Source organism: Gastrolobium bilobum, unplaced genomic scaffold (assembly GCF_033153095.1).
Source record: "Gastrolobium bilobum isolate Gb01-03AN ecotype WA unplaced genomic scaffold, APGP_CSIRO_Gbil_v1 utg2910, whole genome shotgun sequence".
Classification (NCBI taxonomy): Eukaryota; Viridiplantae; Streptophyta; class Magnoliopsida; order Fabales; family Fabaceae; genus Gastrolobium; species Gastrolobium bilobum.
Window position 1 is genome coordinate 1 of NW_026898970.1, and position 66,315 is coordinate 66,315.

General features: G+C 37.9%; 1 protein-coding gene and 1 non-coding gene across 3 annotated transcripts; one reads left to right on the plus strand and one right to left on the minus strand.

The window, feature by feature from the left end:
- The first annotated feature begins 3,194 nt into the window (after positions 1-3,194).
- LOC133285936 (small nucleolar RNA R71) lies at positions 3,195-3,301 on the plus strand. The gene has a single exon (XR_009748068.1). It is a non-coding gene; the product is annotated as a small nucleolar RNA R71 (small nucleolar RNA).
- Positions 3,302-25,463: 22,162 nt separating this feature from the next.
- LOC133285935 (uncharacterized) lies at positions 25,464-38,953 on the minus strand. Of its 2 annotated transcripts, XM_061483252.1 has the most exons (8): positions 37,767-38,953; positions 37,583-37,664; positions 30,591-31,008; positions 29,800-29,944; positions 29,542-29,657; positions 29,312-29,390; positions 28,597-28,830; positions 25,464-26,065 (listed from the first exon to the last, which is right to left on the minus strand). In XM_061483252.1, the coding sequence occupies exons 1-8, from the start codon at positions 38,685-38,687 to the stop codon at positions 25,718-25,720; spliced, it is 2,343 nt and encodes a 780-aa protein (XP_061339236.1). In that variant the 5' UTR covers positions 38,688-38,953; the 3' UTR covers positions 25,464-25,717. The 2 variants fall into 2 exon arrangements, with proteins under 2 accessions (XP_061339236.1, XP_061339235.1); XM_061483251.1 differs by having other exon boundaries at positions 37,583-38,953.
- Positions 38,954-66,315: the final 27,362 nt, after the last annotated feature.

A 66,315-nucleotide genomic window follows, 5' to 3' on the forward strand; every position in this document is an offset into this window, starting at 1 on the left:
AGAGGAATGGATATAATTGTTTCCAATTTGTCAACAACTTTCGTTTTCTTGTCGTTCATTCTTCTTCAGTTCTTTTTTTCTTGGACTTTTTCTCTTATTTGTCCTTCTCTTTTCTCAGACTACTCTTCTTTCTTTTTGTTTCACTTTTTTCCTTTTCCGCTTTCTTTTCGAGTAGTTTTCTTTCTCTTTGTTTGTTTCTTCTTCCTTCCAACCAACCTTACTTGGCTTTTGCTTTTCTTCCCTGTACTTCCACACATCATTATTCATATATTCAATCAATGAGCACTTATCCTCAATCTGAAATTCAATCTCAATTAAGGTGAGGAGTGTATGGATAATGGCTTATTCAATTCATAGGTTTTCAAAGAATAAACTGGCTTAGGCTCAAAGTGGTTAACTAAGGAATAACAGTAATGGTTGGTTATTTGGCCATCTAGTTTAAAGAAAGAACGTGCCTCAATCATATCTATAGATATAATTAACATACTAATTCAAGCCAGAAACAAAGCAAGTTCTAGAGTCTTTCATCAGTAGAATGCACACTCAATACAAATTTTCTGTATAGGCTCGAAACCTTACGGCTATGAATGCACAGTAATTATCCTGTTCTTTTTCTCAAAACAACTTCAATATAAAACAATATATTAGATGAACCATGTCACTCATTTGCAATGATGCTCATAAAAAAATTGTATAAGTGCATCATTATGCTCTGAATCAATTACTAATTTCAATTTCCCGCCATTTTTCCAATTAACACTGAGAAACTTTAAATTTTTTTAGAATTTTCACAAAAAAATTTGGCTTGGGGTTTTTCAACAAAAACAATTAAAATTATCTAATTAAACATGAAAAAAAAAATTTAAAATGCAAAAAAAAAAGCTAAAGCAAAGGAGAAGGGATTTGAGATAGTTCCCTGTTTTAGCCGGATATTCTGTGTATGCTCATGAAGTTCCTCCGGCTTACTCAATTGTGCATAGATGAACCACGCGTTCCCCATTCCCAGATTTAAAAGTTGCTGCCTTCAGCAATGAATTTAAATATACAAAGAAATCGCGTGAGAAATAAAAACAGCTAATTGCTCTCTTGTTGTTTGTTTTCTTTTCTTCACCTGTAAAATTCACTCAATAATAGCCATTAGTCTCAATATCTTCTCCTATGTTTTTGTATCTTTTCAAAGTAAAAATAACTAAAATAGTGATATTAAAGTAAAACAGTAAAGTGTGGGTTTGCCTACCCATTAGCGCATGTTTTACGTCACGAGCCTGACGTACCTGATTTTCATGGGGGCTCAAAGCATGTTCTTGGTGATGACCAAGGCCCATCATTCAGAAATTGTGTCCTCCCATAGTGCTCTTCTGTATATGGATGAGGTAAAGTAGTCTCAAGAACTTTGAACTTGACTTTTACATGTTTTCCCTTGCTCCTAGGCTTCTCCATTTTAACCTTTGGCTTACTTTCTTGAGAAGACTCCTCATTGTGTTCTTCTTCACCTTTCTTTTCACCAATATAGTAGACTTGATCTTTCGGTTGAGCTACAGACGAGGGTACTTCTTTGTCAAAGAACTTGAAAGTTGCTTGCTCTCCGTCTACCCGTAATATCAGCTCACCTTTAAGTACATCAATCAGTGCTCCTAAAGTTGCCAAGAAGGGTCTTCCAAAAATCATATAAATTGTGGCATCTTCCTCTATATCAAGGATGACAAAATCAACAGGGATGATGAATTTGTCTACCTTTACCAGTATATCCTCAATGATGCCATAAGCTTGCTTTGAAGAGCGGTCAGCCAGTTGCACTATTGTTTTTGTGGGCTTTACTTCAGTAATCCCCAGCTTCTTCATCATGGAGAGTGACATGACATTGATGCTAGCTCCAAGATCACATAAAACATTGTCCACTTCCATTTTGCCTATAGTGCATGGAATGCTGAAGCTCCCTGGATCCTTGACTTTGGTGGGTAACTTCTTTTTGATGATAGCATTACATTACTCCGTCAGATTCACCGTCTCACATTCCTGCAACTTACGCTTCCTTGATAATAGATCCTTCATGAACCTTGCATAGTTGGGCATGTTCTCTAAAGCTTCAGCAAAAGGAATGTTGATCTGCAACCTCTTGAATATGTCTAGAAACTTTGAATACTGCTGCTTCTGAATATCTTTCTTTAATCTCTGAGGATAAGGGATTCAAGCATATGGGGAGAGATCCAATGACTTGTTCTATCTTTCAAGAGCTTTCTTCTTCTCCCACTTGAATAGTTTCTTTTCGGCTTTTTCAGGATTGTTTTTGTCAACTTCAATTGTATCCTTTTCCTTTTCTTCCTTCTCTTCTTCAACTGATGCTTCTCCATCCTTCTTCTTTTCTTCGGGCTGCTCCTCTATAGGCTGAATTACTGTCCCACTCCTAGTGGTGATAGCATTGCAATGCTCCCTTGGATTGACAACTGTGTTGCTTGGAAAAGTACCTTGAGCTCTCTCAGAAAATTGCTTCAACAACTGGCCAATCTGAATTTCCAGATTTCTTATGGTAGCTTCTTGATTCCGGTGTGCTGATCTAGTCTCTTGCATGAAAGCAGATGCGTCCTCTCTGAAAGCATTTGCACCTTGAATATAATCAGAAGTGGTCTTGCATAGTTGTGCAAAAGCTTTCTCCCACTCAGAGGTGTTACTTTGTTGTGGGGTATGTGGTTGCACTGGAAGGGGAGGATTGAGCTGATGGTTGGATTTGTGACTCAACCCTGGATGTTGATTTTGATTCTTCTGATCATACCAGAGTCCATTGACCTCGGCTGGTGGCTTTTTTCGCTGCTCTTATGTATTCACAATCCTCAATTGCATGAGCCTCTTCACAAATACCACATTTAATATTAGATTTAGAAACAAAAGAAACTTGAGAAAGATTAAATTTTTTATTAAGGGCATCTAATTGTTCTTGTTGTTTCTTGTGCATTTGTAGCATTTGTTCATTTTGGGCTAAGAGTGCATCATAGCCGTCAAGCTTCATAATTCCTGCTCTCTTTTGTGCAACTGGGGCAGGGGGATTGTCAAATTCCTGAGAAGCTAGAGATTCCAGTAATTCCAGCGTTTCCTCTGGAGTTTTTGTTTTCAAGGAGCCTCCTGCAGCAGCGTTTACCAGTGTTCTTATGCTGGACGTCATCCCTTGGAAGAAGATTCTTGCTTTCTCCCATGCTTCAATTCCATGTTGAGGACACTTCCTGAGTGTTCCTTTGAATCGTTCTCAAGCCTCGTATAAAGATTCGCTTTCTTTTTGTTCAAAAGTAGTGATCTCCGACTTGAGCCTTGCCATCTTTGAAGCTGAGAAAAATCTAGCCAAGAATTTTCTTGCTAAGTCATCCCAATTGGTTATGCTTCCTTCAGGTAGAGACTGCAGCCAATCTCTTGCTTCATCCTTCAGTGAACATGGAAATAGCCTGAGCAAGATAGAATCACGAGGAACTCCATTTACTTTTAATGTATCATAGTAAAGTAAGAAGTTATCCAGATCATTATAGGGGTTCTCTGTGCTTCCTTCAGCGAACTGTTCTTTTTGAATCAGTTGCAGTAGTGCCGACTTCAGTTCAGAGTTGTTAGCCTCTATGTTAGGTCTAACAATGCTTGCCGTCTGTGGAACTCGAGCTGGGGTCATGTAATCCCCCAACGTCCTTGGAGCGAGTTGATTATTTCCTGCCATTGGTTCCTCCTTAGGTTCCTCTTTTGGTTCCGTCGAAGTTGATGCCTTTGTTTCTTTCGCTTTCTTTGCTTTTGCGTTTTTCCTAAGTTTCCTTTCTGTCTTTTCTATCTCAGGATCAAACTGCAAGGTTCGCGGGTTAAGAGTACCTCGCATAAACTAAGATTGAAAAGATGTGCAGAAAAATAGAAAAAAGACAAAACAGAAAAATAGAAAAAATAAAAAATAAACAAACAAAGAATGCAGAAAAATAAATATGCAGAATTTTAATGCAGAAAAATATTTTTGAAGAATGTATAAAGTGCAAAAAATTAAAACGTCCAATCTAAAAGTTAATTAGTTACTTCTAATGTTGAAGAATTCGATCCCCGGCAACGGCGCCAAAAACTTGATAGCGACTTGGCAAGTGCACCGATCGTGAAAGTAATAAAATGTACTGAGTACGAGATCGTTCCCACGAGGATCAGAATTTCAAGCACTAGTTCACTAATTGCGTTTTAGTTGGACAATCAAAAGTTTGGTTTGAGAGAATGGTGAATTTAGATGAAGAGAATTGTTGTTCAAAGAACTTAAAATTAAAAATAATTAAGAACATGCGCTTATGAAAATTCAAAATAAAAAGAATGAATGAGATGATGTTCGATTAAGATTTAAAACAAGCGTAGTTAATGTTTCGACTTCCCCCAATATCCTCAATATGTTATGAATTAAAAAGCCAAGAATCTGTTTCTTAATATATTGCCAATCAATTCTATCTGAGTTAATTACGGCTCAATTCCTTGTTACCATAAATCTATGTAATCTTGAAAGAACTCTAGTTCCCCGATTATTCCCCCAAGAAAACATGCATTAAGATCAAGAATTACAAGATTGCATAATTACCCTATGTCTATTCCCATTCCTATTCCTAGATCACAAGGATTATGATAAATTATCAAGTCAAGGTTCATGCACCAGCATCCCTATTGTCATACAATTCCCCAAAATCATTCTATAAGGAAAAAACTCATAGAAAGCATTAAAAACAGATAATTTATTCAATTATAAAAAGAACAGAATTCGGAGACAATTTAATTCATAAACATAAAGATTCAATTGGGTTCCATCTACCCTTAACTACATAAAAGACTACTCTAGCATACTGAATTGAAAAGAAATAATAAAGAAAATAGAACCCTAAGCCTCCATTGATGTGATGTTGACTTGGTTTCTCAGTGTTCCAGCGCTCCGCAACAGGATTCCTCCTTCAAGCTTGGTGTAATGCTCTGGAATTGTGAATTGGTTCTGAATTGGTGTCTTGGTCTTGACCCCAAGCTCTTTATTTATAGCTTTTTGGGGTTGTATTCTTCATTAAATCTCCAATGAATCCATATCAGATTTGTGGTTGATTTCATCTTTGTTTCCTTTTTGCATTTGATATCTTGGAGATTGGTTGACGATTTTGAGCTTTTAAATCTTGTTGTGATCTTCTATCACATCTTCTTATTGGAGTTATATCTTATCTCAATCAAGGTTGATGTGTTTCTTCCTTTGTATCTTATAGAATCCTGCTGCATATCTTGATCAAATCTTTTCCTGGAGTTGCTTTGACCGCGTATGGACATTTTAGGGTGCTGTTTGCACGCTAAAACGTGCTTGATGTGTATTGTTATCTGCCTCTGGGTGTTTTGGCGTGCTGTTGCACGCTAAAACATGCTCTTCGAAGGGAAATTGATGTTGCCAGGGCGTTTTAGCGCTTTGTTGGGCGCTAAAACGCTCTCCTCTAGTGGATTTTGGTGTTTTCTTCATCTTGAGCATTTAAACATGATTCATGGACGCCAAAACGTCCTCTTACAGCTGGTACACACTTGAAATCTTGCTTCCTTGAGGCTCCAACTCAACTTAATGTCTTCTTATGGTTCCAAAGAGCCATAATAGGTGTCAAAAGTCCCTTGAAATAAGAATTATGACAACATGTTAGCAAGATATTCAATTATTGTGACTTTACAGTATAAAACCCTAATTCCCATGCAATTCATGATATATATCAAACATAATTAAGCCTAAAAACATGGTAAACCAAGGGTTTATCAATATGTTGAAAGAATGCATGCAAATGGAATAATGTGATTGAAATGATTTAAGTTTTGACAAAGTAAGTAATGAGCTGTAAATTGAGGTAAATGAGATAAATAGTTGTGGATTGTAAGAGCACCAATGCATTTTTTTGTCCTTGAGTCCCACCCTTGTATATTAGGTACCCTAGAGGCATAATAACACACTTTTGATAAAGTGGGATAGGTTGAATAAACAAAGGATGTGCCGCCGAAATTTATACTAAAATGGCAGTTTTTCGGCTAAATTTGGGAGAGCATATATCCCTCCACAGAGGTCCAATAGGTATGTACCATACATTATTTTGAAGCTTGAGATGTCAGCTATATTGTGTCAAAATTTGGTAGCATTTGAAGTTGTATAGCAACTTGTAAACGCGTTTGAGTGGAAACTGCCCAGATGGCCCTGCACATGGGGGCTGTCGGGTCCCTGTCTTGCAAAATTATTTCTCCCATGATATGTCAAATTGAATCTTAAGGTGTCTAGTTTACTGTATAAAAATTTGAGAGCAATTGGTGGAGTGATTTGTTCAGAATCGCAGAAATGGTGAGGTATGTTTGATATCCTGTTTGGGGTTGGCTCGCAGCTTTGTTTTTCCAACTTCAAACAGTGATAACAAGAGCAAACGAGAACTTTATGAGGCGTGTGATACCTTGATGGAAAGGTAATTAAATCTAGAATAACATACTAAAAGATGAGAGGTTCGAAGCATGCAAATTTTATACAATGTTCAAAAGACTGAACCATGTTTAGTTATGTATTAACAGTAAAAGTGAGAATTCTGCTAAGTGGGTTTATGGGGACCCCTTAGTGACTTAAGATAAGCATTGTATGATAGTTAGGAAATTATTTTAATTATTCTGTGTTTAGATTTCAGTTAAGATCACAACTTTTATCATTACATTTCATTATTGTTTTTTTAAATGCTTACGTAATGAAAAGGAAAAAGTTTACTCGTATTTTTAAATGAACTGTTGTGATTGTAACTCCGCTTAATATCTTAATCATTGTTAACAACACCGGTACGTAACGAGCTGTTACAAGATTAACATGGGAATTTTGTAGCAGGGCTAGGGTAAGGGAAGTAAATTTCCATAGAATAGTTCATTTAAGTGACACAGTTTGTATTGAGAATACAAGGAGGGACAAAAGGTGTTTTTATAAATTGTGAGTTTGTTAAAACAGTTGGGGACTTGAACCGACGAAATATACGGGTGTAGAAGAGTTGGTTGCAATATTTCTTCACATTTTGGCTCATGATGTCAAGAAATAATTAGTAGACAGTTTACTAAGGTGTTGCTGACTGTGTTACGTTGTCATACTGTTTTACTTAAACGACCTGAGCCAGTCCCGAAAAACTCAACTGATGAAAAGCGGAAGTGGTTCAAGGTAAGATATTACAATATGTATTGTTACATTTAAATTTTTCAAGATTACTCTGCATGTATCTCTGACCTACTTGTTAATTTTCTGTTTTGGAATTATAGAATTGTCTGGGAGCTCTAGATAGGACATGCATCAAGATAAATCCCTCACAAGGTGATAAAGCTAGATACGGACTAGGAAGGGTGACATAGCAACCAATGTCTTAGTGGTTTGTTCTCAAGATGGTCAATTTATTTATGTATTGCCTAGATGGGAGGGATCAACAACAAATTCAAGGGTCCTCATAGATGCTATATGTCGTACGAATGGTATAAGGGTGCCAAAAGGTACTTCAAATTATTTATGGAATTGCTAATTTTCGATGCAGTTAACTTACCGAATATAATACATTTTTTGTAAAATGTTTGCCAACTTTCTTGTTTTAGGTTACTATTATTTGTGTGATGCTGGTTACATGAATGGGGAAGGTTTCCTTACACCTTATAGAGGTCAAAGATATCATCTTAGTGATTGGAGACATGGGGCACAACCAATAACACCGCATGAAATTTTTAACATAAAACACTTTTCTACAAGGAATGTCATAGAACGATGTTTTGGGATGTTGAAGGGGCATTGGGCGATTGTAAGATTGAGTCAATTTATCTGGTTAAAATACAATGCAGGATTATAATTGCATGTTGCTTGCTCCATAACCATACAAGAAGAGAAATGACAGTGGACCCTTTACACGAGCATGAAATGGACATGCAACAAGTTGACTATGATATTGGAGGAAATGACATGATAACTCATGTAGAGTCATCCAATGCTTGGACACTTTCGAGGGATGATATGGCGAATAATATGTTTTACACGTGGAGGATACATGTTTGATTTGGATAAGAGGCACGATGATTGTTCACAATGGTGTTTTTTTTTCATTGTCTTAGTTTGGATTAAAAAAATGAATCTAATTATGTTGTTGTTGTAATAATATGTATCGGACAACTTATGATGCATTATCTTCGTTGTGATCCTAACTTTGTCTATTTATTTATTGCAGAGCACATGCTATTATCTTCATTGTGATCATATCTTGGTTTGATATTTCCATTTTAATCACCAACCATTTGTCTTTTGTTTTTTCCCCCACAAAGCAGATATTATTTTTCTTGCATTGACATTATGGCTGAAGAAAGTCAACAATCAAAGAAATGATCTAATCATAGCTGGACTGCAGAAGAGGATAAAGTCCTCGTAGATTGTCTTATTGAAATAGGGTTAGGGTGGAAAGGAGATAACAGTTTTAGACCAGGATTTTCCAGTGCTATAGAGAAGATGCTGCATCAGAAGATACCTGGTTGTTCCCTGAGAGTTATCCCTCACATTACGTCTAAAGTTAAATTGTTAAAAAATACTATAATGCAATATCTGAAATGATCGGACCTACCAGTGGGAGCGGATTTAGGTGGAACGACACTAAGAAAATGATCGATATTGAGAAGGAAATCTTCAATGAATGGGTTAAGGTGAAAATTACTTTTGGATCAATTGTATCTTTTTGACTTCATATGTTACTTTATTTTTTTCACTAACATTAACCATATGTATATTATGCAGACCCACCTTAATGCGAAAGGGTTTTTCAATAAGCCATTCCCATACTTTGACAGTTTGGGAACAATCTTTGGGAAAGACGTAGCAACTGGAGTTAATGCAGAGGATCCAGAAGATTCGGTACAAGAAATGAAACGAGAGGCTTCATGCTATGAAGAGAGTGGGATTGCTTTTGATGATTTCCCTGACCTTACAGGGGACTATACACCCACACCTTGCCATGATCATCCAATGCCTGACATCCTTACCGAAGAAGGTGTGGCACCCTCTCCCGTGTCTACTGCTACTGTAAAAAAGGGTAAAAAATGACAAAGAAGTGAGGATCCAGTAGTTGTAGAAGTAGTTGATGTTATGAAGGACCTTAGACAGAATTATCGAAAAATTAGCGACAATATTGAGAAGTTGGTAACCTGCTTTCAACATCAAGCTAAGGGAAGCAATAGGCAGATGTCAATTATGGCAGAGTTGGAAAATTTTGAAGATTTGACTATGCCTCAGGGTTCAAGTTGCTATGCAATTGGGCAAGGATCATAGTATGACTGATATCTTTATGCAATGCTCTGATGAGGCCAAAAAGTGTGTGGTGACTGCGTTGTTGGCTAATTATCAGTGATTTAGCACAAATTTTTTGGAAGTTTATGGATATATGATCAAAGTGTTTATGGTAACTTTTGTCAGAATTGGTGATTGGTTGGACATTGTAAATACCATGATGTTAAGCTTACACATATGGCAAATGTCAAATATATGTGGTAATCATGAATATGGCTTTTTGATTTTTTTTTGTATGTGCAGTGTTGTCTTATCTGCCATATGGCTGCCTGTAACAACCCGTTGTACACCGATATTGTTAACATTGATTATGATATTAAGAGCAGTTACAATCATAATAGTTCATTTATAAAAATGCAAGTAAACTTTTTCCTTTTCATTACGCAAGCATTTAAAACAATAATAAAGCGTAATGAATAAAAGCTGTGACCATAACTTAAAATTAATCGCAGAATAATTTAAAACAATTTCCTAACTATCATATAATACTTCTCTCAAGTCACTAAGGGGTTCCCATAAACTCACTTAGCATAAATCTCACTTTTACGGTTTTTACATAACTGAACATGGTTCACTAATTTGGATATTGCGAGAGATCTGCATGCTACGAACCTCCCATATTTTAGTATGTTATTCTAGACTTATTGTCTTTCCAACAAGTTATCACACGCTCCATAAAGTTCTCTTTTGCTTCAGTTATCACAGTTTGAAGTTGGACAAGCAAAGCTGCCAGCTAACCTCAAACAGGGCTCCAAACAGCCTCTACTCTTTCAACTATTATGGAAAACTTACTCCACCAATTTCTCTTATATTTTTATATACTAAACTAGACACCTCAAGCTTCAATTTGACATATCATGGGTCTAATTTTACCAAGAATTGAGGCCGGAATAAGTTTTCCAAAAATAGTACCCGACAGCCCCATGTGCAGGGCACTTCGGAACAGTCTTCACTCTTCTGCCTCTACATGCCTGCGTACAACTCCAATGGCTACCAAATTTTGATACAAAATATTTGACATCTCAAGATTCAAAATGATGTATGGTACGTCCTTATTTAACTTCTGTGGAGGGAGATATTCTCTCCCAAAGTTCACCCAAAATCTGCCATTTCTAGAAATTTCGACAGCACCTCCTTTGTTTATTCAACCTATCCCACTTTAGCAAAAGTGTGTTATCTATCATCAAGGGTACCTATTATTCAAGGGTGACACTCAAGGACCAGCAATGCCTTGGTTCTCTTACAATCCATCACAGTTTACCTCAATTTACTCAATTTACATCTCCTTACTTACAATTTCAAAACTTAAACCATTTCAATCACTTTGATCCATTTGCATGCATTCTTTAACATATACATAATCATCAACTAAAATTGGCCTATTGCCCTTTCATCATACATCATCTTTATATAATACACAAGGTCCAATATTACAATTACAAGCCTCCAATTACAACATAATATAATATTCCTTCAAAATAAAAATTAACAAATGTACAGCTCTCCAAAATAATAAATGTAAGTATAATCAATTCCTCCAAATACAACATACTAAATCATCAACTAAACTTAGACAAAATATGGCATCAACAAAGATGACAATATGCATAATCCTAATTCAACATACAATGTTCATGCCCTAAGTCTAGCCTATGCCACAAAGGCTTCAAAATGCAAAATGGTACATAAATCTCCAATGCTCATCCTACGGGCCTCTTGCCCACAGCTCCTGCCCCACTATTACTACCTGAAATAAAGTCCCCAAAATGGGATGAGATATACGAATATATCTCAGTAACCCAGAGGTTCTGGAGATTGCTCCACCCAATGGCTCACTCAGATGTAAATCAACAATATACCACAATAACCAAAGAGGGATAAAACAAGGGATTTAGTGAAGTAGGGATGCATAGGGAGTAAAAATACGATGAAGATGGAATGGTCGATGCCAAAGCCACGTAACATCCGGCCTATTGGCCTCGGCATATAGCCTACGGGTTCTCATCCAAGGAAGTGTTCCCAGAACATCAATCAAATCCATATACACCCGAAACATTCCTAGAGTGCTCCTCAACAGATGACACTCCACGACCCCAGGTCAACTGGAACTCCCTCACAGAGACGTATCATATGGAAGTCCGTAATGCCCGAAGGCAACAGTCTACTGGCCAGAGACACGGTACATCCTATGTACCCACTACACATACACATATGCATAAGCATGTTATAATACACTATCAACATAGACCTCCAACCACTACCCCCAAGGGGCATGGTGGAGCACAGACCCTAAACCCTAAACCTGATGGAAGCTCCCTCACTAGGTAGCTCCAAAGCCAAAGCCAAACACAACCAAGCTTGGTCCAACAAGAAATGCTTACACATAGGTCATTCTCAAATCAATTATAATCATATAACCACGTCAAGTTGATTACTCAAGCATTCATGAATTTTTACATAATTACTCACCTCAATCCTTTTGGTCAAGGACCAAAGGAAACCCACTAAGCTTACAGTTCCAAGTTCACGTTCATGGGTGGCAATATAGAATGATCACACAAGGATCATCATCACCATGGTGCAAACAAGTCAAAACACAAAGCACCACACTCCCACCCACACATACATAGGTTCGACCAAATGGCCCAAAATACCTAGCCATATTCTTAATTTTATTTCAAGCTTCCTAAGCTTACTACAACATCGTTTCAAGTCCTTAATCTCACTCAATTACCCCTCAACACCATTTCCCCCAATTATCCTCCTTTAGGCCAATTCCTACACTTGTACATATCCAATGATTCGACTCCCAATTCACATGCATCAAATCAACATACAACCCATTTAAACACAATTCAACACCATACAACATCAATTACATGATTTTTACATCATCATTTTCTTCCCTTCAATGGCCGAAATCAACAAGCATGTATACCAAAGGATTTCTAATTCATTTCAACACTTCCACACATCATACAATCCTATAATTATCTCATACAAATACTCCACAACTCAATTGCACGATCCCATAACATATCCATTTTACAAAGTCTTGAATTCCCAACTCAAAATTTTCCTAGTTATCAACTTTTTCACCAATAAATTTTATGAGTTCAATCACTATAAAACATCATTCTAAGACACTTTTATCTAATACACATTTTCAATTTGAGGTCCCCAATTCCATCAATCACACATGCAAGCTCTAGGGTTCATGAAATTAAATCCAAAGAATCAACCAATTAAAAGTGTGGAAACTTACCCACAATCAAGGCCTAGGACTCCTCCACACAATACCCAAGCAATGGAGGATCAATCAACTCCAAGAACATCAAAATCTTCATCAAAACTGTCACCTTTTTTTCCAATGATCTCTCTCTACAATGATCCCCATGCGAAACTAAGGGTAGCAATGTGTTCCTCTCAAGATTTTACACAAATTTGACTTTGGAATCACTCAAATCCATGCCCTAGAACTCAAGTTATGTTGGTTTGAAGATTTCAAGCTTTTCCTTTTCACTAACAATGGAAGGCCACAAAATTTGCAAGGAGGAAGGAGGAAGATGATCCAAAAATCTGATTTCTCACATGTGCTCATAAGTCACTTAAGTGGGAATGGGCCCCACAAGTGCCACCTCACTTAAATCCACTTAAACTCACTAATCACCAATTAATTCATGAACTGTCCATTAAATCAAAAATTTAACATTCACCAAAGTCCCTTAATTACGCTTAAACATATGAATCCGAAGTTTTTCGGCTATTCGGTGAAATCACAGTTTTAATCCGATATGTGCACTGTTGGCACGTTTGCCCAAAAATCTTAATTTTCATCAAATTTCGTCAACAATCATAATTCTTAGTTCTATGTACCTTTTCCAACTTATTTTCAAACCTAGAGCTCAAATTTCACTCTGCACATTTTTCGGTGCAACTGTACCGCTGTATTTTTACCCGATAAAAATATTATTCATCAAATTTCCAGAAACTTGCCTAACCACTTAATTTTTCATTCTGAATCTATTTCCAGAGTTAGTTTTCCCATTTGAGATCTTCCACTAATATTTTACTATTTAGGGTTACGTGTTTGGCAATTTACCGTTTTACGCTTTTTACGTATTCTGACTCCGAATTCAGGATTTTTACTAATCCTACCCTTAGAATTATGAGGAGTTATACTGCCCATCAATGTTAATATGTTTATATGATCAATGTAATGATATGTTATTTTCAATTCAAATGCTCGGTTTATTTGTGTCATTAAATAGTTTCTTGTTTAGGGTTTAGTTAAAATCAATATATGCAGAGATTTATTTTTGCAGACACAGAAGTGAAGGGAAATCCAAAGCAGTCAATGACTGTCACATAAGGCATTGTATTCAATGACTCAATCCAGAACTTGTTGTAAGAACCCGCACCGTTAAATTAGAAATTTAAATAATTAATTATGAGTTTAGGAAATAATTCCATAATTGACCTTGAATAATTAGGAGAAGACTTAAATAATTATTATAAGGGCTTAATAACGCTGAAAGTCGTTTTTCTGACGAAAAAAGCAGATACCGGTTCTGCTTCACGGTATAAGTGTGTGCCGGTGAAGTATCCCGAAAAATTATAATAGGTTTATGAATATCTCTAGAATAATATTTAGGGCTGAATATCAAGTTTGAAGCCATAATAATGAGTTTTGACATCAGGACTGATACCGACTACGTAAAAACGCGTACCAGCAAAGTGTTGCGAAAATTATAATAAAAATATGACAAATCTTAGAAAAATGGCTAGGTTCAGAATATGAAGTTTGAGGTTAAAATGATTAGCGGAGATATTAGTACTAATACCGACGGATTAAACTTAATCCGCTTATAAATACCAAGTGGCACAGATTTTTAGGTCAGATTTCATATTCCTATGTGAAGTTTTTCTGAAGCTTGTGCCTCCACCTTGCCACCTTCATCTTTCTCCATGGAAAACCACCAAGTGGCCACCTTTCTCATTGGTTCTTCCCCCTCAATCTTGTAAACACTTAGTATTAGGCCTTGTGGGAGTGAGGGGATCTTGTTTGCTGAGTGTTTAGCTGCTGTGAGTTGTGGTTAGGGGTTGTGTTCTTGGATTCTTGTTGAGGAAGCCTTTTTCTTGTCATTTGAGGCTTCAAGAAGCCACCTTTTGGTATAAAGGACCAAACTTGTGTGTCAAATTCGTGGCCTTTTGAAGTCAGTGTGGTAGAGTTGTGTGGAAAGCTCCAAATCACTGCCATTTTCTGAGTTCAAGAGCCCATAGGTAAACTATGATCATTTCCTTTGAAATCCATGCTTTTAGCTTGTTTAAGTTACTAAAAGAGGGAACTTTGATTATTCAAGTTAAAAGTTATTAATCCATGTAGATAAGTAGTGTTGAACATCTGTTTTGATGAAAAACCGGACTTTGGACATTGGGGAAGCTTTGGGGTCGCGAATTATTGATATGCGTCTAGCATATGATGCTTTCTAAGCTAAAAGAAGCAAGGAATTAACCAATAATGGTTGAAAAATAGTCATAAATGTTATAAATACTGATTATTCCTTCTCAATCATTCTCTCACTCAATTTATGCATTTTAATAGCAGGAAACACCAAAAATGAAGTGAAGGAGGGAAGTTGAAGTTGCTGAGTATGGTGCAAATCGCGCCATTTGATCCAATAGTGCTTCTGCCAATTTCCAGAAAGTTGGCGCGATCCTGCGCCATAATGGCGCGAGTCTGCGCCAGTTTCTCTAAGCCAATTTCCAGAGTTTTGGCGCGATCCTGCGCCATAGTGGCGCGAGCCCGCGCCAGTTTGTGGGAAGCTCACCTCGTGTTTTGAAGTTTGGCGCGATCCTGCGTCGTAGTGGCGTGAGTCTGCGCTAGTTTGCGGGAAAACCTGTCCGCGTGCTTTGAAGGGCAGCTTTGGAAGACGCGCAAGAGGATATAAAAAGGAGGCGGAAACCCTAAAAGAGGATAACTTTTTGACATGGAGGAGGCGCGAAGGCAGAATTCGGAGCAAGCCCTTGGATTGAAGATTCAAGCCTTCTTCTTCCCAAATTTTCTGGTTATTATTTATTCATGAATTCTTTTCCATACATAGAATTGTCAAACATGAATATGTCTGGTTTGTATTTTATTATTGTGGTAAGGGTCACAACCCTTGATGTGAACCCCTTGTAGTTTGATTAATTTTATATTTGTTTATTCCAATTGAATTTATTTTTCTTTGTTCTTCATCTCTTAATTCTTCTAGAACTGATCACTCTATTGGGATTGCGAGGGTTAGGGTTTTCAATAGGGATATTGAGATTCTAATTCTAGACAAAAAGGAAAGCAACTGTTCATGTATGCATTAGGGATAAGCTACATGAACCGCAAACGTTAAGGATTCATTGATTGAAAAGTTTAACCTAAAAAGGGATTTCTAAGGGATTATGATTCTAATAGGGTTAATAAAGTTAAGATCATTAAGGAATTAGGGCTTAACTAATTGTTGGGTAGTTTGCTGTTGGTGGAAAAATATATTTTTTGATGGAGAACGTTCCTCTATTCTAAATTAGCAAGAGAAAACAGATTTGTTCCCTTACTTCCAACCCAAGTGTGCAAGTGCACGCATCAAGTAATAATGAGTGTATTAATGCCCAAATTATCGTTCTCACGAGGATAGAACTCTAAATAATGCCTTAAACTATTTTGTAAAGAATGAAAATGAGAAGAAAAGTTAGTGATGGAACTGTCTGGTCAAACGTTCCCTACTGCCTTGACAACGTTCCTCAAGAACAGTAAGTTCAGTCTGATGGCAAACAACTCCTCGCGTTGTTATATATGTGATCCTTCTTGATGAGAGAAGGCACGACAATAGTCATTGGAGGTTGATAGATACAATGGTTGAATAGATTAAAAATAACATAGTAATAACTATACTCAAGAGACAACAAGGTGGATGGTTTTAAAACAGTTTTAACACAAGGAACAGATTTACTGCTCCATTCTTAAATAGTTATTTTCTCTGCTCAAGACTTAGCACTTTTTGGCTTTGTCCCTGTTTCTTAACTGCCAACTCTGATTCCTCAGCTCATAGACTAGATGGCTCACAAGTTTCCATATTCCTATGGCTCCCTTGACTCCAACAGATACTTGGTACAGAACCTTAAAAAAGACGAGGTGGCCCCTTTTTCCTAAGGTAACCAATAGTGTTGTTGCCAAAACACTACCTTCCCCCACTAGCTAAGCTGTCTGAAATCTCTTCCTTAAGGAAGTTCCATTCTCAGTATGTGTTCAATTTCTATTGATACATAATGAATATAGCTTACTTAGCCAGAGAAATACAAAAAGCTTCAGTACAAGAATTTTGAAAACAATTCTTTAAGAAATTTGCAGCTTATCCGTTCCACAGATAGTTTAGCTCATGGCTATTACTTTAAACATAATTATTCTAAACTGAAGCCCCATAGACCCGAGATTCAGTTCAGAGATAACGAGTGGAAAGGAGAGAAGAAATACTTATATTGAAATGAAACAAGAAAGATTACAACAAAATATAAAGTGGAGAAGATGGTTGATGCTCGTGAGGAGTCTCAAGTGAATGTTACAGAATAAAGGAGAAGTGTTGTCACTTAACTATAGCTACCACTATACAAAATTAAACTACAAATTAACTAAATACTACTAAGTGATCTCTTCTTAAGGAATTCAATGGATGTCTTTGTGCTGGGACGTCATATTTATAGGAGAAGAGTTGATGGTAAAGTTGTAATTCTCTTGGATTTGTTCTCTTGTCTGCTTAGAAGAGGCGGTGTGTACAGTGCTTCGAAGGGTGCAAAGTGGCTGGATGGGACAATATTTGTTTGAGATTTGTCTTTCCTTCTGACCATACCCATGCCTTGCTTTCCTTTTGGCCAATAGGAACCCTTTATTCTCTGCTGCCCACTTTTTCCTTTGCTGAATAGCTGCACCGCTTCTGCTTTATGGAAACTTCTTTTCAACGCTTCCTGAAAAGTGGTCAGAGAGATTGAGTGAGTGAAGCAGGTGTATTTAATTTTCTCAATCTGTTCCCCTTTTATATATTTTCCAAGGGCTTATGTCACCTTCCGTTCCCCACTGTGTTTTTGTCAAAAAGATATTAAACACGTGCTTTTAATGCTAAAGTTGCTCATCAGTGGAGGGAACAGATGGTATTTTGCCATCAAAATGGGCTTAGATGGGAACGATTTTTTGTCCCATCAAACACCCCAAAACTAAACTGTTGGTTTTCCTCAAACAACTCATAAATAGTGGCTTAGGCTGCTCAATTTCAAAGAACAGTTCAACTTCAGAAACTTGAGCCAGTAAGTAATCATAAACTTTTCAAAGAATGAACTACTTTCCACAGGTGACAAGTAAAAAGAATTTGTTCCCAGGTAAGTGAAGGTTGCTGATCTTTAGTCTCGCAATCACTCAGGGCTTGTGTTTTCTCTATCCATTCCTGGATGTGATTCTTCAAACTTGCTTATCTGCTGCTTTCCTCATAAGTGCAGGTGCCTTCCCTATCAAGGGTCTTTGTGACAATGGGTGATGGAGGTTTTTAAGAGTGAAATGGTTTACAGGTCTTTGGTCAAGGAACGGTTCTTTATGTTTCGGAGCTGGACTTTTCTATTTGAGGGAACACCTTGTCTTTTTGTACCTTTTTTTCTTCCTTTAGAGGAATCTTTTCTAGTATTTTCTTCTGAATTCTTTTGAATGGTTGTTCCCATTTTTCTGTGTTTTCTTTCTTCTTGTCCTCTTTGCTCATTTTGGCTCCTGTTCCTTGCCCCATTTTTGTTGACCATGGGATGGGTGTGTGTGTGTGGGAGATGTGCTGTGGTGTGAATGGGAATGGAAGTGTTTGTGAAAGGCTGAGTGTTTGAAGGTTGATCATTGTTAGTGAAATTCACCTGTTCTTCAGCAGTACTTACAGCATCAAGGCAAATTGGAGGTTTCATTGTGGTGACACCTCAGGAACGCTCTCATGAGTAAGTGTTTGGCATTTTTCGTTCCTTACCAGCTTTAGCTCACACATATCAGCTTCTTTCAAAAATCTGAAGATTAAATTCCTTCCACCATTCCTATCTCAAGCATTCAGAGTAAGAATAAGAATAATTACTTATTGACTTTTTGTTTCATGCTATTGATTATTCAGTGTTTCACAGCCATAGTACTACAAATGAACTGTATGCTCCAAACAGTTTGAACAAAAAAGATTTTTCATTTCAAAAAGAAAAGCAGTAAAAAGAATTACACTAGGGAACGAAAAGAAAAAAACTAAAAGGGAAATAACAGAAAGTACATAAAAAGAAACATAAGTGAAAAATAGGAGGATCTTTCTCCTTTTCAATGGGGCCTTCTCTTGCCCAACTCAAAATTCTCCTTCTCAGCATCCAGCTCCTCTTGTACGGGTGGTCTCCTGCTGAGCTGTTCTCTTAATCTTCTTGCTTAAGCTGCAGGGATCCACTTCTCAGCATCCTTCAGTAGATCGCTGATCACAACAGTGAGGTGCACAATGGTGGGTCTCATCATTATCCTACCATTGTCGATGTGCACCAGCTGTCCCTCCACATCCAGCATTCTGTGTTCCAACTGAGTGATTTTCCCCTCCAAATATGTACCAAAAGCTTTGAGAGCTTCTTTGGTTTCCGTTCGTTCCTCTGTGTTCTTGAGGAGGATTTTCTTCAGCTGTAGTTCAGCTCTAGTGTTGTGCAGGGAGTAAGCAAGTTGCAGGGATTCAAATGCTTTCTTGATTTCGTCCCTGACAGCTTCCAAGGTTGGTGCAGATGGTGCAGTCCCGATGCTGTCTCTGAAGGTGTTAAGGAGCTGCTCTCTTTCTGTTCTCTGTTGTTCCTGGAATTTATTGACAGCAGAAGAGAGTTGATCCATTCCGTTCCTAAGAGCTTTAAGCTCTTCAGTGGTGTCAGTCATATTGATCTGAGGAACAGATGGAGTCTCAGGCAGCAACTTCTCCATCTTCCTCCCCAACATTTCAAACAGTTCAGCAATCCTTATATGGGATTTTCTCCTTGCTGCTAAGGGTATTGCTGGGATGGGGGAGGCTGGTTTCTTCTTCTTCTGGTTGATGTTGCCAGAAGTTGGAGGTCCTTCAGGTGTTTGACTGACAGCAACCTCCTGTGTTTTTGAGGACTAGGGGACAGTTGTTGTTTGTTCCTCCATCAGTAGAGGGACTTCTATGCCCTCCTCTTCTGCCAGAGCCCTAGCAATGGCCTCGTCCCCAGAAGTATCGGGACAGATGATAGGACAAGAGAGGGGACCTCCCAGGCTGAGTTTTCTGGGAACACTTGGCCTTTTCTTTTTAGGGGATTCAACCAGAATCCCCCTTCCTTTATCAAGGTTCTTTTGTGGCTGAGCCTCTTGCTCAGCCACCTGTTCTTCTGCAGCAGGTGCTGCATCTGTTTCTTTCATTCCCTCTCCTTCTTGTTGCCTAGGAGAGGGTTGTTGCATTACTGGTGGTGGTGAAGAATGAGCAGGTGATGGTGGAGGGGACGGAACGTCAGGAGATGAAGTAGCAGAGCTACTTGGGGATGGGTCCCTAGCAGCTGGTTGGGACATTCCTCCAGTCTTCAGCCTTTTTGAGATAGGCTCATTGTCTTCACTGTCCCCTTACTTTAAACATAATTAGGTATTCTGACAGTTCAATCGCCCAAGACATCATTCTTCCGCCGAGATCTGGCTTGTGTAGGACCTGTCGGGTGGGTTGGTTGGTCCTGATGACAATTGGGTGGCACTAGAAGTATGGTCTTAATCTCCGGGCGGCGAAGATGAGTGTGAATGCGACCTTCTCCACCTGTTGATATCAGAGTTTGGCACCTTGTAGAACTTTGCTGACGAAGTAAACTGGTCTCTACCCTTTTCCCTTGTGTTCTCTGACTAAAACTGCACTAATAGCTTCTGCACCTACGGCGAGTTAAAGAAAAAGGGTCTCGCCGTTGAATGGCTTGGTAAGGACTGGCGGGCATGATAGGGCTCTTTTAAATTCTTGGAAAGCCTTTTCACACTCGTCAGTCCATTGGAAGTTTGTGCCTTTCTTGAGTAGGTTGAACAGGGGGAGGGACTTATGCGCCGAGTTTGCCAGAAAACGGGTGAGAGCTACTATCCGACCGGTTAGTTGCTGCACTTCTTTAACTGTTTGTGGATTCTTCATTTCTATCACTGCTTTACATTTATCTGGATTTACTTCAATGCCTCTCTCAGTGAGCATGAATCCTAGAAATTTCCCTGCTGGAACTTCGAAAGTGCACTTGCTGGGGTTCAACCTCATGTTGTATCCCCTTAACCTGTTAAACACGCTTTGGAGGTGTAGGAGATGTTGTTCAGGTGATTGTGATTTGGTGATCATGTCATCAATGTAAACATCAATGATATCGCCAATCAATTCTTTGAATACATTGTTCATCATCCTCTGATAAGTGGCTCCAGTATTTTTTAGCCCAAACGACATCATGGTGTAACAATAGTTGGCGTTCTGGGTGATGAACGCCGTTTTATCTTAGTCTTCCTCCATCAACGGGATCTGATTGTAACCAGAGTATGCATCCATGAAGGAAAGCATTTTGAAACCGGATGCGTTGTCTACCAGCTGGTCGATACTAGGGAAAGGGTAGGCGTCCTTAGGGCACACTTTGTTCAGGTCAGTGTAGTCCACGCCCATTCTCCATGCTCCACTGGGCGTTTTAACCAACACTGGATTAGACAACCAGGTTGTGTACCTGATTTCCTTGATGAAACCAGCGTCTAAGAGTGTCTTAACCTCTTCATCGATGATCCTTTGGCGATCAGGGCCAAACTTCCTTTTTTTTCTGGGCGACGGGTTTCGCTTTAGGATCTATGGACAGTCTGTGGCAGCACACTTCCGGGTCGATCCCAGGCATGTCAGATGGCTTCCAAGCGAATAAGTCCCTATTATCTCGCAGTAGCTTAATCAACTTGTCCTTCACACCTGGGTCTATGGTTGGCCCGATGGTTGTTGTTTGATGGTCAGCATCGCCTAAAATGACATGTTCCAATGCTCTATCAGGAGTAGGTCTGAAGTGTTCTACCCGAGGGTCATCTCTTGCGTCAAACTCCACCAAAAAATATTGCTCCTGCTCCATCTTCTTCCTACTGGAGCTTTCCTCAATCATCTGGGTTGTTGCCTGGTGGGATGTCAGTTGGTCTTTGAAGGAGACCTTGGATGCAGGTTTGAGAGAGATGTTGTAACAGCTTCTGGCTACTGTTTGGTCCCCTCTTATTGTTGCAATATTGTTGTCCCTCGCCACGAATTTCATGGCCATGTGTGGGTGGGAGATGTTGGCCTCGAAGGCGGCGAACATTCTTCTTCCAAGGATGGCGTTATAGGCTGAAGGAGTGTCAAGCACTAAGAATTAGATGTCGGCTGACTTTGAGGTGGGTGATGTTCCCATTGACAGCCACAGGTTGATTATGCCGAGGGGTTTGGTGACTGTTGCATTGAAGCCTGACAACTTTCATACAACTGGGGTCAAGTCATTAATTGTGAACCCTAGAGCCCTGAAACAAGGTAAAAATAAAATGTCAGCAGAACTGTTGTGGTCAACGAACACTCGATTCACGCCAAAGTTAGCGATTATAGCTTGAATGACCAAGGGATCATCATGTCCAGGGAGAACATTGCCCAAATCTTTGCTGTCCCACACGATTTTAGGCTTTGCGGGACCTACTGCAGTTTGTGCTTTGTTGATGACTTTGCCAGACACCGCCAAACACTGCTTCAAATGCTTCTTTATGGTGTTAGCTGTTTCTCTGCCCCACTCAATTCGCCTGAAATCATATTTATTACACTGTGTTTGATGACAGCTGAGTCTTCCTCATCTTCTTCCCTTCCTCCTCTGGTGTTTGGACCGATCTGCTCCTTCTATTTGGTTGCATTCACGGCAGGGCCTGTAATCAGCTTGGTTGGTTCTCCTTCTTTCAGGTGACCTGCTACGCTTTGGGCGACATCTGGCTGGACCAACTTCGCGTGTTGAATTATTATATTTTCTCTGGGCTCCTCCTTTGATTAGCTCATCAATCTCTTCCTTAAGATATCTGCATTCTTCGGTGCTATGGCCATTGCTACGGTGGAATTTGCAGTACATGGTGGTTTCCCTGGTAGGCTCTTGGCGTTATGAGTTGGTCTTACACTCTTCTTTATATTCAGTTTGTAGGACGCTGTGTGATTGGCGCCCCGAGGGGCCACGCCTCAAAGGGCGGCTGGTATATCTAGAGGACTTGTGAATTTTCCTTTCCTCGTCAACTTGGTCTTTACTTTTACTTGCTTTCTTCTCTCGGTTGTGGGAGTCGTCAGCTCTGCTCCCCTTATATTCTTCGATCCGCATGAACCCTTGAGCTTTTTACTTGACCTCTTCCAGGTCAGTTATTTCGTGGCGGGCTAGTTCATAGGCGAACGCCCCTTGTCTCAGGCCTGACAAGAGTATGTGTACCTACACTTTAGGGTATAGGCCCTGAACCTGCAAAGCTTTTTTATCAAAGCGTTCTAGTAGGGATCTGAGGGACTCCCCTGATTGTTGGCGAACTTTTTCAAGAGAATAGACCGACTTGGGCACGGGGCGACTTGTTACGAAATGAGTTTGGACCTTGCTTTCCAAATCATCCTAGGACGTATTACTCCCAGTTGGCAAAATGGTGTACCACATTAATGCTCTCATGCCCAGAAGTGCAGGGGAAGGTCCTGCACACGAGGAGATCAGTCTCGCATTCTATGGTCTTTGTACTGGCATTCTACAGGTTGGTGGGTGTAAGGTCTAGGGGCATATCTGGTGACTACTGGCATTCTATGGTTATTGTACACAGCTACAGGTTGGCTTCAGGTCAGCTGTTGATACATGGGGGGTGGAACTGTTTGTGGGACTGTGGTAGGGAACAACGTTCCATAACCAACTCCAGGTGGTGGGGGTTGAGTTGGGGCTAAGTTCTCTGCTTGAACTTCATGTATGGCTACGCGATGATCCAATTGTGCTATTCTGGCGTTAGCTAGTGGCACCTGTGCATCGACATATTGCAGCACCGGGGGGAGAATTTCAGCAGCTGCTTGCTCGGCTGGGGCTGACTATATGGAAGGCGGGGAACTGGAGTGGACAGTTTGTGCATGACCTTCAGGGGTAGTGTCTCTCGTCTGCTCTGCTCTTCTCGTAGTGACGACCATAATTCCTAAGGGAATAGGAACTGCCTTCTGTAGATCTTTGGTAGGAGAGTGGGAATAGAAGTTTATAGTTTCCCACAGACGGCGTCAATGTACCGTTGGAATCTATAAGCCCACTATATTCCCTTTGGGGGATGAAATCTTTGTATGGGTTATACCTCTAGCAAAGGTATGGACCAAGCTATGAGGTATTGTTCCAAGTATGATGCAAACAGATAACAATGGAGGTTTGGGTGTGTGTATGTGTGACTTAATGTAAATGGGCAGAATAACGATACATAAGATACATTTCCTTGTGTGAGGAAATTGGTATATATAGGGAGAAGGGGGCGTTCCTCCTGTGTGGGTTGGTGAGGAGGGGGTCAACTCTCCTTGGATCAGCTAGGGGTGACTGTATCACTGCTATGATAGCAGTGATGGAGCCCTTGTGCCTGGCGACGAGCCTGGCCATGTCAGGGTATCACGATATGATAGCTACTACTTATAGTATCTGGGGAGTCTCCTAGGGGGTTGGAATCCCAAGGTGAAACATTTTGGTGTCTCACCTAGGGAGTGCAATCGCCTTTGGGACAGAGAAGTTGGCGAGTTGGTAGGGCTGACGTGAAGAAGAGCAAGAGAGTTTGAACTTAGGCTATTGGGCCATTCGGAACAGGTTATAAAGCACAAATTAATTCTAGAGACTTAAAATCTTTTTTCTATGGAAAAAAGAAAGAAAAGAAAAGCATACAAGCCCCTTCAATTTCGGGCCTTTGGTGAGTAGATGCTTCAACTTTTGATTTTGGCAATTACCCCATGAATTTTAAAAAATGTTTCAGTATTCACTTTTATTAACTTTAGTAAATTCATACTCGAACCCTCTATAACTTTGGGCCCGTGGCAGTTACATGCCTCAACTCTAAATTTTTTAAATTAACCCCCTTGAATTATGAAAATTGTTTCAATAGCGCAATATTCTTCATTTTTTAAGAAAGTACCCATAACCAGAAATTTCCTACCAACAATTCTACCAAGATCCATCGGTTCCATAGTGAACAATTGAACATATACTCAAACCAAATTTTCAATAAAATTAGTCATTACTTTGAGTGCAAAATAGATAATGTTTTATTTATTTATTTATTTAAATTAGAGGAGGTTAATTGCCAAAATCAACAGTTGCTGGGTGTATTTGTCAAAATCCGAAATATGAAGAGGATTGTGTATATCTTAAGCTTTATCATTATAAACAAAGAAAAACATAAGAAATATGGTATAAAACTGAGACAATGTTTTGTTACTCCCTCACATTTTTCGTGACTTTTTTTGCAGGCATAGAGATTCTCAAGTATGTCGACAGTGTAACTCCTCAATATTATATAAGTCTAAAATTTACGCACTTAATCGAACGCTTACCAAATCTTTAGGCTTGGTTAAATTCTCCAAGTCAAATACATTACATCTAAGTGTTATATGTTTAGTTTTTACACTACAGTTAGTGGAGCTGAATGATTTGTGACGATAAGAACGATTGAGTATAGGGCCAAGTACTAAAGTGACTTCATTACATATCTTAAAGTTGCCTCCACCACAAGAATTTCAAATCCTCTGCGAAGTTGCAATATACCTAATTAATAGTTAAAAGAGGCTTGGCGTTGAAACAAACCAAATGAATTTATTATTTCTGCAGCCATCGTAGGCAGTGTTATCTGCAGCTGACACAGAAAAGTGGGCTCCACAGCTTTAAAAAAAAAAATTATTTTCAGCTTTAAAAAAAAAATACAGGATCCGGAAGCTGATCCTGACTTGTTGTAGATACAGCGGCTGCAGAAATTATTTTGCCTCAAAACAATTCAAAACGAGACGGAAAGTAAATGTACCAAAAAACAATTATTAATAATAATAAAGATGAAAGCTGAAAGATACAGAAGATCAAAATCTGTACATTTCATAATAAAATTAATTTCAACTCTTCCCCCAAAGACAGTCTATAAATGTACTTCTACAAAATAGAATAACTTTGAATTATGGTTCAACATTTGGCAGACTGAATGTACAAAATGAACAAAGAAACACAAAATGTATTTCAGAGAGATTTCGGCAGATTAGGATTCCAGACAAGAGCAGCAATGAACTCGGAAAAGGGCTCAAAACTTCCGTATGGCATTTGGTTTCTGAAAGACCTGATTCCAGGAGGGGCTGCAGCTTGACTTGGGATTATACATTTACATATTTACTCTGAACTGGCTTCCTTCTTCTGGGACAGCAGGTCACTTGTTAGCTCTGCATTTTTATTCAAGGCCTTCCTTGCTAGCTCATAACCTGCAAAATTCATGGCACCTAGGGGAGCAATCCAAAAGAACCTGGGAACTGCACCTTTAAATAAGCCAAGAGGTCCTTCGTGGCGGAGTATAGAGAAGCCTACTAAGGTCATTGACACAGACCGACCTTGTGCAGTCATCATTCTAGTTTTCATGACATCAAAAGGTGTTGTGGTGACAGCAGCTAAGCCACCAGATAAAGCTCCAACAGCAACTGTCTCCCAAGCCTCCAGTTCCCGCCCTAGTAGTTGTTGGACAGCCTGCCAAGACCAATATGACACTCAGTATCCAAAATATTATATACTACTAATCATTAATGACTGATGGGCCTTCAATAAATATCCAAGCCCATTAGTTATTATTAGTTAGGATTAGTATATATAGACATTTAGGGTGAGGTTTCATTAGGAATGAATTTAGTATTGACTTATGGAGAAATTGGGGACCTCTAAGAGTTGAGACTTCTAGGTTTATTTTCTGCATATTAGTGTATGTAAAAGAGGCAATGCCTCCATTATCTCTATAATTTCAGTGTTATTTTTCTGGTCCAAATATTTATTGAAGGCTCATCAATGACCAAATACCATGTATTGTAAATATTAGAATTAATGTTGTAATTATTTTCTTATTATTTGTATTAGCTAGAATACTCTAGAAGTGTCTTTGGGGTTACCCCATTATGTTTTTTAATCTCTTTAAATAGAGAACCCTTGTACAAATATTATACAATTCAATTATATACAACTCTTTATTGAGTAAGTACTGAATACACTACTTTTTTTATTCCTGAGCCTGATATTAATTTTGTTGACTTACCCATTGCTGTAAGAAAAGGGAAAAGGTCTTGTACCCAACACCCCATTTCTCATGTTGTCTCCTCTAAAAATCTCTCTCTGCAGCATAGAAGCTTTATTACAGCACTTGACTCCATTTCAATCCCGAAATCAGTACATGAAGCATTAAAGGATGACAATTGGGTTCAAGCCATGCATGACGAGATGAATGCATTGGAGAAGAATAATACATGGGAAGTCGTTGACAGGCCAAATGGAAAAAGGGCAGTAGGATGCAGATGGGTGTATACTCCGAAGTATAATTCTGATGGGACTCTTGAAAGGTATAAAGCTTGACTGGTTGCCAAGGGGTACACACAGACCTATGACATTGATTATAAAGAAACGTTTGCTCCAGTGGCCGAAATAAACACTGTAAGAGTTCTATTGTCCCTTGCTGCTCATTTTAATTGGGATTTGAGACAATTTGATGTGAAAAATGTCTTCTTCAATGGCGAATTAGAAGAAGAGGTTTACATGGAGATCCCACCAGGATTTAACTCTACAAATGGAGAAAACAAAGTATGCAGGTTAAAGTTGAAGCAATCCCCGCGTGCATGGTTTGGAAGATTTACAAAAGTTATGCTTTCATTGGGGTGGGTACAAGCAAAGTCAAGGGAATCTTACACTTTTCTATATACATTCTCAGGAAGGTAAGCTCACTATCTTTCTAGTTTATGTTGATGACATTATTATAACAGGGGATAATATAGATGAGAAGCATGCTCTGTAAGAAAGACTGACGGCTAAATTTGAAGTTGATGACCTTGGAAAACTGATAGAAGTTGCTCATTCAAAGCAAGGGATCTTTATTTGTCAACGAAAGTATGTTCTTGATCTCCTCCTTAAGGAAGTAGGAAAACTTTGCTGTAAACCTTTCAATACTCCAATTGAGTAGAATCACAAACTAGGAAGTGAAAATGAGAGTCCTCCAGTTGACAAATGACAATATCAACGAATAGTGGAAAGATTGATATATCTAGCTCATACTAGACCTGATCTAGCTTATGTAGTTAGTATTGTTAGTCAATTCATGCATGATCCGAGGGAAAAACACCTGCAAGCTGTGGATAGGATTCTCCAATATCTAAAAAGCACACCAGGGAGAGGACTATTATTCCAAAGAGGAGAAAACTTATCCTTAGAAGTGTATACAGACGCCGATTATGTTGGATCCGTGACTGACCGACAGTCTACCTCGGGCTATTGTATGTTTCTTTGTGGAAATATCATAACATGGAGAAGTAAAAAGCAAAATGTGGTTGCTAGGTCGAGTGCAAAAGCAGAATTTTAGGCCATGACTAAAGGTATCTATGAGTTTTTACAGCTGAAAATCATTCTCGATGATCTCAAGGTGAGATGTGAAGGGTCTATGAAGTTACTATGTGATAACAAGTCAGCTATCTGTATAGCCCACAATCCAGTCCAATACGACCGAACCAAACATATTGAGATTGATCGCCACTTCATCAAGGAGAAACTAGATAGCGGACTGATCACTACTCCATATATTCCGTCTAGTTATCAATTGGCTGATGTCTTGATTAAGGGTCTTCCTAATGATAGGTTTCAAGAGCTTACTAGCAAGCTGTGAATGATAAGTATCCATTCCTCAGTTTGAGGGGGAGTATTGTAAATATTAGAATTAATGTTGTAATTATTTACTTATTATTTGTATTAGCTAGAATACTCTAGAAGTGTCTTTGGCTTAGCCCATTAGGTTTTTTAATCTCTTTAAATAGAAAACCCTTGTACAGATATTATACAATTCAATTATATACAACTCTTTACTTTCAATTCCATGAGTCCATGAAAATTTGGAAATAGAGAACATTCACTCTACCCCAAGCCTATCATACAATGCAAAGTCTAGCTGCATAAATCTCAGTAATTTCTATGGACAAACTCAAGTCCCCTAAAAGACACCGAGAAGTATGTTGGATCATGGAAACTACTACCTTTTTAGATTGTTCATATAGGCCCGTACCAGCAACATAAAATGGAACCTCACGACAAAGGGTAGCTCCAGTTCCACGAAAGAAACCCCCAAGTCCATCCTGGCGCCATGTACCAACTAGAGCCTCACCCAAATTGTCATAAAGACCTGCCTGCAGCCGCTGCTTTAACACTTCACAGGGGATCCGCATTGCCGTTCCCAAAATTGTGCTACAGAATGATAATATAGATTGTACCTACAGAAATACTAATAATAATAACCTATGCTTGATGGATTTTGTAGAGTACCAACAGATAAGGTAAGAAGTAAGAACTAATTAAACTACATGATGTACCTAATATTTCTTCTTTTTTTTATGAAAGAAGAAATTCCTTAAGATGAAGAGCACAAAATTACGAAGGATTTGGACTCTAAGGGATCCTCAATAATGGAAAAGGAAAAATAAGAACAAAGAAAATACTAAACAACTGTTTTCGGTTTAGCTATATTCGTTTTATTACCAAGTCTAATGCAACAGCTTTACTAATCCCTTATTAGCGTAGAAAAATTTTAAGATTGATTTGGTGGGACAAGACACGGACATCTTCTTAATTAGCTGAATGCCAGTTCTCTAAATTGCAAACGATATGAAAGGAAAATGGAAGATCAAGAAAAACACAATCAGCAGTGGCCCAGAGTATAAACAAGTATCAAATGGGATATTATTTACTAATTACCTGGATTTCTGGTAATGTTGGAGCAACATTTATCAACACCAACTTACTAGCTTCAAATATCCCAGTTCGCAAGCCATGGCTGTATTATCAAAAGTTAGCATGAGCTTAAACAGAAAAAAAACTATTCTAGTTAACTGAAAGCATTAGTAAAGCTTGCCCCTTTTCTTCTGCTTAGTTTGATGCCATAGAAAAATGGGATCAAAGGAGATGGGAGAGGTGAAACAAAAAACCTTGAAAACTGTCCAAGAATTGCAGGGATTGACCCCTTGTATAAACCCCGTGCTCCAATCTGCGGAAGCTTGGAAATGATTTCAGGGAAGGACAGTGTGGATGCTTGAACTTGGGTCTAAAATACCATACAACACAAAAGGTCTTGGTTATTAGCAAAAAATGCCTTAAGAGGAATATGGAATTACGTCCACCATATTTGCAGACAAAAGCATCAAATTCATCAGTAACCAGAGAAATTATTAAGTTCAATAATTTACCTTAATTGTATCAACAGGATGCATTAATGCACAAGAAAGGGCACAAGAAAGGCCTCCTGCCAATGCAGATCTTAAAACACTTCCAGCAGGAATTTCAACAGATGGTGGAACAGCAACTACAGTTGCAGCTTCAAACCAAATATTCCTAAACAACAAAAATAGGTACTAATTACGAAGAATATAATGCCAAAGCAGTAACCAATTGGCCAAACAGAAAGAAAGAATGAACATAAGAATTGCAAGAAAAAACTATTTCTCTTTTCTGAATTTTATTAAACAAAAACAACCAAATAACCCTTCTCTCCTGTCTACTCCAAACTCTTCCAGCAAGAATCAAGATATACCTTAAAAATTTCTATAGTAAAAATATTGAAAAATGGCCATGTATAGATGGACAAGTACAAGCTGGCCAGGCGTAAAGAATAGCTCTTTCACCTATAGATATTAAGCCTGACAACAAATAACTTACTACCACATTTTGACAATATATAGTAAATGGCACCTATTGTTTCAGTGATAATGAATTGCTTGCTTCACATCCCCGGGACAAAGCACATGCTTGAAAAACTTTTTACACTATCACTTAAGATGAAAACATTTTTAACCTTTTGTTTTCCTCCAAAATTGACCTTTCATTAAGTGTTAGCAAGGAGAAACAACCTCAGTCATAGTGCTAACACTGTTCCACCCATTCCCAAGAAAAAAAAAATTCAACAAATGAATAGATAATGGACTTGGAATATAATGAATATTGAGGAAAAAGATAATCCAAATGATCATATTTTTGTTACCTTGGATCCTCTCGAAGACGATCAGAAGGAAGTAGAATCATGAAATTGCGAAAATGTCCATAAGAAATAGATCCTTCAGCGTCTGCATTTAAAAATCGCATCATAGCAACTGCATTGCCTTCATTTGCAGGAAGTCTTGCATTCTTTAATGATTCCAATATTTCACTTTTCTTTAATGTCCCAGATTTGCTTAGACATAGAGAAGTATATGCACGAAGAATTGTTGGCTCCTTCTGTTCCATTAATGATAAGAATTGGTTCCAACCGAAAGACTTCGAAAATAAGTGACTTCGAGTACGTCTCATAAATTCATGAGCATATCTTTGTGGCAGTTTTCTCTTTCTCATTGCAATTTCTAGATCTTCCATAGTTACTTGGCCATCACTATCTCTATCTAGCTCCTCAAAGAACCTCCTCCCTGCAAAGATAATGAGGGTGAAGATAAGTATAATTTGTCATGTGAGATGGTAGCAAAAATAAAAGATTGTCATATCCAATTAAATAAACAAGAAATTTTGACTAAATAACATCACCGAAGATGCCAAACAGATTATCTAAAAGATTGGTAACACATTCCACGCAATTTTACACTACAAATAAGAACTAATATAAAGACTTGTGATTCCATAGAAAGACATCACAATCCCTTGAGGGACAAAAAATAATTTCCTGAGACGAAAATAAAGATAATAAATTCTTACCAAGATAACTAGAAGTTCCAACCAATAAGAACCCCAATGAATCTACAAAAAGGATAAAGGCCCAAAATATTTGATTGTTTTTCAAGACCCAGAAATATTAAGTTCTATCCATATACATTTTGATCGCCAACTCATACTTGATCCAGATGTACTTTATTGGAATAGGGGGAATAAAAAACCCATTGTTAGAAATGAACTAAAAATATCATTTATGTGTCTTCACCTTATAGCTTAAGTTTTTGATAGTTGGCTTTTAATATGATATCAAAGTCTTTATGATGTGAATTTGGGAATGATGCTAAGGGATGCAGTCCAAGTCCGATTTGGTGAAATTTTGAGATCTGAAGAAAAAGAATTCAAGGAAGCACTCAATGGACTGATTAATGAAATCTGGTTAAAATCATATTTATTTCACATTCAGCTTGACCCACATTTTCAAGAGATTTGGCTTCAAAATATTTGGCATATTTCGGAAGATAAGATCATTTGTTTTGAATTTGATTGGTTGCCAAGTTCCCCATCACAATCTTTCTTCAATTATTTCGATTATTTAGTTATACTTGTTTCCTTATTTTTAGGAGAATCTCAGGAGGACGTTGGTGAGGACGCTTATGGCGGGGACGTTCGCAGGGGAGATTTGAAGAGTCAGTATGCCGACTTAATTTGTACTATTTGTCTTGGGGACTTAGGTCCCCTTTTTGGGTTTGTATAAACATTGCCATTATTATTTCGGCCTTTTAAATTTAATTCTGCAAGTTAATTCGCCTTTTATCCTTTCCAAGGTTATTGCTTTTATTCGGCTATGGGTTTGAGATCCCATTTATACCACTTCTTGAAGTTCGACCTTGCGGGCTCGCTGGCCCAGTCAAACCCTTTGCACTTTTCCTTATTCTGGTTTTGCATATCGAACTGTGGATATTGAATTAATAATAATTTTTGTCCTTCATCGATAATGATAAACTTTATAAGAAATTGCGTCGTAATGGAGGACTTATAGTTTTGTCCCATTTTTACGCTGGAGAATTAACAATGACTGAGCTTACAAGCTCGTCTTATTTGTATGGAAATAAATCTTGTCTATGGACTGAGCTCAGAGGCCCGTCTTATTTGCATAGAAGTAAAATCTTGCCTATGGATTCTTGGAACTCAGACTTCGAGCTCAGCTATAGTAAGTTTTAAGCTTGTTTGCGTTCCAAGTTCTTTTAATGGGCTTCTTTGAAGTCGTCTCCAAAATGTAGGCTCATTTTCCCAAGTTTTCTTTAACTCTGTAGGGGCCTTCCTAATTTGCAGCGAGCTTTCCATCTCTGGAATTTTTGTTGCCGATGTCCGCCATTCTTAGTACTAGGTCGCCTTTCTGAATGACCGAGGTCTGACCTTCCTATTATACCTTGCCGCCATGAGACGTTTTGCCATAATATCCTTGTATCTGGCATTTTCCCTGTTTTCATCCAACAGGTCGAGCTCTACCGTTAGGGCTTCATTATTTTCTTCCTCACTTCCTTGCAATCTTTGCATCCTTCTCCAAGATGGTTCTCCGATCTCGATCTGGTCATCGTTTCACAACCATAGGTCAACTTGAATGGGGTTTCCTCTGTAGAGGTTTGGGTACTTGTTCTGTATCCCCATAAAACGAGGTGTAAATGTTGTACCCAATTTTCTTTTGCATCAAACATTTTCTTTTTAAGCCCGTCCACAATCACCTTATTTGCAGCCTCGGCCTGCCCATTAGATTGGGGGTGCTCTACAGAAGCAAAACGGTGTTTGACCTTGTATTCAAACATGAGTTCATGGAACTTCTTATCAGCAAATTGAGTTCCGTTGTCTGTGATGATCTCGGCTGGGATTCCAAATCGGCTCACAATGTTCCTTTCAAAGAACCTTTGAACTCTGGCCAAGGTTATGGTAGTGAAGGGCTTGGCTTCTATCCACTTGGTGAAGTAATCTACGGCTATTATCAACCAACGGAGTTGTCCCTCCGCTACAATGAACGGACGTAAAAGGTCCATTCCCAATTTATAAAATTGCCAGGGTGTCGTGATATTGTAGAGCTCCTCTGGGGAGCATGATGGACATGTGCATGTTTTTGGCATTGGTCACATTTCTTTACGTGCTCTTTGGCATAGGGTGTAAATAGGCTAGGCTAGGCTTTGGCTTAAATAGGTCAGGCCTGTGTACAAAAAACATTGGGTATGGCCTGGCCTATTAGCCTGTGTAGACCCCAAACTACAAGTCTGGCCTGACCTACATTTAAAAAATAAAAGCCTTGGCCTAGGTCTGTTAGCCTGTTTAAGCCTATTAAACATTCAACAATTAAAAGAATAACTAAAACAATATTATTTTATTATTCAAAATTATTAAATTAATAATTTTATTTATTATATTTTAAATAAATAATATGATATAGGCCGGCCTGTAGGCTTATAGGCCTGATATGTACAAAAAAAACCTATGGCCTGTTTTCTAAATAGGTTTTTTTAAAAGCCTAGACATGTTCTATTTTACTATTTATAATAGGCCAAGCCTGACCTAATATAGGCTAGGCCGTAGACTTCTGTAGGCCGGCCTAGCCCATTTACACCCCTAGACATCGGCCTCGATTGTGGGCCAGTAGTATCCAGCTCGTAATGCTTTTCGAGCTAGTGATTTGCCTCCTAAGTGATGACCAATGATGCCTTCGAGGATCTCGGCCAGAACGTAGTCCGCCTCGTTTGGATCCAAGCACTTTAGCATTGGAGTGTAAAATCCTTTCTTGTATAACTGTCCTTCGAGCACAGTATAACTTGCCGACTTCTTGATCAATTTATTGGCATCTGAGACCTCGTCTGGGAGTCTTCCCTTTTCTAGATATGTCACTATGGGCTTTCTCCAGTCTTCTCCATTGATATTAACATGATGTAGCTCGGTTCTGGGATACTTTGTTAGATCACAGTTCTGTGGTTTCCCGAGCTTTTGGTACTGGCGAGCTTTGACAATATGTCTGCTCTAGTATTCTCATTTCTTGGAATGTATTGGACTTTAGCTCCGTCGAACTCGAACAGCATTTCCTTGACTGTACCGAGATACTTCATCATGAGGGGGCTTTTGGCTTGGTATTTTCCCTCTACTTGGGAAGTCACGAGTTGGGAGTCACTAAGAATTTTGATTCTTTTAGCTCCGTGTTCCCTTGCCTGCAGTAACCCTGTCAGGAAAGCTTCGTACTCAGCTTGGTTGTTCGAAGTCTGGAACTCGAGGTGTACAGAGTGCTCGATGGACACTCCCTGCGGGCTTTCAATTATCACCCCAGCTACACTTCGTTTAACGTTTGATGATCCATCCACGTAGATTGTCCACATGTCGTCTGCAGGACCGAGTTCTCCTTTGGTGGTGGGAGCTAGTTCCATTACAAAATCCGCCAGAGCCTGTGACTTTATTGCTTGACGAGGTTCACATGATATATCAAACTAAGAGTTCCACTGCCCAATTTATCATTCTTCCAGCCAAATCTGGCTTATGCAATACTTGTCGAATGGGTTGATTCGTTCTTACGATTATCCCATGTCCTTGAAAATAAGGTCAGAGTCTTCGTTTTGTGGTCAACAAGGGAAAAACAACCTTTTCTAACCTTTGATATGTGAGCTCTGGTCCTTGCAAGGTTCGACTAACAAAATATATCGGTTGTTGGCTTTTATTTGTCTCACGTGCCAGTGCGGCACTAACTGCTTCTTCGCCCACAAAAAGATACAAAATTAGCGTCTCCCCTGACTCTGGTTTTGACAATACGGATGGGGTTGAGAGGCATTTCTTTATCTCCCTGAAAGCCATATTACATTCTTCTCCCCATCCAAATTCAGCTTCCTTTTTTAAGAGTTTGAAGAAAGGGAGGGACTTCTCTGCCGACCTCGGTAGAAACCTTGTGAGGGCAACAAGCCGTCCTGTGGCTGTAAGTGGATTTCCTTTTTATTTTGGGGTTCTTTCATTTCGAACATTGCTTTGCATTTTTCGGGGTTAACTTCAATTCCCCTATTTGTGAGCATAAAGCGTAATAGTATGATTATGTGATTGTAATTAGGAAAGAAATCAGCATTAAAAAAGGGAAACCCGGGTAGGGAGGGGTGTACTCGGGTAAATCTCGACCAGAAACCCCAAAACCGGAGAGAAAGACATCCAATTAAATAGGTAGCAAGTAGTGAAAACGGCATCGTCCCAAAACCGGAAAGAACATTGCCATGGAGTAAGAGAATCTGAGTGGTTTCAATAAGATGATTTGTGCGCTCAACCTCATTTTGTTGAAGGATATGCGCACATGAAGTTTGGTAAAGAATGCATTGTAAAGAATTTTGGTAAAAAGGGAACAATAATTTTTCTGAATAATTCAGATTTCTTTCTTGCTTTTCATCAAAGGGATTAGTACAATATATAGAGAATAAAGGCTTTACATCAGATCAGCCTTTTTTGCTAAGATGAAGGGTACAATCCCTATAAATCAGCTACACACTAATTAGGAAAGAAATCAGCATTAGAAAAGGGAAACAAAATTGTAACAGATTAGGAAGAAAATAAATACTAATTCAAAAATAAATAACTTCAGAATAATTTCCAGAAATCAAGCAACGATGGAGCGTATTTATTGAGGCGCAATCAATGAGGATCAATTATTGTGGTGCATAACAACACATTGAGATGCCATAAATATTTGAAATAGTTGAAATAATATTCGAAAGGTTTTGGGGTTTCTGGTCGAGATTTACCCGGGTACACCCCTTCCTACCCGGATAAATAATTCAAGCAATTTCCCAGATGTCATAAATAACTTCAGAATAATTTCCAGAAATCAAGCAACGATGGAGCGTATTTATTGGGGCGCAATCAATGAGGATCAATTATTGTGGTGCATAACAACACATTGAAATGCCATAAATATTTGAAATAGTTGAGATAATATTGGAACGGTTTTGGGGTTTCTGGTCGAGATTTACCCGGGTACACCCCTTTCTACCCGGGTAAATAATTCAAGCAATTTTCCAGATGTCAAGAACTATACCCGGGTACACCCCTCTCTACCCGAGTAAGCATAAATTTTCAAAAAATACCCGGGTAGGGAGGGTGCACTCGGGTAGGCTTGATGGTCAACGATCAAATAGGGGCAGATTGGTGTTATGTTTTTTGAGGAGGCTAAATTTTCGAAATAGTTTATAATGAAGGTCAATTTGGTAATTAATTATTAATAAAGGGTTATAAGGGTCAAAAAGCTGTTTTCTTTGAGACTTTACTTTTTTTTTTCTTTTGTAGAAATAAATATTAATAGCAAGTTGCTGGCAAGAGATCCAGAAAGAACCAATTTATCTTCAATCTTCTTTTCAAATATAATCCAGAAACTGAAACAAGTGGCATCCACTTTTTCCATTCCTTGAATACCCTAATTAATCTTAAAAAGCAGATCTCTCAATCTACCAGGAACTTCCAAGAACCAGTTTCCAAAAACAAACAGCTTTTTGAAGTTAAAGCACTCTTGACCTTTCCAAACCTAAACCTACTGGGGGAAAAACATGATTTCTTCCCAGGAAATTAAGGCCAAGGCCATAGGAAGTTTTCTCCAACTAACCTACATTCTGGTAAACTCCAATGACATTACCTCCCAATAACATTCAACCCAACCTTACCTCTTGAAATAGAAATTATAAGCTAATTGTCGATATCTTCATAAGTGTCACAGGGCTCATAAGTCAGATCCTTCATCACTTTAGTTGATATTGTGTGTAATAATGAGACCAAGAAAGGTTTTAATAAAATAATTAGAATTATGGAATTATGGAAAAGCACGTTGAAGTCTAGAGGATTTATGCTAAGTCAGAGTAAGATTGAATACATTGAGTGTGAGTTTGCTCCAGCAAGAGATGGAGATCAAGATTTCAGCATTTGATTATTTTTATTTTTATTTTTATTTTTTTTATGTTTTTTATCTTCCATCAATCTTTTCTCCCTTATTATTAGGGTTCATCTACCACCGACCGTAACCAATTTGGGATAAAGGTGTTGCTGATGATGAGGGAAAGATATTATTTCCGCTCATTTAGGCATGCTGATATTGTCAGAGACCCTTGTCCACATGCATACCAACATTCATATAATATCCATATATACAGGCGTATGTTAATTAAATGCATTTCACAATTTCAAATATTCAAACCTCATCATATTCAAAGGGATTTTGTATTTCACTAAATCAATAACCTAAATTGCTAACTAGAGTTTACAGGGTTTTATGCACCTAAAACTTATATTTTTTACCCTAATTGAGATGCCATACCATACCTTCAGCTTCTGTGTATCTGAAGAAATCTTGTACAGAGTATAGTTTCTTCTTGTCAGGATGCACTTCAGAAGCTATCCCCTGCTGCGGTAGCAGATCAACCAATTCTGTCAATGAAACAATGGAAAGTGTAGACTTTATACGCTCTACATTAGAGAAAGGAAAACTGAGTATGTTAGTGGCAACCTTCTGAGAACTTTCCCCATTGTTTGCCATGCTTTCAGTAGTTGCACTGCCATCCCCCTCTTCATTTTTTGAAGGGCTTGGCCCAATTGCACTTGATGGTATACCATCCACCTTTGCAAATCCCAAATTCCGCAAGAATCCATTCACATTCACTTTGTGCCCTTGCAAAATATTAGTGAGCGCATTCCAATGACAATAAGGAAACGAAAATTTTTGCTCACAGTCACTATCATTTTCTTGCACTCCAGGATCAAGTATCTGAATAGTCTGAGATAACTGAACAAAGTTAAAACATATCAGGCATTCAAGTGAAACTTGCTTTCCCTCCTTCTCCCTCACACCTTTTTCCCCTGTAGTTTTATCAAACTGACCCTTAGATCCACTTCGCTTCACTTCACATGAAACAGTGGGCTTCATGCAAGAACACAATTTATCATCATCAAATCTCTTTCTCCCAGATTTGAAAGGACCTGGCAAAGACTGAAAAAATTCATTAACCAGCAAAGACCAATTAACAGCAAACTGCAAGAAATTTGGACAAGAACCATCTTCTTTATCCACCACCTCCTTCTCCTTCAACCCTCCACCCAATACTTGGCCCCTATTCCCATTTACTGAATTTGGTGAAAACATGCCTAAGAAAAACTTCCAATTGACATTTGTTGGCAATCTTTTCTTTCTCTCATCAGCAACCACACCCTTACCACCCTTCTTCTTCACACCACAGATCTGAAACTCGCCACCTTCATTCACCTGTGCAATCAACGGAACCTCATTGCCCTTGTTCCTAGTCTCACCACAAAAATGCTCAAGATCCTTTGCTGCCCTCCTAATCCCCACTTCCAATGGCAAAAACGCTTCTTTAACAACACTAATGGAATTGTAGAAAGACTCAACTGGGTCATTCCCTGACACCATCATTGACCAAACCTTTGAAAATATCAGAGTTCTATGTACCCTTTTCCCCCACTCTTCACACTTCAGAACTCGCAAAAAGTGCAAAACTAAAATCAACTATGCATGCACATAGTTAAAAGAAACAACTGTATCAGATTGTTTGTTATCAAGATCAGGGTAAAAAAACCCATTAACTTGTTGAGACCAAAAATGGAAACACACTACCGATTTGAACAGAGATTTAATGAAAGGTTGGCATACTTTTTGTTCGAGATCAACTCCATTCAGAAATGAAAGCTGTCTAGGCAGAAGAGCGAGAAACAGAGTAAAACACAAAAGAAGGGAGAGTTATACTCTTACGGTGACTTTTCATTTACAACCTCTCAGAATCACTTTTATTATTCATCAAATTAAATCAATAATTATAAAATAAAAAAATAAAGCGGTCAATAACATCGGATGAAAGCTGTTGATAGACGGTAATAAATAATTGTAAGGAATGAGTACGGTTTGGGGGCGTTTGAACAGAGCAGGAATTTTTTAATTCCTAGGAGTATGCCGGAAAAGGAATTTTCTATGAATATTAGCAAGATTTTTTTTATTTCTAAGAGTACGTTGAAAAAATAATTTTTTTATGAATATTATCAAAAAATTATTTAATAAGTCAAAATATTTTCAAAAATATTGGCTCAAATTTTCTGATTCTATATTTGATTGATTATCAATAATTTTTGTGGATATAAGTTGATTTTACAAAATTAATCTTTAATGAATTTTTGAAAAAAAAAGTTCTAATATATCACAAAAATGTTACCGAAGCGAAGTGTCGTGAAGCATAGAGAAATCCAATAAAGGCATCCTGAAAGGGAATAGAGGATTGTCGTGAAAGAGAAAAGAGAAATTCATGATTTTGTGAAGCAAAGTATCACAACTAGGGCTTTAATAAAAGAGGCTATGTTAATCATAAAATATTAAAGAAGAGTTATTTATATCCTATAAATTATGTAAAAAAAATTCCACCAATGAGAATCCAAGAATACCATCTACGTTGCGGTATTATTCATGGAATTATTATTTACAATTTTAATTTTCAGGAATCTTATTTTTCTAAGAAAACTTTAAGAATTCTTATACTAAATATGAGGTAACTACGATTTCCAATGTAAGTTTCCTGAAAATCCAAACTTTTTCCTAACAATCCCTAAAAACAATATGGATAAGTTGCAACTTATTTGTTGACGAAGAACGAGAGTATGAACCAAATATTATTGGTATAAGTGGTAAGAAGTTTGTGTCCTTTAATCAGAGGTCTTGAGTTCGAGTCCTAAGAATAAAAAAATGGTCTTAAAAGAGTTGACCCTCTATATAACACCTCGTAGATTTAAAATACATAATTATAGTTAAAATGATAATACAGGGTAGGATTAGTGAAAATCCTGAGTTCTGGGTCAAAATACGTAAAAATGGTAAAATGATAATTTGACAAACACGTAACCCTAAATAGTAAAATGTTAGTAGAACGATCTCAAATGGGAAAAATAACCTTGAAAATGGATCCATAACGAAAAATTGAGTGGTTAGGCAAGTTTCTAGAAATTTGATGAATAGTGTTTTTACCGGATAAAAATACAGCGGTACAATTGCACCGAAAAGTGTTCCTAGTGAAATTGAGCCCTAGGTTTGAAGATAAGTAGGAAAAGGTCCATAGGACTAAGAATTATAATTATTGATGAAATTTTATGAAAATTAGGATTTTTTGGGAAACGTGCCAGTAGTGCACCACGAGGGGTAAAACAATAATTTCACCGAATTACCGAAAAACTCCGGATTCATCTGATCAAGGATAATTAATAGACTATGTTGAATGTTAAATTTTTGATTTAATGGATAATTCATGGATTAACTGGTGATTAGTGAGTTAGATTGGTCGTTTAAGTGGTATTTCGTCCTTTGTGCGCCTACGTGGCAGTTCATGTTGGACAAGTGGCCTCAAACTCAAGAGGGGGGTGAATTGAGTTTTAAAAATATTTTCGTAAAGTGCCTCACTCTCTTTCTTGAAATCGATTTTCTTAGAATAATATAATTTGACACAAGCAAAGTTTAGAGAATAGAAATTAACACAAGCAAATGGTATGTAAAGAGAAGAGATAAAAGGTTCAAGTGATCAAATGATGCTAATATAAAGAGATGAAGAGTTAGAGAGATTGCAAACACTATATATCCTGGTTCGGTCACCACCACCGTGACCTACGTCCAGATTGAAATCCCCCGTTCAACTTTTCACTAAATTATCAAGCTTCAAGGGTGCTTGACAAACCACTACAACCTTCAAGAATATCGTTTCTTGAAACCTTTACACTTCCACTCACTTACTTAGGTTATGAGCAACCTCTTTCACTAGGGTCTCACTACCCTTAACACAAATGAACATATTGAGAGTATTTAGAAAAGGGATATGTACTCTTGAAGTACAGATTATACAAGTTGAAGCTTATAGGTATTGATCAATGACACAAGATTAGAGCTCAAAGGTGATTTATGATCAATATGATAGAAAGTTAGCAAATGATATGAAATAGAGCAAGAATAATGATTAGAAAAAGTGTCCCATCAATGTGAATAGTGATCACTATTTATAGAGGCCCCCCATGACCCTTTGAACACACATTTTCGCAAAATTAGTCGTTTATAGCCGTTATACTGCTTACTGTCCAGTAAGTATTCGAATACTATTCGTGAGGTATTCGAATACTTCAACTGGTATTCGAATACTTTTCTCACAGTATTCGAATACTTTGTTCTCAGCATGAGTATTCGAATACAGACAATGGAGTATTCAAATACTTTCTTTAGTTATGCAGTTTTATGAGTTGTGAAGTATTCATCTTGGTCTCTAATCACTTTCAATGTATTTCCTTGACTTGTACAAGATGTTTTGAAGTTATTAAACATGTCAAGGATATTTTTCATAACAATTAAGGCTTTCAAGTGATAGATGACATGGATATTGCATGCATAGAGTTAATTACCCTTTGAGCTCTTTTATGCATCATTAATCAATTACCTTTACATTTAGATCTAAGCTCTCAAGAGCATGAATCAATGATGATCTTGTGTGGTGACTGATTTGCTCTTGTTGACTTATTTGAATTGCTTCCTTGGGCTTTTGATTGTTGCGAGTTGTATTATCCTTAACATCGCTTCTATGCTTGTTTGTTATCATCAAAACTCTTGTATGATTGAATTCTTCATATTAAGCGCATTGGTTTCACAGTTCATGTCACTTAAGACACTTGAACCCCACTTCTCTCTCTCCTCAATTAGCACCAGCCCCTCCTCCCATGGCTGAATTGTGACATCCATTGAAGACCAAGCCAAGCTCACAACTCCTCACACATTCATCAAATCGAAAAATGTTATTACACGAAAGTTGTTCTCTTGCCTCAAATTAGTTGAACCCAACCTTCATCAACCATTGAGGATCCACGGTTAGGGAGAAAATCCCCTGTGACAGCCACAAAATTTTAGAGATTTTTGAGCTTGGAAGCTCACTTTGGTTCATTGGTTGTTTGAAGATCATTCCCTTAGACCCTAGGAGTTGATTTGTGGTGAGTTTCTCCATTTTCCCTTGAGTTTTCTTATGGATTGAAAAATGGATATGTTCTTGAATATGTGTTCTTGAGTGGAGCTATTTAGAGGCTTTAAATGACATGGTTCCTTTGGAATTTATTGCTTAGAATGATGTCTTGAGTAAGGAAATCCAATAAAATTTCAAGGCATTTGGAATTGTTTAACTTAGAAAAAATTTCATGGATGAACATAGTTCTTGAAAGATGAATTGTTGTAAAATTGTGAAATTGAGTTATGGATGAGTTATAATGGCTAATTACATAATGTGTGGTGCATTGGTTGTATGAAAATCAATTGAGAATCATTTGGTACCCCTGGAGTACATATTCGGCCATTTAGTGTATTTTGGAGCATGAGTGTGCAAAATTATATAATTGGATTGGTTGATGATTTAATCAAGTTTGTATGTGGAAATATGAGTGTAATATGATTTAGTGTTGATTTGCAAAAAGAATGAAGTATAGGAATTTCAAAAGAACCTTATGGACCTTTTAGGATCAACATATGGTTTGTTATGTTAAAAAAATCATATCTGGAGCTACAAGATTCCAAATGGAGTGTGGTTTGCGCCAAATTAAAGCTTTATGTGCCTATTATATCATATCAAAATTTCAGGGTAATTGGAGTTAAGATGAATTTTTCAGGATTAAAATGGCACATGATGTTAATGCTATAAAAAATGTGTGTATTTCAGCCTTTTAGAATTAATTGTGCAAATTAAGTGTTTAATTCATTGGTTATGTAAAACAATGATCCTTAGGACATTTAATGATGATTGGTTAGTATTTGAACCAAAGAAAAAGTGTGAAAGTATAATGAAGTCTTGTGTGTAGACTATGTTTATGTTAGAGTTGGATGAAAAAGTTATGTAGATTGTTAGTTTAGAAACTTGTATTAACTTGTAGTTATGAAAAATGTGTTAATATGTATTAATTGTAATTTGATGGTACATAGGTTGAAGAACAAGTTTAGAAGCATTGGATTAAATATGTGAAATTCAAGTAAGCTTTGGAATTGAGCTTCTTACAGGTAATCTCTTGGTATTGGGGTTAATCCTCATATGTGCTCCACCATGTCCATTGGGATAGTGGTTGGAAGTTGTATGCTCTAATGCACCGACACGAGAATTTTTTGAAAAATTACTTGTCGGACACGGACACGTTCTGACACGTTCCGACACGCAGTCAGCTTTTTGGGACACATTGACTATTCCGACACGCGACTTTGACCGAGTCCGACACGTAGTCAACATTTTTGGACACGTTTTGAATTTTTTATAAAAAAATTAATAAAATTATAATTTAAAATAATGTAAAAAACATTTAATAAAAATTAAAAACAGAATAGAACCCTATCTCTTTCTCCACGTTGACGCGTTGCAAACTGGCCTCCTTCTTCCTCGGTCGGCTGCTGCAATTGGCCTCCTTCTTCCTCAGTCGGCTGCTGCTTGACTGTTCTTCTTCATCGTCTTTTTGCTTCCAAGTTGCTAAGTGAGTAAGTGATATAATGTCTCTCTCACTCATCCACCCCTTTCTCTCTGTGATGTATGTTACCTTGGTCTCGTTTTACTGTTCCTCTTTTTTTTTCATTTATTTTATTTTACCTTTCATTAGCTTAGTTTCTAAAAGTAATCGAATGGATTGCTTTATGTTATGTCCTGAATAATTTTTCTATCTTTAATTTTTATATTAACAAATTGACCCCCTGTTGAGTGATTCCTTCTTTCTTCACCTTGTCTATCAAGTTGGGTGCATTTTCCCACGTTGAATGTAGGAGCTATTTGATATTTTTATTGTTTTTTTTTTATATTTATATTATAGAAAATGAATATTTAATTGATTATAGGACTTGTTATGGACTATTATATGTATTAGATATAAACTATTGTTGGACATTTAGCAAGTGCACTAGTCGTACAAGTAATAAAATGATGAGTAAAGATCGTTCCCACGAGGAATTGTGTTCAAACACCAATAAACCAAAGAAAACTAATTTGAATCAGATAAGAATTTGTAAAAGTCACGAATAATTTGTCACCAGAAAATTAATTGTAAGTAATTTGACACAAAATAAATATGGATTAATAATTAATAAAACAACAAGTAGTCAGAAAATAACTTTCCTCCATAATAACTCATGTAAAAACTGATCATATGATGAATTCTTTTCCATGTGATGTTAATCAACCTTTTACTTATCATCAAGATGTAATCCCTTACTACCCTGATAGATACATTAATCAGAAACCCCAATCCCTTGGTGATCTCTTTCTTAATACATGCATGACATACTAAAGTCTTAAGATTACATCAGAACTCTAGCATCAATCCCTTGAGTACTAGAATTCTGATGTTGAGATTATCAGATACAGAAGTAATATAAACATCCCTGTTCTACACTACTTCCTTGAAAATCTCAACATCATATTAAATCAGAAAATAATTAAATCAGAAAATCTCAAATCAACACATGAAAAATACTTCATCATATTAATCAGATCAACATCATATTATCATGGAGTTCTATTGCATTCAGACTACAAAGACTCTACTCAGACATAACTAAGGAATAGACAAGAGAAGAAGAATCAAACTTCATTTCCATGTTGAAAGTCTTCAATCTCCAAACTGTTACAAGAGAATTTAGAGAGAAGTCAGACTAAAGTTTAAGAGAGAGAGAATATATCAGATTTCTTCAGATCCAGTTCTTCTTCTAAATGTGAAGGCTTTGCCTTTTATAGTGTTACAATTAAAAACAGAAAACTGATGTGGGCGCTAAAACGTCCATAAGTGCCCGTTTTAGCGTCCATGTTTTACGTATGCTCAACTGCTTTTAACTGACTCCAATGCTAAAACGTTAAGGAATGACCGATTTAGCGTCCAAACTTGGTGAATGCTCAACTGACTTTAACTGACTCCAATGCTAAAACCTTTGATTTGGACGTTTTAACGGTGGAGACCAGAGTCCTTTTTCCACTTCAGGGATAGCGCCCAAGACCAGCAATTTTCCATCTTCTAAGTGCAGCAGCGCGCTAAAACGCTCTGTGTGGGCGTTTTAGCGCTCATCACCAGCAAGTTTTGGCCTCTTCCTGTAGCAGGGCGCTAAAACGCTCAGTGTGGACGTTTTAGCGCTCAACACTTAGGACATTTTTCTCCTCTTGAGCTCCATAATCTTTTTCCTTCTCCAGTTGCCTTTCAAGCTTGCTTTCCCTACAAGAATCATACAAATTTCCAATAAAAGCTCTTGAACTTGTAATTGAGGACATCTTAGGACATTAACCTTGTTTTTCATCATTTAATCACACAATTTGATCTTAATTCCTACTAAAAACCATGATGAACTAAGAGTTCATCAACTATAATACATATATTAAAAATATTATTTAATATTAAAACGTTTCCTAACGTGTCAGAATATGACATTTTTTGAAATTTACGTGTCGGAGTGTCGTGTCGTGTCGTGTCCTGTGTCGGTGTCCGTGCATCATAGGTTGTATGTCAATGATGTGATCATAACATGCTCATTCATATGTATATACATATATTGGGTACATAGTGTAACAGCCCGTTGTACACTGGTATTGTTAACATTAATTATGATATTAAGCGCAGTTACAATCACAACAATTCATTTATAAAAATACGAGTAAACTTTTTCCGTTTATTATGCGAGCATTTAAAACAATAAAAAGCGTAATAAATAAAAGTTGTGACCGTAACTGTAAATCTTTGCGGAATAATTATTTAAACTACTTTTATAACTTATATTACATCTCTCAAGTCACTAAGGGGTTCCCATAAACCCACTTAGCCAAAATCTCACTTTTATCTTTTCTACCTATCCAAACATGGTTCGGTCTTTAATTTTCTGCGGACAAACCGCATACGACAAGTCTCTCATCTTTTAGTATGTTATTCTAGACTTATATACCTTTCTAGGAAGCTATCACACGAGTCATAAAGTTCTCGTTTGCTCCGGATATTGCCGTTTGAAGTTGGACAAGCAAATCTGCCAGTCAACTCCAAAATAACTCAAAACATCCTTCACTCAATCAATCATTCTGGAAAATCCATTCAACCAATTGCTGTCAGATTTTTAGAAAACAAACTAGACGCCTCAAGCTTCAATTTTATATATCATACACCTAATTTGACCAAGAAACGAAGCGGGAATAATTTTCCCAAAATTGGCCCAGAACAGCCCCATGTGCAGGGACCAACAGGGCAGTCGGTGTTCACTTCCTTCTACAGGCCGACGCCCAACCCAAAAAAATCCCAAATTTTGACACGAGATAGGGCACTTCTCAAGCTTAAAAACAGTGTATGGTACGTCCCTATTGGACCTCTATGGAGGGAGATATTCTCTCCCAAAGTTCGCCCAAATTCTGCCAATTCCTAGAAAATTCGTCACAGTTTTCTTCGTTTTTCCAATTATCCCCAAGTTTGAAAAAGTGTTCTATGACCTCAATTTATACCTAATAATCATTGGGTGGCACACACAAGGACCAGCAATGCCTTGGGGCTCTTACAACCCATCACAGTTTATATCAAATTACTCAATTTCCATCACTTTACTTAGATTTTCAAACTTAACATATTTCAATCACCATAATCCAATTGCATGCATTCCTTACATTAAAGCATGTAAATCAATTCTAGAATAGGCCTATTGCCCTTTCATCATATTACATATACTTCATATTACACAAGATCCAAATGTAATAGTTACAATTATCCAAATTACATCATAAGCCATAGTCTCCAAATACAACATAATAAACAACTCTCAAAATAAACATAATCCATATGTAACTAGACTTAGGCAAAAATAACCTCATCCTAAATACATATGCAACGAACAAATATGACAATAACCTCATCCTAAATACATATGCAATGTTCATGCCCTAAGTCTAGCCTAGGCCCAATGGCCACCAAAATGCAAAATAAATAATCCTACGTCTCAATCATCCTACGGGCTTTTTGCCCGCCTCTCCAACTCCACTGCTACCTCCTGAAATAAAGCTCCCAACGCGGGGTGAAATATATGAATATATCTCAGTAACCCAGAGGTTCTGGAGAATACTCCGTCCAATGGTTCACTTCGATGCATATAAATAACATAACATTCGAAAACGGGATAAAGCAAGGGATTTAGAGAAATAGGGGAGCATAGGGATACAAAATACGACGAAGCTGGAATGATCGATGCCAAAACCATGCAACGTCCAGCCTATTGGCTCAGCATATAAGCCTACGGTTTCAACCAAGGCGTGTTCTCAGAACATCAAACCAAGGCACCCTCCATCCATAACCACCCGAGACTTCCTAGTGTGCTCCTATCCGGATCATACACCAAGACCCAAGGTCAACTAGAACTCCCTCTTGGAGACCTATCCAGTGGAAGGCCGTAACGCCCGAAGGCAAACCGTCTACTGGCTAGAGACATGGTACATCCTATGTACCAACACACATACTATATGCATGAACATGTTATCCTATATTACTTACATACACTTCCTACCATCACCCTCAACGGGCGTGGTGGAACACACAAGGGGATCAAGCTCCAGTACCAAGAGGTTACCTGTATAATTGATAACTCATATTTTGTTACACTTATTTATTACTCTTGGTTGGTATTTTTATGATTTATTTGAATTAAATAAAGGTCTTTTGGGTCAATTCACTATTCTAGATTTTAGTTGGGTTTAATTGATTTTCGTCATAATTTTCCAGATTTACACTACTTTTGTATTTTGACCATATCTCACTCTACAGATGTCCGATTGACTCCGTTCTTGTTTCTATTTGCAGATAAGCGATAGGGCTACAATCGCTATTTCAGCTACTGAAGCCCAATTCGGACGGAACGATGGTCGAAACTTGATCTCAAGATGACGTATTTTGCTGGAATTTTATTTTGACGTTTGGACTTGTAATTCACATTAGGACCCAATGTGTTTAGGGCCCAAGGCCATGTTTTATTTTATTGTTTTATTTTTTATTTAGCTTTTATTTTATCTTTGGGCTGAAGCGATGAAACCCTAGCCGTCCTGCGTGACGGCTCTTTAAAGGGGACTCTAGGAAACCCTTGGCAGTCAGTTTTTACAACAGAGAAGTTCTCTCTGAGTTTTTATTCAATTGCGTTCTTCATCTTTTTTCTTCTTCTTCTTCTTTTCATTTCAATTATGTTTACCTTAGCCATGCGAGGCTAAGAACCTTTTAATCAACCTAAGGGTAATGGATTCCATGGATTGGTCTTGAGGATCTGCGTTTATTTCAAATCAGTTTTGTTTCCCTTCCCAACTCAGATTGATATCATGCGATCGTGGATATTCAATCTGAGGTTCGCGATTGCGATTATGGAAAAGGATTAATCATCAGATTTGATGATTAGGTTGATTGACCCTATGACCTTAAATCAAGCGGGCTGATACTCTGCGATTGTATGAGTAGAAGCATCGTCTTTGATCAAATGCTAAGCGATCGCTTAGAGAGGGTTGTCAATTGGAAATAAGGATTCTGATCCGATTGACAAATCAATCACGATTCTGATATCTTCTTATCCGAGGAAAGACGTCCATGGAACCCAAACCTTAGGTTGGTTATTTTTAATTACGAATTTTTATTCCAAATTTATATTCTGCCTCTTTAATTATTGAATCAAAATCTAAAACCCCCCTTTTAATTTTCTGTTCTCATAAGCGATTTTAACCAAAACAATTTCCTTGAGAGACGACTTAGGGTTTCCACTTTACTGCAAATTTTCTGAACCCTAATTAAAAAAATAATTTTTAATTTGCGCGAGTTCGACAGCTCGTGTCAAATTTGGCGCCGTTGCCGGGGAAATTGCATCGGTCTAAATCGTTTTCTGATTCTTGATCATCTTCTTTTTCATCTTCATCTTCTTTTTCTTTAATTTTCGTTTTTGAAAAAAAATTAAAAAAATTGGGAAATCGGTAAAACTTCAGTTTGAGCAATTGGTTCCAGGACGTATCGGGTATTTCTGAACTTGTTCAACTTGCTCTGATCGCTCTGAAAACTGGTTTTGCCAAATTCCTTTGTTTACTATTTTATTTTATTTTTCGAAAAAACAATTTATTTGATTTTTGAGTCCGTAAGGTCAATTAGAGTTTAGGAGTGTTAGTCCCATAGCATTCTGAGTTCATTTAGTATTTTTTTTATAGATTTATTTTTGCTTCTGTTTGCTATGAATCCAATTTTTCACCCTACAGATGTTTGTTCTTCCTTTCCAGACAGCGGTTTCCAAGTTGATCAGTCTTTTGCTGCAGTTTTTCCTGCAAAGCCACAATACCAGCAGCAGCAGCAAAACAATCCTTTCTCTAATGCATATAATCCTAGCTGGAAAAATCATCCAAATCTCAATTGGAATCAGAACCAGCAAAGTGCACCATTCCAACAGAGGCAGCAGTTTGCACCTTCTCAAGAGAGGCAAAATTTTCAACAATTTGAACCTCCACAGCCAATGCAGCAGCAAGCCAGTAGCGATGGTCCTTCTTTGGAGGATTTAGTGAAGCAGATGGCAACTATCAATCTGCAGTTCCAGCAGATTACTGAGTATTCCCTCCAGAATCTGCAAACACAGATTGGCCAGCTTGCAACGTCAATGAGTCAAAATCAACAAGCAAGTGGCAGCCCCCTTCCATCCCAAACAGTTCCAAATCCAAAAGGAAGCGGAAATGTGAGTGCTATTACTCTGCGGTCTGGCAAGCATATGGAGGAGCCAAACCACACTGCTGCTGAGTCATCTAAGGGAAGTGACACTAGCTCCAAGAAGCAGAGCACTGATACATCTGATCCTCTTGTTTTCTGCATTGATGTGATAGATGAAGTTGTTGAGGATTTTTCTCCTGAATTCCTTACTGATTTTTCATCTATTCATGGTTCTGATTTCTGTGATTGTAGTGATAGTCAAGAGTGCATTGTGTGTGCTGAAATAGCATCACATCTTTCTGGTTTTAACGATGCACTTATTGATGAATCTGATTCTGAGTGTGAATCTGCACTTTCTGAATTGCCTGCTGATATTATTGATGATCCTAATTCTGTTTCTGAGAATTTGTTTACAGGCGTTGCTGCTGACTTGTTTTCTGCAAAATTTGCACCACCAACTACACCTCTTCCATCCATTGAGCAGCCTCCGAAATTGGAGTTGAAGGTTCTGCCCGACCACTTGAAATATGCATTTCTTAAGGAAAATGAGCAGTTACCTGTGATAGTGGCCAAAGACCTTCTACCTGAGCAGGAGGTAAAGCTTCTGACATTGCTGAAAGAAAATAAAAAGGCAATTGGATGGACTTTAGCAGATAATGTGGGAATCAGCCCTTCCATGTGCATGCACCGCATTTTACTTGAAGGTGTTAAACCAGTGAGGCAGAAATCAGGCTGTTTGATGCTGTTTATTCTCCTTAGGGAGTTCAGGGAGTTCTCTTCCCTCTTTTTCTTTTCTTTCTGTTATTTGCATTTTTATTTTTCTTTTCCTTTCTTTCTTTTAATTTTTGACTTTTTCTTTTCTTTCTGTTATTTGCATTTTTATTTTTCTTTTCCTTTCTTTCTTTTAGTTTATGATTTTTCATAGGTAGATTTTCCTTTTCTTTCTGGTAATTATTGAGTGGTACATAGAGTAGACATAGATCACAGTGTTTGATAGCATAAATCTGTTGGGCTTTGATCTCGATTCTTGGATTACAACTACCTGTTGATTGATTATGTGTTGTTGATTGCATGACTTGGTTTACCCTTGTGAAGTTTTGAGCCTGCATACACGGCATATCTTCTGGCCATGCTTTCTTTCTTGTGTGTTTCTGCTCTTGATTGTTGTCCTCTAGAACTTGCTCTTATTCTTTTTGAAACTGCATTTTTCACTTGCATGCATGAATATGATTGAGGCATTCATTTCTTTCTTTACCCACTTTAGCCAGATAGCCATCCCTTACATTATTATCCCTTGATGAGCCCCTTTGAGCCTTTATAGCCTTTACTTCTTGAGCCACATTACAAGCCTAAGTGAAAAACCAATTAATTCCACACCCTGGAGATTTACTGAGCAATGGTTTTCACTGTGATGTTGTGTTTAAGTGTGGGGGTTTGCCCGAGGCGTGCAAAAGTTTAAGTGTGGGGGGTGACAATCTGATTCTTTTCTCTGCTATGTGGTTCTTCTGTGTTATATATGAAAAAAAAAAGAAACAAAACAAAAACAAAAAGAAAAAAAAAAGAAAAAAGAAAAAATAAGAAAAAAGAAAAAAAAAGAAAAAAAAAGAGAAAAAAGAAAAAAAAGAGAAAAAAATGTGTGTTTATTTTTATCTTTTCATTATCTTTGTGTTGTTCTTAACCCTTGCTCTTGTGAATTTCTGGGGTGTTTAGCTTTCTCTTCCATATTCATCCATACCTTTACCTCAACCCCATTACAACCCTGCATAAAGCCCTCTTGATTTGTGCATGCATGTGTTATGAGCAGTGGAGAAGTAGAACTTGAGCAAGCCTATGGTAGGATGATTTTCTTGAGTTGATTTGAGTGATATACTGAATTAACTGATACACTTGAGAGAAAAATTGAGAGCATCTTGTGAGGAACCATTTTTGTGCAGTTAGCAGTTGCAGTTGAAGTTAGCAGGTCTTGTGATTTGAGATTAGGGAATTTCTGTCCTGATTGATTTACCTGTGGAAGACTTGTGATCTTTGTATATTTTCTGTATGCTTCATAGTTGTTAGAAAGGATTGGTTGATCTTAGTCTTTGCTTTCAATTTTAGTTTGTTTTTGCCCAGGAGTGCAAAAAGATAAGTGTGGGGGAATTTGATAACTCATATTTTGTTACACTTATTTATTACTCTTGGTTGGTATTTTTATGATTTATTTGAATTAAATAAAGGTCTTTTGGGTCAATTCACTATTCTAGATTTTAGTTGGGTTTAATTGATTTTCGTCATAATTTTCCAGATTTACACTACTTTTGTATTTTGACCATATCTCACTCTACAGATGTCCGATTGACTCCGTTCTTGCTTCTATTTGCAGATAAGCGATAGGGCTACAATCGCTATTTCAGCTACTGAAGCCCAATTCGGACGGAACGATGGTCGAAACTTGATCTCAAGATGACGTATTTTGCTGGAATTTTATTTTGACGTTTGGACTTGTAATTCACATTAGGACCCAATGTGTTTAGGGCCCAAGGCCATGTTTTATTTTATTGTTTTATTTTTTATTTAGCTTTTATTTTATCTTTGGGCTGAAGCTATGAAACCCTAGCCGTCCTGCGTGACGGCTCTTTAAAGGGGACTCTAGGAAACCCTTGGCAGTCAGTTTTTACAACAGAGAAGTTCTCTCTGAGTTTTTATTCAATTGCGTTCTTCATCTTTTTTCTTCTTCTTCTTCTTTTCATTTCAATTATGTTTACCTTAGCCATGCGAGACTAAGAACCTTTTAATCAACCTAAGGGTAATGGATTCCATGGATTGGTCTTGAGGATCTGCGTTTATTTCAAATCAGTTTTGTTTCCCTTCCCAACTCAGATTGATATCGTGCGATCGTGGATATTCAATCTGAGGTTCGCGATTGCGATTATGGAAAAGGATTAATCATCAGATTTGATGATTAGGTTGATTGACCCTATGACCTTAAATCAAGCGGGCTGATACTCTGCGATTGTATGAGTAGAAGCATCGTCTTTGATCAAATGCTAAGCGATCGCTTAGAGATGGTTGTCAATTGGAAATAAGGATTCTGATCCGATTGACAAATCAATCACGATTCTGATATCTTCTTATCCGAGGAAAGACGTCCATGGAACCCAAACCTTAGGTTGGTTATTTTTAATTACGAATTTTTATTCCAAATTTATATTCTGCCTCTTTAATTATTGAATCAAAATCTAAAACCCCCCTTTTAATTTTCTGTTCTCATAAGCGATTTTAACCAAAACAATTTCCTTGAGAGACGACTTAGGGTTTCCACTTTACTGCAAATTTTCTGAACCCTAATTAAAAAAATAATTTTTAATTTGCGCGAGTTCGACAGCTCGTGTCAATAATCCTCTCCTGCAGCTCCACTGCAATATCTTTTCCAAGCTAGGTACAAAACCAGAATGCCTACACAGAGGACATTCCCAATCAACTCCCATTCACCAATTACATGCTAATTCTTAAGCCTAAATGCATGATTTAAAATACTCACCACAATCCCTTTGGCCCGGGACCAAGGGCAACCAACCGAGCTCACGGTTCAGGGTTCAAATCCACGTACGGCAACCTACAACGACCATATACGGATCGTCAGAACACGGTAAACCATCAAATTCACAAAACGACAAATTCTCCTCCCCCCACCTAGTGAGGTTCGGCCAAATGAGTGTTATTTTACAAAATATTTTTCTTTATTTTCTTTCTAATTTTCTTAAGCACTCTTAGGTTACCAAATTACCATTTTAGGTGCCAATTTGCATCCTACATCATTCAAACATCATTTTGCCTATTAATTTGCTCTAGGTTCAATTATACAATTCCACACTATCCAATATTTTTTCATTGATTTTCCAACCTTCCAACCATCACACAACCCTTCTAGTTACCATTTATCACACAACACATCATCCAAATAATTTTTACAACATCACATTCCTCTCTTTTCCTCTCAAGGCCGAAATCATCATAGGTGCACCCCAAGGGATTTCCAATCCAATTCAATTATTCCACACCTCATACAATCCCATTATAACATCATACAACTATACAACCATCCAATTACACAATCCTAACAACAATCTCCAACACAAAGTCATGGCATCATCCAAATTTCCACTAAGTTAAACTCATTTTTCACCAATAAATTTTATTGCATTTATAGCTCCAACACATCATTCTAAGACATATTCATCTAATACACAATTTCCATTTGAGCTCTCTAACTACACAAATCATCAAAACCACTCAAGGGTTCATAAATTCAAATCAACAATTCAACCAATAGAAAGTGATGAAACTTACTCAATAGCTTGACCTAAGGCTCCTCCAAGACATACTAAACCATTGGAGCTCAAACAACTCCATGAACACAAATCTACAACACATGGCCGCGGGCTTGGGGAGATTTTTCTCAAAATGTAGTGGGTTTCATGGCTTAATACTACTACCAATGGGTTTGGAAGGTTGTTTCCAACAAATTTCAAGACAAAAATCACTTGATTCGGTTGAGATTTGATGAAGCTAGGGGAGATCGAAGTTTCAAGCAATTTTTGGCCATGGAGAGGGTGAGGGCTCGGTTTTGAGAGAGAGAAAGGGAGGGGAAGATGATCATGAATAATGACTTTTCATGTGTCTTAAGTGATTTAAGTGGGGTGGGTCCCACTGCCACTTCACGCGATTTCAAACTAATTCGAATTTTCCTCCGATTCCACTAAACGTCCATAAATTCATAACCTATTTACAAACTCTAATTTTTAACATTAACCATTGTCCTTTACTTACTCTTGATCAGATGAATCCTGAGTTTTCCGGTCGTTTGGAGAAAATGCAGTTTTAAGCTGTTACACGCGCCGTAGGCACGCTTCCCTAAACTTATTAATTTCCATCAATTTTCCTTAGAGATAATATTTCCTAGTCCTATATACCATTTATAACTTGTATTCAAAACCTAGAGCTCAAAACTCAATCGACACGTTTTATGGTGCAACTGTACCGCAGTCTTTTTACCCGATAAAAACACTATTCACAGAATTTTCTGAAACTTGCCTAACCACTCAATTTTTCATTCTGAATCTATTTCCAGGGTTATTTTCATCATTTGAGACCTTCTACTCAATTTTACCTTCCTAGGGTTTTGTGTTTGGCTTTTTACCGTTTTACCCTTTCTTTGTCTTTTAGCCTAATTTCCAGGATTTTCACTAATCCTTCCCTTTAATCCTCATTTAATATATTAATATATGATTTAGAAATGTGAGGTATCTCTGGCCAGTAGATAGATTATCGTATGGCGTTACGGACTTCCACTGGATAGGTCTCCGTGAGGGAGTTCCAGTTGGCCTAGGGCCATAGAGCTGTTATCCGTTGAGGAGAACTCTAAGAATGGAGGGTGCCTTGAATGATGTTCCGGGAACACATTCTTGAATGATAGCCCGCAGGCTATATGCCGAGTCTAGTAGGCCGAATGTTGTGTGGTTTTGGCTATGACCATTCCAGCTTTATCGTATGTTTTTCCTCATTATACATCCTTACTTCTCTAAATCCCTTACTTTATCCCTTTTTTGTTATGATTCATTATTGTACATTTACATCTGAGTGAACCACTGGGCGGAGTGATCCTCCAGAACCTCTGGGTTACTGAGATATATTCGTATATCTCACCCTGTGTTATGGGGCATTATTTCAGGTGGTTGTAGCGAGACTGGAGCTACGGGGAAGAGGCCCACGAGTTGAGCTTAAGGAGTTGGAGATCATTTTCATTTTGGGGCCACATTTGGCATAGGCTAGACTTAGAGCATGAATATTGTATATTGCATTAGGGATATGTATCATGTCATATTTGTTCATGCTACATTTTGCCTAAGTTTAATTGATTATATATCTTGTTGTATTTTGAGGTATTTTATTGTAGTTACATTTACCATTTGGAGAATTGTAAGGTAATGATTATGACGTTGTGTAAAATTATAAGCATGTATGTGATGAAAGGGCAATAGGCCTACTTTAGAATATGATTTTATATGCAAATTGTTAAGAATGCATGAAATGGGATAATGTGATTGTAATGTGTAAGGACCCTCACCGTTAATTCAGGAAATTAATTAAATAAATATGACAATTAGGAAATAATTCCATAATTGACCCTAATAATTATGAGAAGGCTTAAATAAATATAGTGAGTGATTAAGAATGCTGAAAGTCGCTTTTCTGACGAAAAGTGCAGATACCGGTTCTGCTACTCGGTATAAATGCGTACCGATGAAGTATCCCGGAAAATTATGAAAAGTGAGTATATGTCACAAGAATAATATATAGGACTGGTAAAACAAGTTTCAAGTCGAAATAATGAGAACTGGTGCCAGAACTGATACTGGCTATGTAAAAGCGCGTACCAGAAAGGTGCTGCGAAAAATAAAATAAAAATATGAAAAATATTAGAAAAATATGTAGGTTCAGAATCCTAAGTTTGGGATTAAAATTCTAAGCGTAGCTATTAACGTTTATATAGTGTGATTAAAATTGATACCCTTATATATATGAGGGCACATGTCCCTAGGTCAGATTCTATTGCATGTTGCGCCTCATTTCTGAAGCTGGTTGCCTCCCAAGCTTGTCACCTTCTCTTCTTCTCCATTTTTGTGAGCAAAGAGACCTTTTCATCCATTAAACCTTCACCTTTGCACCTTGAGATAGTGTGAAGTGGTCTTGTGAGTGGTTGAGACTTCCCTTTTCTGAGTTCCAGCTTCTGAGTGTGAGGTGTAGGGGGCTGACTTGTTGGTTTGAGTGTTGGGAAGCCTTTGTTCCTTGCTTGTTGAGCTTCAAGGAGCCACCTTTGGTAAAAAAGAACCTTACTTGCTTGTCATTTTCGTGTACCTTGGGAGACAGAACCTTGCAGCTGTGTGGTGAGCTCCAAAAACAACCTTTTCTGAGTTTTGAACCTTGGGTAAGCTTCACCAACCTTGATAATGAGTTTTAATGGTTAAAAGTGGAGTCTTGGCATGTTTAATAAGTTAAACAAGTAACCAACGTGATAACTGACCTAGAATGGTTTAAAGATGCATGCTTTAACGTTTAGTAGTGTTAAAAATGGAACCTTGGGAGTGATATCTCGCGAAATGCAGAAACTGCATTCTGTCGTGAAATATCCGGATATGATATCCTTATATTGATATCTGGATATGATATCCGGATATTGATATCCGGATATGGGCTTTGAGATATCCGGATACGGATATCCGGATATGTCCCCGACAAATATCCGGATATTCTGGAAATTTCAAGACAGTGTCTGTACTGTTCATACAGAACTGTGTTTGAGGTTTGTGGATCCTAGATTGATGAAGTTGAACTTCTGTATTGGATGTATAAGTCAGAATCTAAGTGATTAAGGGCTTTTGGCTTTGTAAGAAGCCTAAAGACATGAAACGTAAAGGAAAGGAGATGTCTTTATGTCATATGCTTGTTGTGCTCAAATATTGATATGATTGCTGGTCGAAAACAGATTGTGATTCTGCTGTGTGTGGACTTTGAGCTTGTGTAGACTCTTGGTTTGGATAGTTAGCTTACAAGGTAAGCTTTCGTGTCCTCGGTTTAGCCATTGTTGGTTCCACCATGTCCCATGGGGGGATGGTTTATATGCATGATGTGTTTTCATGTACTATTTTGTTGAGATGCTATTGAGCTGTTAAGTGTAATTGCCTTATGATATGTATGTGGTGTTTCGCCTAGACAGGAAGCCATTGGGTGGTCTTGTGGGCGGGTACAGCATGGGCGTGTACTGTGTGGGTAATAGACGTATTCCTGCACTTCTTTGATCAGTAGAATAGTTATAACACGCATGGCATGATTATCTGCTGCATTGCACTGGTTTTGGAACTGATATTGAATTACTGCTTTTAGAACTTATATTGCACATGTAAGTGAGCGTGGGGTGGAAGATCCTTGAGGACCCCTTGTCTTACTGAGATTTCTGTTTAGAGATCTCACCCCACGTTTGGGGCACCATTTCTGGTAATGCGGGGCTGAGACCTCTAGCGGCAGGAGGCCAGAGCTTAGTTGAGATTATGCTGTTTATGATGATATGCTTTGGATGCTGGCATGCGTTATATTTATTATTATGATTTTGTTGTTGAGACTGTTGTTGGGCTTTGTTGCCTTATTTGGTGAGCATGGTGGTTGTCCATGCCACACTAATTTCTATTATGTTTGAGTTTATCTGAATTGTATAATGTATTAGGATATTGTCCGGACTATGTGTTGTAGATCCGTGACTTAGATACTCACTTATTATATATGAGGTTATTCAGTGTAGATAGTTGTCCTTTGCAATTTACATACATGCAATGTTTTTATGAAAATGATTAAGTAATCAACTTGACTAAGTATAATGACGTCATAATTGAAAACAAAAAGTTATTCCGCATTTTTAAATTAAGCGTGGCTTAATACGATGACAGGATAACAAACCGGGTATACACGGGGTGTTACATAATGAGTTTAAGTTTTAATGCAATCAAGTAATGAATAGAAAATTGATAATCATGATGTAAACTATTGTGGGTTGTAAGAGCACCAAGGCGTTGTTGGACCTTGTGTGCCACCCTTGTAAATACCATTTTTGGTCCTCAGCAAATTTTTCGATACCCGCTTTAATCCTTAGCAAATAAAAAGGCTATTCATAATCCCTAAGAAATTCAAAATGGACTCATTTAGTAGAAATCGTGGTCCCTCATAAATTCAAAAAGATCCACATTAGTCCCTCAAAAGGACTAAAATGGATCCATTTTGAATTTCTTAGGGACTACGAATAGCCTTTTTATTTGCTAGGGACTAAAGCAGGCATCGTAAAATTTGCTGTGGACCGAAAAGGGTATTTACTCTATGTTAAATAAACAAAGCAGGTGTCGTCAAAATTTATACTAAAATGACAGTTTTTAGGCTAACTTTGGGAGAACATATATACCTCCACAGAAGTCCAATAGGTACGTGCCATACATTATTTTGAAGCGTGAGATGTCAACTATGTTGTGTCAAACTTTTGTAGCATTTGAAGCTGTGTAGCGACCTGTAGGTTCTATTGAGTGGAGACTTCCCAAAGGGCCCTGCACAGGGGGCTATTCGGGTTGCTATTTTCCAAAAATTGTTTCTCCCTCAATTCTTACTCAAATTAGGCTCATGATATATCAAATTAAATATTAAGATGTCTAGTATGCCTTATAATAATTTGAGAGAAATTGGTTGAGTAGTGTTTCCAGAATTGCAGAAATGGTGAGGTATGTTTGGTGACCTATTTTGGGTTGGCTGGCAGCTTTGCTGGTCCAACTTCAAACGGTGATAACTGGAGCTAGAGTGATCTTTATGAGGCGTGTGATACCTTGTTGGAAAGGTAATTGAGTCTGGAAAAAAATACTAAAAGATGAGAGGTTCGTAGCATGAGAATTTCACACAGTGTCCAAAAGACTGAACTATGTTTAGTTGTAGAAAAATCGTAAAAATGTGATTTATGATAAGTGGGTTTATGGGAACCCCTTAGTGACTTAAAATAAGTAATGTTTGATAGTTAGAGTTTTATTTTATTTATTCCGCGTTAAAATTTAGTTATGATCACAGCGTTTGTCATTACGTATTGTTATTATTTTTAAACGATTACGTAATGAAAAGGAAAAAATTTATTCGCATTTTTGAATGAACTGCTGTAATTGTAACTGCGTTTAATATCTTAATGAATGTTAATAACACCGGTACTTAATGGGTTGTTACACTCTATAAGGTCCGACAATACTCAAACCAAATTAATTCGAAGAATGAACCGGTTGAAGAGATTAAAAAAAATAAAAAAGAGAGTACGAGAAAGATGCGAGTAAGCCCGATAAGTAGGCTTTTTCTCAAATAAACATTAAAATTTTCATCTTCTTATAATTTAGAGTAAATACCATTTTTGGTCCTTAGCAAATTTCACAATGCCCGCTTTAGTCCCTAGCAAATAAAAAGGCCCATCGTGGTCCCTAAAAAATTCAAAATGGACCCATTTAGTTAAAATCGTGGTCCCTCACAAATTCAAAAAAGACCCATACTAGTCCCTAAAAGGACTAAAATTGGTCCATTTTGAATTTTTTAGGAACCACGATGGACCTTTTTATTTGTTAGGGACTAAAGCGGGTATCGTGAAATTTGTTGAGGATAAAAAATGGTATTTACTCTATAATTTATAACTCATCTTATGTGAATTTATTTATTTTAGTAGATATTATGTGAAATTTTAAAATGTGAAAGAGATCAGATGACTAAAAAGATATTATATTGTTGTATTATTTAGTCAAACTTTCAATTTATTTAAATAATAAAATAATATGTCATTTTATTATTTTATTGCTTTTGGATAATGGATGCTGAATGGATAATATCTGACATAATGTTAGTATATGGATGTCCTCGAGACAATCTTTTGATTAGATTAGGACATATGTGGACCTTTTATATTATCGCAAATAAATAAAAAGCACTCTTTATCCTGTTTCATATTTTGTCTCAATATTATAGTTAATATTTTATATGAGTAACTGGATGAACCCCTTGGAATAAAATAGGTATCTCTTGGGTATCTGTGATGAGATCACGATCATGAGGATTCAATGATACTCTAGTCTAGAGACACTGAGAATGAGGATCAGTGATCTCGGGTAAGACTAGTGTAACAGCCCGTTACGTACCGGTAATTTTATCATTGCATATGGTATTAAGCGCGGTTACAATCACAGTAATTGAGTTAATTAAATTACGGGTAAACTTTTCCTTTATTATATTCCTTTCTTTAAACATTAACCATTTCCGTAATCAATTAAAACAACGCCATAAATTGTAAATGCAAAACTCGCGGAAGCTTAAAAACTCACAAAACCTAATCCCTCTAAGAAACACCATTGGTTTTAGTTGTTTTTAAAACACAATTTTGAACTTCAACACAGTGGTAATCGATTACCATGTTTGAGGTAATCGATTACCCAAGGTTACTGTAGAAGTCAGAACCTCAAATTGGGCTCCCCTGTTTTCTGGTAATCGATTACCAGAGATTGGTAATCGATTACTGAACTAGGTAATCGATTACCAATGCTCTGGTAATCGATTACTTTGAAGACAGAAGCTCAATTTTTCGTCCTCTGTTTTCGGTAATCGGTTACCAGTGAAAAGTAATCGATTACTATGCAGTAAAAGTGACAGATGACAGCTTTTAAGACCCAAAATGGGTTGTCTAACTTACTCCTAACACATTGATACTTCACATACACTTTACACATGTCCTAATGTAGGCTCTAGGCCCTTCCATCATGCATATTCATTAATCAATGCATCAATCACAATGTTCTCAATATCATAGCCATTTACACATAGAATGGTCTATATACAACATGAGTTTCCCAATGCCTCAAATACACATAGGTGGCCATGGACAAGTCCCACGCTCACACAAAATGCGAATAGAAACAAGAGGCATAATGTAAATTCAATACAAAAGACTTAGGATATAATCATGAACATCACAAAAGCATGGAAACCCGCACATGCAATATGTTCATAATCTAAGTCCCAAAATGATAACTAAATACTATGTGCATCATATATGCTCCTCCAAAATACCATGTACTCCATATGCACCACATGCTACTGCCATCCACTAAGTGGGCTTCTTGCCCGAAGCTCCTCCGTGCTCATAATGTCCTGAAACAATGTCCCCAACGTGGGGTGAGATATACATATATATCTCAGTAAACCAAGGGTACTAGAGGATCACTCCACCCCATGGCTCACTCAAAGTGCTACAAATGATATCATGTAAAAATGCATGCATACAAAATCACAAATAACTGGGCACACCCAAGAACATCCTCATTAGGATTCCGTTCGAGGGCCCCATCATATAGCTCCCGGGAATCTTCCTGGTGCCTCTCCCATGGTTGAGACGACCCCATGGCAAAACCCAACTGGAACTCCTCATGAGCCCTATCCAGCGGAAGTCCCACGTTTGGATCATCCTGGTACCGCTCCCAGAGTCGGTTCCACGGCAAAACCCGACCGGAATCCCCAAAGGATATCTCCAGCGGAAGTCCAAACCAACACACACTTACTGGCCAGATTTCACAAACAATGCACACAAACAGTAATGATGCATGAACATACATTTTCCACATCACATCATACAACACAACATCCAACCACAACCTTCCACTAGGTGTGGTGGAGCACACAAGGGACTAAACCCCAGTTCCAAGGGTTTACCTCAACTCCAAGCTCAAGGCTCCAACGTACGCTCCGAGCTCAATCTTCCACTATCGCGTCCGAGAGAGGTAACCTAAATGATCAACAAATGACCATCAAACATATGCAAACAATTCATCAATTTCACACAATTACAAACCAACCTATAATCACTTAGGCCTAATGGCCCATTCCCATCTAATTCAATTATCTTAACTCCTTGACTCATCAAAGTGATTCATCAACCCCACCATTATACACTTAATCCACATCCATTGCCTAAACCATGTTTTCACATCATTTTTCCTACCAACTACCTATGGTTCGAATTCATCAAAGGAACACCCCTCAAGGTTTTCAATCCAATTCAACAATTATACATGTCATAAATCCTATTATTAACCTATGCAATACACAATCATGCCATTTTCACACAACTAATTTCCAGATTTCATGACACTTGATTTATTTTCCTAAGTTAAATCATCATTTTCACTTAGAATTTTCATAGCATTTCTAGCTCAATCATATCATTCTAAGACACTATCGTCTCATGCAATTTTTCCATTTGAGCTTCCAATCATCATAAATCAACAAACCCAAACATATGGTTCATAAATTTGATCTATGAAATCACTCATAAAAACCATGTAAATATACTCACAATCAATGCTAGACTCTCCACCAAGGCTTCTCCAAGCAACTAGAGGTCCAATACCTCCATGAACATCATCTTTTCCAATCCCTCAAAACTGACCTAGGCTAAATACTCACCAAAGGAGTGATTTCAAGGCTAGGGGATATCACCAATGGCTTTAGAATGGGTTTTCCATTTGATTTCAACACCAAAATCAAAGGATTTGGCCAAGAAATGGTGGTTTTGGATGAAAAGCTCTCAAAGTCTTCAATGGAAGGAAAACACACGCAGGGAAGGAGAAAAGAGAAAGAAGGATCGTGTGGTTAGTGAGAAAATGAGGGAACTTAAGTGGATTTTGGTTCCGCGGGTCCCACACGCGATTTAACTTTAATGAAACCTCTACTTTAAACCACAATTTCATAAACTACGTATTTTTCTCGTTCATGTCATATTTTTGTCTCCTAAAAATACTGATCAAAATTTCACGCCTATCGGTACAATTATACCGCAGTATTTTATACCGGAAAATCACTTATTCATCAAAATTTCAGAAACTTGCCTATCCACTCGATTTTTCGTTCTGAATCCATTTCCGGCCTTATTTTCACCATTTGAGACCTTCTACTCGATTTTTCATGCCTAGGGATACGTGTTTGGTAAATTACTATTTTGCCCTTCTTATTTATTTTGACCCTAATACCAGGATTTTCACTAATCCTAACCTTTTAAGCGACATTATCATCTATAAATATACATTTAGCAATACGAGGTGTTATATTCACCCCTCCTTTTAGGAATTTTGTCCGCAAAATTAAATCATACCTGTCTGCTAACTTAGGATAAAGCCGGAGAATCTCATCCTCCCGCTCCCAAGTAGCCTCTTCAGGCGTGCAGCCTTCCCACTGTATCTTCAGCATGGGAATGACTTTACTTCTCAACTTCTTTTCACTGCGGTCCAGTATTTCAATAGGACCAATGGGAGTCTTCAAATTCTCCTGGATTTCAATATTATCCGGTATCACAACATGTGATTCATCCGGAACATATCGCCGCAACTGCGAAACATGGAAGACATCATGTAAATTGGACAATTGTGGGGGCAAGGCAAGCTGATAGCCAATCCTACTCTTTTCATAATCTGATACGGCCCAATGAAACGAGGACTCAGCTTCCTCACACCCAAAGCACGGCCGACACCCGTGACTGGAGATAACCGAAAGAATACATGGTCACCTTCTTCGAATTCAAGCGGTCTATGCTTATTATCATAATAGCTTTTCTGCCTATTCTGTGCCTGTTTCAGTTTTTCTCTGATCATTTCAATTTACACCGTGGTCTCCTGCACAAAATCCGGACCAAATCTCTCTTTGTCACCTACCTCAGTCCAACAAGTAGGAGTACGACATCTCCGTCCATACAACGCCTCATACGGTGCCATACCTAGAATGGAGTGAAAACTGTTATTATATGAGAATTCAACCAGTGGCAAATACCGATCCCAAGCAGAACCCTGCTCCAGAGTGCAAGCTCTCAGCATATCCTCAAGTGTCTGTATGGTCCTCTCAGTCTGACCATCAGTCTGCGGGTGATACGCAGTGCTCAGCCTTAGCTGGGTGCCAAAAGCCTGCTGCAAAGCTCCCAAAAAATGAGAAGTGAATTTCGGGTCCCGATCACTAACAATGCTAACCGGTATCCCGTGGAGCCGTACAATCTCACTAACATACAACTTTGCCAATCTCTCTGTGGTGAAATCCACTCGTACTGGTAGAAAGTGTGCAGACTTCGTAAGTCTGTCCACAATAACCCAAATCGAATCATAACCAGCCTGAGTCCGAGGCAACCCAACAACAAAATCCATAGAGATGCTCTCCCAATTCCACTGTGGTATATCTAACGGCTGAAGTAACCCTGCCGGTTTCTGATGTTCTATTTTAACCTTTTGACAAATCAAGCACCTTGACACATATTCAGCCATATCCTTCTTTATTCCTGGCCACCAAAACTTAGTTTTCAGATCTTGGCACATTTTTGTGGCACCTGGGTGGACAGCATACTGACCCTTATGGGCCTCAACCATTACCTCCTATGCTAATTCCTTGGGCACAACAATCCTGCCCTGATACAATAACAATCCCTGGACATTCACAGATATTCCACTCTGCCCTTTCAAATACTTGACACTGTCGTTCTGTACCTGTGTTTCTTTAATCTTCTCGTATAATTCATTTTCCACCCGACAGCTCTCATGCAACCCATCTTCAACCCGTGTATTCCAGAATTCATCCACACTCCCAATAAATACATCTGTTAGCTTCAAGTCACGAAATTGCTCAATTAATTCATTATCCCTCAACATCAACTGGGACACGCTGACAGACTTCCTACTCAATGCATCCGCTACCACATTTGCCTTACCCGGATGGTATTTCAACTCAAAGTCATAATCTTTTAGAAATTCAACCCATCTCCGCTGTCTCATATTCAGTTCTTTCTGATCAAACAGATACTTTAGACTCTTGTGATCACTGAACACAGCAAATTTCATCCCATACAGAAAATGCCTCCAAAATTTTAAGGCAAATACTATGGCAGCAAGCTCCAAATCGTGTGTCGGATAATTCTCTTCATGAGGCTTCAACTGCCTCGAAGCGTAAGCAACCACTCTCCTTTCTTGCATCAGCACACACCCCAAAACTTTCTTGGAAGCATCACAGTATAATTCAAACTCACCTTCCGGATCGGGGAGGGTTAACACAGGAGCAGTAGTCAATTTCTCTTTAAGGCCTAGAAAACACCTCTCACACTCCTGGGTCCACACAAAAGGAGTATCCTTTCGTGTCAATCGAGTCAATGTCAGTACAATTGTAGAAAACCCCTCAATAAACCTCCGATAATACCCAGCAAGACCCAGAAAGCTGCGGATTTCAGTAACAGTCTTTGGTCGTTCCCAATACATAACAACATCAATCTTATTTGGATCAACTGCAACACCCCTCTCAGAAATAACATGACCCAGAAATTGTATCTCAGATAACCAGAATTCACATTTCGATGGCTTCACATACAACTTTTTATCCTTTAATACCTGTAACACCGTCCTCAAATGCTCACCATGCTCCTCTATGCTCTTAGAGTAAATTAAGATGTCGTCGATGAACACAATCACAAACTGATCCAAATACGGCTTAAAAATACGATTCATGTAGTCCATGAACACTGCCAGGGCATTTGTAAGCCCAAAAGGAATCACCTGATACTCGTAGTGTCCATATCTAGAACGAAAGGCCGTTTTAGGCACATCCTCCGGCCTAATCCGAATCTGATGGTATCCGGACCGGAGATCAATCTTTGAAAACACACAGGCACCCCTCAACTGTTTCAGGTGGAAATTCCGGTATCTCATCAGGGAATACCTCCACAAACTCATTAACCA

Coding starts and splice junctions, on each gene's coding strand:
- LOC133285935 (XM_061483251.1), bottom strand. CDS start 38,687: ATGATGGTGTCAGGGAATGACCCAGTTGAGTCTTTCTACAATTCCATT. Junction 31,009..37,582: donor CAGATACACAGAAGCTGAAG/GTATGGTATGGC, acceptor TTATCTTTGCAG/GGAGGAGGTTCTTTGAGGAG. Junction 29,391..29,541: donor ATTCTTGGACAGTTTTCAAG/GTTTTTTGTTTC, acceptor TTGATAATACAG/CCATGGCTTGCGAACTGGGA.